The 70,231-nt window shown below is 41.5% G+C and overlaps 1 protein-coding gene and 1 pseudogene across 1 annotated transcript; one reads left to right on the top strand and one right to left on the bottom strand.

Annotated features, from left to right (window-relative positions):
- The first annotated feature begins 23,257 nt into the window (after positions 1-23,257).
- On the top strand, positions 23,258-27,920 carry LOC109579006 (antigen-presenting glycoprotein CD1d-like). The gene is made up of 5 exons (XM_019988471.2): positions 23,258-23,918; positions 24,212-24,490; positions 25,192-25,470; positions 26,225-26,324; positions 26,421-27,920. The coding sequence occupies exons 1-5, from the start codon at positions 23,351-23,353 to the stop codon at positions 26,440-26,442; spliced, it is 1,248 nt and encodes a 415-aa protein (XP_019844030.2). The 5' UTR covers positions 23,258-23,350; the 3' UTR covers positions 26,443-27,920.
- Positions 27,921-63,157: 35,237 nt separating this feature from the next.
- Positions 63,158-63,685, bottom strand: LOC109556719 (deoxycytidylate deaminase pseudogene; annotated as a pseudogene).
- Positions 63,686-70,231: the final 6,546 nt, after the last annotated feature.

Below are 70,231 nucleotides of genomic sequence, written 5' to 3'. Positions count from 1 at the left end.
AAACCACAATGAGGTACCATCTCATGCCAGTCAGAATGGGTGCTATCAAAAAGTCTACAAACAATAAATGCTGGAAAGGGTGTGGAGAAAAAGGAACACTTTTACATTGCTGGTGGGAATGCAAACTAGTGCAGCCATATGGAGAACAGTGTGGAGATTCCTTAAAAACTGGAAATAGAACTGCCATACAATCCAGCAATCCCACTGCTGGGCATACACACTGAGGAAACCAGAAGAGAAAGAGACACGTGTACCCCAGTGTTCATCGCAGCACTGTTTACAATAGCCAGGACATGGAAGCAACCTAGATGTCCATCGGCAGATGAATGGATAACAAAGCTGTGGTACATACACACAAAGAATATTACTCAGCCAATAAAAAGAATGCATTTTAATCAGTTTTAATGAGATGAATGGAATTGGAGCCTATTATTACACAGAGTGAAAGAGAAGGCAATGGCACCCCACTCCAGTACTCTTACCTGGAGAATCCCTTGGACAGAGGAGCCCGGGCGCTAAGAGTCGGGCACGATTGAGCGACTTCACTTTCACTTTTCACTGTCATGCATTGGAGAAGGAAATGGCAACCCACTCCAGTGCTCTTGTCTGGCAATGTCCAGGACGGGGGAGCCATGTGGGCTGCCGTCTATGGGGTCGCATAGAGTCGGACACGACTGAAATGACTTAGAAGCAGCAGCAGCAGAGCAGCATACAGAGTGAAGTAAGTCAGAGAGAAAAACACCTATACAGTATATTAACGCATCAGTTCAGTTAAGTTTAGTCGCTCAGTCGTGTCCGACTCTTGGCAACCCCATGAATCGCAGCACTCCAGGCCTCCCTGTCCATCACAAACTCCCAGAGTTCACTCAGACTCACGTCCATCGAGTCAGTGATGCCATCCAGCCATCTCATCCTCTGTCCTCCCCTTCTCCTCCTGCCCTCAATCCCTCCTAGCATCAGAGTCTTTACCAATGAGTCAACTCTTCGCATGAGGTGGCCAAAGTACTGGAGTTTCAGCTTTAGCATCATTCCTTCCAAAGAAATCCCAGGGCTGATCTCCTTCAGAATGGCCTGGTTGGATCTCCTTGCAGTCCAAGGGACTCTCAAGAGTCTTCCCAAAAACCACAGTTCAAAAGCATCAATTCTTCAGTGCTCAGCCTTCTTCACAGTCCAACTCTCACATCCATACATGACCACAGGAAAAATCATAGCCATGACTAGCCGGATCTTTGCTTGCAAAGTAATGTCTCTGCTTTAGAATATGCTATCTAGGTTGGTCATAACTTTCCTTTCAAGGAGTAAGCGTCTTCTAATTTGATGGCTGCAGTCACCATCTGTAGTGATTTTGGAGCCAAAAAAACTAAAGTCTGACACTTTCCACTGTTTCCCCATCTATTTCCCATGAAGTGGTGGGACTGGATGCTATGATCTTCGTTTTCTGAATGTTGAGCTTTAAGCCAACTTTTTCACTCTCCACTTTCACTTTCATCAAGAGGCTTTTTAGTTCCTCTTCACTTTCTGCCCTAAGGGTGGTATCATCTGCATATTTGAAGTTATTGATATTTCTCCTGGCAATCTTGATTCCAGTTTGTGTTTCTTCCAGTCCAGCGTTTCTCATGATATACTCTGCAAAGAAGTTAAATAAAAAGGGTGACAATATACAGCCTTGACGAACTCCTTTTCCTATTTGGAACCAGTCTGTTGTTCCATGTCCAGTTCTAACTGTTGCTTCCTGACCTGCATACAGATTTCTCAAGAGGCAGGTCAGGTGGTCTGGTATTCCTATCTCTGTCATAATTTTCCACAGTTTCTTGTGATCCACACAGTCAAAGGCTTTGGCATAGTCAATAAAGCAGAAATAGGTGTTTTTTCTGGAACTCTCTTGCTTTTTCCATGATCCAGCGGATGTTGGCAATTTGATCCCTGATTCCTCTGCCTTTTCTAAAACCAGCTTGAACATCTGGAAGTTCACAGTTCACGTATCGCTGAAGCCTGGCTTGGAGAATTTTGAGCATTACTTTACTAGCGTGTGAGATGAGTGCAATTGTGTGGTAGTTTGAGCATTCTTTGGTGTTGCGTTTCTTTGGGATTGGAATGAAAACTGACCTTTTTCCAGTCCTGTGGCCACTGCTGAGTTTTCCAAATTTGCTGGCATATTGAGCACAGCACTTTCACAGCATCATCTTTCAGGATTTGAAATAGCTCAACTCGAATTCCATCACCTCCACTAGCTTTGTTCGCAGTGATGCTTTCTAAGGCCCACTTGACTTCACATTCCAGGATCTCTGGCTCTAGGTGAGTGACCATACCATCGTGATTATCTGGGTCATGAAGATCTTTTTTGTACAGTTCTGCTGTGTATTCTTGCCACCTCTTCTTAATATCTTCTGCTTCTGTTAGGTCCATATCATTTCTGTCCTTTATCGAGCCCATCTTTGCATGAAATGTTCCCTTAGTATCTAATTTTCTTGAAGAGATCCCTAGTCTTTCCCATTCTGTTGTTTTCCTCTATTTCTTTGCATTGATCGCTGAGGAAGGCTTTCTTATCTCTTCTTGCTATTCTTTGGAAAAATATAAGCATTCCGATGCTTATATCTTTCCTTTTTTCCTTCGCTTTTTGCTTCTCTTCTTTTCACAGCTATTTTTAAGGCCTCCCCAGACAGCCATTTTGCTTTTTTGCATTTCTTTTCCATGGGGATGGTCTTGATCCCTGTCTCCTGTACAATGTTACGAACCTCCGTCCATAGTTCATCAGGCACTCTGTCTATCAGGTCTAGTCCCTTAAATCTATTTCTCACTTCCACTGTATAATCATAAGGGATTTGATTTAGGTCATACCTGAATGGTCTAGTGGTTTTCCCTACTTTATTCAATTTCAGTTTGAATTTGGCAATAAGGAGTTCATGATCTGAGCCACAGTCAGCTCCAAGTCTTGTTTTTGCTGAGAGTATAGGGCTTCTCCATCTTTGGCTGCAAAAAATATAATCAATCTGATTTCGGTTTTGACCATCTGGTTATGTCCATGTGTAGAATCGTCTCTTGTGTTGTTGGGAGAAGGTGTTTTCTATGATACTAGTATATATGGTAGTTATATAACTACCATATATTCTAGTATGTCCCATGGCCATTTTTTCCCAGGAAGTCGGGCTACCCATTTGGGTAAGATTAAGGCAATTTCTCCTTTTCTTTCTCCTCCAAAAGACAAGGACAGTGAGCCTTCTAGTTTTTTTAATTTCATGAGTTTATTCTTATTCACTACAAGGACCTATGGGAAAGTTACAAAGAATCCAGGATCTTACAAAGATCTTACAGTCATTACTTCTATGCTTTTTAATTTTATTCTTTTATAACAAAGTATAGGTATGTGGCAAACTGGTAGCAATGGGACAATTAAGGAACAGTGACAAAGCCTAATTTATAGGACTGTTGTAAGTATCCATATGAAAAGTGCATATAAGGAACTTAATATAATCCTGGCATGTAGAAAGTGCCCCCCAAATACTAACAATTGTAGTTTATATATAATAAGATCTATCCATGGGATTTCCCAGGCAAGAATACTAGTGTGGGTTGCCATTTACTTCTCTAGGGGATCTTCCCAACCCAGGGATCAAACCCACAGCACCTGCATTGGCAAGCACATTCTTTACCACTGACCCACCAGGAAAGCTCCATTATTCCATTATGCTCCCTTTTCTTGACACCTAGGCTTTTCTGCAGATGACTTTCAAACTTTTGCCTGGGATTCTCACTAAGAAAAAAGGTTTTCCATCTTGTCCTAGTACATACAATTATTTCATAAGACAAGATTTACTTTTGCTATTTTTGATTCACTCTGATAGTTTCTGCTTTATATATATATATATACACCCCAGTCCAGTCTATTTCATTAAAACATAAATACTTGTAGTGACTCAATTAATTTCACAAGTTTTAATGAACTTTTCATTCTGGCTTGCAAAACACTGTTTTAGAGGAAATCTGAGAAGAGCAAACAAATATTTGCCTTCTGAATTCTTGGAGGCTGGATAAGAAGCATGTAATAGCAACTGACTTATCCGAGCAACTCCTTTCATATTACCACTGAAAACAAAATAGTAGAATGGCCAAAATCTGGAACACTGATAATACCAGGTGCTGGCAAGTGTAGGGAACAGTAGATATCCTTGTTCATTGTCGGTGGGAATGCAAAATGGCATAGCCACTTAGGAGGACAGTTTGGCAGTTCCTTTCAAAATTAGACATACTCTTACCTTATGATCCAGCAGCTGTGCTCCTTGGAATTTACCCAAAGGAGTTAAAAACATATGCCCACACAAAACCCTGCACACAGATCATTATAGCAGCTTTATTTGTAATTGTTACAGCTTGAAAACAATAAAGATGTCCTTCAGTAGGTGAATGGATATGTAAACTGTGGTACATTCAGATGGCGGAATATTATATAGCGCTAAAAAGAAATGGGTTATCAAGCCATGAGAAGACTTGGCTTAAGTGCACATTACTAAGTGAAGGAAGCCAATTTGAAAAGGTTACATGCTGTGTGATTCCAACGATGTGACATTCTAGAAAAGGTAAAATTAAGCAGACAGTAAAAAATCAGTAATTACTAGAGGTTGGAAGTGGGGGGAGGGAGGAATAGGCAGAAGCACAGAAGAGTTTTAGAAAATACTCTGTACACTAACATAATGATGTATTCATGTCTCTATGCTATGCTATGCTAAGTCACTTCAGTCGTGTCCAACTCTGTGTGACCCCATAGACGGCAGCCCACCAGCCTCCCCTGTCCCTGGGATTCTCCAGGCAAGAACACTGGAGTGGGTTTCCATTTCCTTCTCCAGTGCATGAAAGTGAAAAGTGAAAGTGAAGTCGCTAAGTCGTGTCCGACTCTTAGCGACCCCATGGACTGCAGCCTCCCAGGCTCCTCTGTCCATGGGATCTCTATACCTTTGTACAAATCCAGAGAATGTGTAACAACAGGAGTAATCCCCAAGGTAAACTATGGACTTTGAGGGATAAAGTTGTGTCAGTGTAGTTTCATCAGTTGTAAGAAATGTATCACTCTTATGGGGAATGTTGATAATGGCTATGCATATGTGGGGGGTAGTAGGTTATGGGAAATTGCTGTACCTTTCTCTCAGTTTTGCTTTAAACCTAAAACCACTCTAAAAGAATAAAGTATTATAACACAAAAAGAAAAGTGTGTTAAGTTCACACTTGGCAGTTTTGAAAGAGAAGACTTGAATTCACAAGACTAGTTTGGGAGCCTGCTAGGTAGACAGTGTTTGTGTGATGAGAGCCATAAAAAGGGCACATACACAAGGATCTACAGGAAAAGCAACTGCCAGTTAACTGGGATTGAGGGGGTGAGAGGTGGTGGGGAGAGGCATTTCTGAATTAAACATTAGAATTGGTGGATGATTGTAATTACCTGTAATGGGTCTGCCCATGTTGAAGAAGGGAGTGTGTTACTAGAAGAAATTGGATTAAGATTCAACTAAAAGATACCAAGTATCTACTATGTGCCAGAAATGTAAACACTTTATCTAATCTCCAACATAAACTCACATAAAATATTCACTTCATAAATGAGGAACCTGAGACTCAGAGATGTTAAATGACTTTCCCATAAAATGGAGAAGTTGGAAGTTGGATTTTTAACTCCTCTTTTTAGACTTTGCTAGTTCTCCATGTTTCTGTTTTTAAAAGTGATATGTGCTGTGCTTAGTGGCCCAGTGGTGTCCGACTTTTTCGACCCCGCTGGACTGTAGCCTGTCAGGCTTGTCTGTCAATGAGGATTCTCCAGGCAAGAATACTGGAGTGAGTTACCATGCCCTCCTCCAGGGAATCTTCCAAACCCAGGGATCGAACCCAGGTCTCCTGCATTGCAGGTGAATTCTTTACGAGTTGAGCTTCCAGGGAAGCCCAAAGGTGATATAGGGAAAGCTAATCAGATCTTGCTGCCTAATTTCTTTTAGTGTCATTACACAAAGTGGGCTGAAAAGCACATTATTGAATGCAGGGATATCTGGCCTTACTTTGAATATACCAAACCACTTCAAGCATAGCAGTGGATAAGACAAAGGAGTAAGACCCTTCGCCACTTCCCCCACCTCTGGTCAAGACTGAATTCTTGAGTAGTTAAGAACTTGACTCTGGGCTCAAATTCCATCTGTGCCATCTCAAACTGCATAACTTTTAGCAAGTTACTCTGCACTTCTAACTGCAAGGTGATTAAAAAGAGTAACTAATATATCAGGCTGTTGTGAGATTCAAAAGAGAAAAAAAAATAAACGTAAAATGCTTACTGTAGTGATGGTGTGTGGAAACTGCTCAAGAAATATTTGCAGTTAAAGCATTAGGAAGAGGCTACTTCACTTCCCTAAATTAGTTTCACTCATTGCTTTGAACCTTGGTTGACTTGTCACCTTCTCTAAAGCCTATACTGTGAATAAAACAGAAACTGACCAAAACGGGTATGGCCAGAGCAGTCATGGGAAAAACACAAAAGGCTTTTAAAAAAATGCTTCTGGATAGTGCTCTGCTGCTGCTGCTAAGTCGCTTCAGTCGTGTCCGACTCTGTGCGACCCCGTAGATGGCAGCCCACCAGGCTCCCCTGTCCCTGGGATTCTCCAGGCAAGAACACTGGAGTGGGTTGCCATTTCCTTCTTCAATGCATGAAAGTGAAAAGTGAAAGTGAAGTCACTCAGTCGTGTCCGACTCTTAGCGACCCCATGGACTGCAGCCTACCAGGCTCCTCCATCCATGGGATTTTCCAGCCAAGAGTACTGGAGTGGGGTGCCATTGCCTTCTCCAGAATAGTGCTCTGAATCCCTAGAATATTACAGGCACATTTACATTTGGAATGTGGGAGAATAACCGTCTCAGGAGCTGAAGTACAAGGTGGGGATGAAATGATGAATGGGAAAGAGGAAGGGAGAAGAAGTAGGAAAGGAAGGAGGAAGTAGATGATTCTGCTGTGTGTGGGTGAAGATGTGCAGCAGCCAGGAAGAGAGAAGAGGGGGAAAGATGGGAGAGGTAGAGAGATGGGGTAGGGGAGAAGGAAATGAGAATAATGAAAGATTCAAGAGATATTGGCAACATATGTTAAAAGAAATAACACATGTCAGTTGTAGCTATGTGTCTGTTACATCATGCTTACTTTTCAAAGGCATCTGCTTTGTGAATTGTGAGTCACCAAGGGATCATGGCATCTGGTCCCATCACTTCATGGGAAATAGATGGGGAAACAGTGGAAACAGTGTCAGACTTTATTTTTTGGGGCTCCAAAATCACTGCAAATGATGATTGCAGCCATGAAATTAAAAGACACTTACTCCTTGGGAGGAAAGTTATGACCAACTTAGATAGCATATTTAAAAGCAGAGATATTACTTTGCCAACAAAGGTCCATCTAGTCAAGGCTATGGTTTTTCCAGTAGTCATATGTGGATGTGAGAGTTGGACTGTGAAGAAAGCTGAGTGCCAAAGAATTGATGCTTTTGAACTGTGGTGTTGGAGAAAACTCTTGAGAGTCCCTTGGACTGCAAGGAGGTCCAACCAGTCCATCCTAAAGAAGATCAGTCCTGGGTGTTCCTTGGAAGGACTGATGCTAAAGCTGAAACTCCAATACTTTGGCCACCCCATGAGAAGAGTTGACTCATTGGAAAAGACCCTGATGCTGGGAGGGACTGGGGCAGGAGGAGAAGGGGGAGGATGAGATGGTTGGATGGGATCACCGACTTGATGGACATGAGTTTGCGTAGACTCTGGGAGTTGGTGATGGACAGGGAGGCCTGGCGTGCTGCAGTCCATGGGGTCTCAAAGAGTCGACACGACTGAGTGACTGAACTGAACTGAACTGAGGGACCATTATAAAAGAGTAGGTGCTTCTTTGAAGTCGAAGTCGAGAACTGTGAGAAAGTAGCCGTTAACTCATTATTGACCAGTGGATTGTTGCAGAAACTAGTGTCTGCAATTTATGGATATTTACATTTTCCAGCCAAAAATTAATTCTGTTATTTTACTTCCCTGAATTCGTTTCACTCATTGCTTTGAAACTTGGTTGACATGTCACTTTCCCTAAAGCACTTTGCAGGTTATTACATTCAATAGTTTCACCTGACATACCTGTAAAATCATCTAATTTTTGTGAGGTGTTTTCTTCTATAGAAGCAAGGAGCATTTTCCAGCACCATTTCATTTTCACATTCTATATCAGAATTTATCACTAAGGTTTTTCTTTTATTGTCTTTTTGTTGGTCTAATATTCATATTGGCTGAATCAGAACTATATTTTGAAGAACTATCACCTTCTGAGACACTAGTATATATGTCTCTCAAATGATCAAAAGAAGTATCTGCATAATATTCACTGAAAAATTCTTCTTCACTCAAAATTTCATGATGCATCATTTTAAAAAAGTTTGTGTTTATAATATGCACAAGATTGAAACAAAAGCTTAATGGAACAAAATGTGAATGATAATGACAACCATAAATTTCTTAATAAACCCTCAATTTTAAGCTCTAACAACTTCTTATGGTGATGTTAATTGCATCACTGTCTAAAAACGTATTTGTATGTCTCCAGTCAATAATGTTTGGGTAACAAAAGACATATTAATAGCTCTCTGGTCAATAGCATGTTTTAAGATATCTTCTGGTACTCTATGAGCTTTGTTCAATTTTACTGGTGGTTAATGACTTCTTAATATGTCTAAGCTATAAGCTTAGATATCCAGGCTAATTGAATCACAGATAATGAAAATTGAGGTCACAGGATTAGAATTTTGTCACAAAACCAAAGGACCTTATAATTACAAGACTCCATGCTCACAAAAGTGTTCCCCAGTGGCTCAGACAGTAAAGAATCTGTCAACAATGCCAGAGATCCAGGTTCAATCCCTAGGTCAGGAAGATCTCCTGGAGAAGGAAATGATTACCCACTTCAGTATTCTTGCCTGGAGAATCCCATGGACACTTCTTCTTCATTGACTATGCTAAGTCCTTTGACTGTGTGGATCAAAACAAACTGTGTAAAATTCTTAAAGAGATGGGAATACCAGACCACCTTACCTGCCTCCTGAGAAACCTGTATGCAGGTCAAGAAGCAACAGATAGAACAGGGCATGGAACAATGGACTGATTCAAAATTGGGAAAGAAATACTTTAAGGCTGTCTGTATATTGTCACCCTACTTATTTAACTTCCATTCAGAGTACATCATGTTAAATGCTAGGCTGGATGAAGCACAAGCTGGAATCAAGATTGCCAGGAGAAATATCAATAACCTCAGATATGCAGATTACACTATCCTTATGGCAGAAATAGAAGAGGAACTAAAGAGCCTCTTGATGAAGGTGAAAGAGGAGAGTGAAAAAGCTGGCTTAAAACTCAACATTCAAAAAACAAAGATCATAGCATCCAGTCCCATCACTTCATGGCAAATAGACGGGGAAACAATGGAAACAGCAACAGACTTTATTTTGAGGGGCTCCAAAACCACTGCAGGTGGTGACTGCAGCCATGAAATTGAAAGCTCCTTGGAAGAAAAGCTATGACCAACCTAGACAGCATATTAAAAAGAAGAGACATTACTTTGCTGACTAAGGTCCGCCTAGTCAAAGCTATGGTTTTTCCAATAGTCACGTATGGATGTGAGTGAAAGTTGCTCAGTCATGTCTGACTCTTTGTGACCCCATGAACTATACAGTCCATGGAATTCTCCAGGTCAGAATACTGGAGTGGGTGGTCTATCTCTTCTCCAGGGGATCTTCCCAACCCAGGGATTGAACCCAGGTCTCCCTCATTGCAGGCAGATTCTTTACCAGCTGAGCCACAAGGGAAGCCCAATGGATGTGAGAGTTGGACCATGAAGAAGGCTGAGTGCCAAAGGATGCTTTTGAACTGTGGTGTTGGAGAAGACTCTTGAGAGTCCCTTGGATTGCAAGATCAAACCAGTCAATTCTAAAGGAACCCTGAATAGTCACGGGAAGGATGAATGCTGAAGTTGAAGTTCCAACACTTTGGCCACCTGATGTGAAGAACTGACTTATTGGAAAAGACCCTGATGCTGGGAAAAATTGAAAGCAGGAGAAGGAGGTAACAGAGGGCAAGATGGTTGGATTGTATCACTTACTCAATGGACGTGAGTTTGAGCAAGCTCTGGGAGATGGTGAAGGACAGGGAAGCCTGATGTGCTGCAGCCCATGGGGTCACAAAGAGTTGGACACACCTGAGAGACTGAAAAACAAAATGCTCAAAATATCTTCAACATATTCCATGTATTTGGCAGATGGCCAGCAAAGTCCAGTATGAACATCTTTATTGGCAGAGTTCATTAAAACAAAACAGAACAAAAAACCCAGACTATTCTTAATATATTAATATACAGTTTTCAGTCCTCCAGCAAAAATAAAATCTAGACTGTAAATTTATGGCAAAAGCAAATTCAAAATCAGACTATCCTTACTGGATAATTTTAACAGCTATGAACTTTGCTCATTCTTGCATTGATCTAAGTTTTGTCTTCTTGTAACTTTCACACACTGGACCTAATGCCACCTCCAAAGCCACTGAGAACTGAGTGAATTTCCATTTTCTTATGACAGATCTTTAAACATTGGCTGGAGACCCACAGTCCCCTAGATTGTTTTTCATTTTGATAATTTCAGACCCTTCCCATTTTGAATGACCTCTTCTGGACAAGATTCAATTGTAAAAACTCCTCTTCTGTTAGGGTGCTCAGAGTAATATCAAGCATCATAGTGGGTAACAAGGTAACAAGGCAGAGTAATGTAACAGAGACTGCTCACTCATCTCAACACATACTTCAAAGACTTTAAATGCTGAGTTAAATGTAACCTAAAGATTATAGACTATGCAGTCAAGCTCAAGCCTGTCTGTAACAAAGAGAAATGCTAAGTCCATAATAGTAAGAGTGAAGTGACAGAGTTAAGGAAAGTTATGGTCAACCTAGATAACATATTAAAAAGCACAGACATTACTTTGCCAACAAAGGTCCGTCTAGTCAAGGCTTTTGTTTTTCCAGTGGTCATGTATGGATGTGAGAGTTGGACTATAAAGAAAGCTGAGCACCGAACAATTGATACTTTTGAACTGTGGTGTTGGAGAAGACGCTTGAGAGACCCTTGGAATGCAAGGAGATCCAACCAGTCCATCCTAAAGGAGATCAGTTCTGGGTGTTCCTTGGAAGGACTGATGCTAAAGTTGAAACTCCAATACTTTGGCCACCTGATGCGGAGAGCTGACTCATTTGAAAAGACCCTGATGCTGGGAAAGATTGAGGGCAGGAGGAGAAGGGGACGACAGAGGGTGAGATGGTTGGATGGCATTACCGACTCAGTGGACATGAGTTTGGGTGGGCTTCCAGAGTTGGTGTTGGACAGGGAGGGAGGCCTTGCGTGCTGCAGCTCATGGGGTCGCAAAGAGTCGGACACGACTGAGCCACTGAACTGAACTGGTTATTCCTAGGTGCTGGGGGCTGTGTTTCTCTTGTTCATATGGGGATCAAACACTTTGCCTTTGGACCAGTGGGGGGTGGGGCTCTGCAAAAGAGGCCCCCTGAGTAAAGCTGTATCCTTTAACAGATGAAAAGCTTATGACTAGTGGGCAAGAAAACCCTGCCCACTGGTCCTGAGAAGTGATGAAAAAACTTACTAGGTCTGTGGGTATAATAAAAAAAAATATCCTGGAGTAATTAAAACCCCAAGCTTGTGATATGCACTGGTTTGAGGCCTTGATATTTTGTTGTCTGCATGGAGTGTGAACTATGTGCTAAGAATTAACACAAGAACTGTTCTGGGACCATTAACATTCCTGGGACCTTGACAGAGCAAATACAAAATAGCTCTATATGGATTTTTCCCCTAATCTAGGTCAGATGGGACTTCTTTGGAGAAAAATATATAAAATATTAATTAAAAAAACCCCTCTGTGGCAATGAGGACACAATAAATACAAATTACATTAGTAAAAGAATCAGTAGACATAAAAGAAAACTCACATCCCAATAATTAAAGATAGTAAAATAATGTGAAAGGTAATAAAATAAATCTGCTCAAAATGTTTAATAAGCTAAAAGAAGGAACAGAAAGCATAATAAAAATAGGACAGCGCAATAAAAAGAACAGGATTAAAATAAATCAAGTATGGGATAACCCAGAGGGATGGTATGGAGAGGGAGGGGGGAGGAGGGTTCAGGATGGGGAACACATGTATACCTGTGGTGGATTCATTTTGATATTTGGCAAAACTAATACAATTATGTAAAGTTTAAAAATAAAATAAAAAAAAATAAATCAAGTAAATCTCTGAGAAATGAGAAATGAGTCTCCAATATCGACAAGTCAATGTACAAATTAAATAGCAGAACAGAGATGATTGAAGGTAAACTTAGTGAAATAGAAGGTAGCTCTAAAAAATTACCCAAAATGCACGAAGAGAAATTAAATGGAGGAAAGCATAAAAATGAGCCATAGAGATAAAGAAGTGAGAATAAGAAACTCCAACACATAGCCAATTGAAAGTCTAGAAGAAAACAGCAAAGATAATGGAGAAGGATCCATCAAAAAGATTATTCCAAAATAAAGAAAAATGTAAAGGTTCCATCTAAAGAAGTACAACCACTCTGCATTAATAAATTAACACATTTTCAGTTTGGGGTCATTACAAGGGGCTTCCCAGATGGTGCAGTGGTAAAGAATCCGCCTACCAAGCAGGAGACCCAGGTTCGATCTCATGACTGGGAAGATCCCTTGGAGAAGGAAATGGCAACCGGCTCCAGTATTCTTGCCTGGAGAATCTCATGGACAGAGGAGCCTGGTGGGCTATGGTCTATGTAAAGAAGTATAAATGCACTTGATTGTTAAACAACCACATTTTCAGTTTGGGATCATTACAAACAATACTGCTATGATCATGTCTCATGGTATACCCAGGTGAGGCAGGAGGTAGATGAGCTCCAGTCTTGGCATTCGCATGTAGCCTCCTATTTACATTTCTTGGGTAAGGAGGCAGATGGTCTCTAGACTAGATATTTACAATCAACTTCCTGTTCCCACTTTGGGATGAAAATAACAACAGGAACTGGGCATTGTCTTCTGTGGACACTTAAAGATAACAAACAGCATGGCAGTGACAGAGAGGGGCTAAACCCTGCTGAGTAAAAGATCAATAAGTCACTTATTTCCTGTCCTTGAGGCAAGGGAGACACTGCATATCCTTTCTCCCCAGCTGTGTATCTCTGCCTTGGCTTTGTCTTAAACTGCTTCTCTGTGTGCTCTTCCACTTGTTGTACTGTACCTCTAATAATAAACTACGAACTTGTTTTTACAGTTTTTGTCTCCTTGAGAAATTCATTTTTCAATGAATTGAATGGGCAAGAGCCAGGGGAACTCTGCTTCTAGCCTCCAGTCCCTGGTATATTAGCAGTTAGGATTTCTGGTTTTCACCCAGGCTGCTCAGGTCTAATTCCTGGGCAGAGGACTAAGATCTTGTTTCAAGTCAGTGCTCACTGCTGCCTTTCTGAACTCACAGGCATGCATTTATATAGACACTCAGGAGAGGAACTGCTAGGTCAGACCTAGATCTGGATTGCTGTCTGATATACATAATGCTTATTTCAATTTACTGTGCAAGTAGGGTACTGTGCATGGTATCCATGCACTGTCGATTTACAGACCTGGTACGGAAATCTTGGAATCTAATTTTTAGATTCTTTGACTCTGCTACATGACCATAACATATAATGCACAATTCTTTTCTGCCGAACACAGAGTATATCCACAGTGTCTGCAACTCCCAAGGCTTCTACCTTCTCTAATGATGCTTGCTGGATACACTGCTGCTATGTTAGCCCGAATATTCATTCTTATATTCCATTCCACTCTCCCTCACAATATTCTCTATCCCTGTGTCTCTGTCTTTCTTTCTGTCTTTCACCTACATATAGTGCACAGTCACCCTCAACTGCAACAAAAAAATGTCTGCTTTTCCAATAAACAACAATATTGCTGCCATTAAGCCATGGATTATTGCAGACCCTCCCCCCCCCCCCCCATTCCCCACTGGTGCACCCTCAGGGGAATTCAGGGTGAAAGAAAACAGAATACTGGCCCTACATAGTTAAGGTGCATATCTAATGAATAATTTCAGTGTGTCTAGATTCTTGCATTTTCGTACAAATGAGAAAGCACTAAAATCACTAACTAGATGTCTTTTTTTTGTGATTAGCAGTTATCTTTGATGTTTGATTAATTATTTTTGAGCAAAACTCGTACATATCCTGACTTCTTACCTCTTCCGAGCAGTTCCTCAAAGCTATTTGAGAGACTGTCTCATGGGCTATAGTTCTCAGTAAAGTCCATAAAACATGCAACTGTTAGGTTGTGTGTTTTTCTTCAGTCAGCGATACTCTATCTACATACACTTTAGGTTGATTCTTTCTTGAAAGCAGGTTTTCCAAGTATCTTTAGTCTCGAAGCTGCTGGCTCTCCCTCACTCTAAATTACTTTTTCCACCTTAACAACTCTCCCACCCCCAGCACACTCAGATGATCCCTGGGGGTAATATGAGAGACATGACATTACCCTGGAGGTAATATGAGTGCAAGGAACATGACATTTGGGAAGACACTTAAGTTAGACTCCTACAGTCAATATTTACAAGCTGATGAGAAGTTATTTAAAATCTAAATTTTCCCCTAGAAATAAAGTGTGGATTAATACCACTTACCTTCACTTTTTTTTGGAAAAATACTTGAGTGCTTAAAAACTGTCCCAGGGACTATTCTAGGTGAATGAAACCAGTAAGGTATCTTGCGGATATCAGGATTAAGTAAGACAATGACTGTAAAGTACTTAGAACAGCTGCGGACCTAGAAAATGTGCTTGGTAAATTTCTTTTTTAACTTAACAGATATTTATTGAGTATCTACAGTGTTCCAGTCTGTGGTGTACCCAGTGGGGATACAGTACTGAGAAAGACAGAGGAAACAGATCCTGAAAATAAATAAGCAAAATAAATGAGTCAGTTTCAGATCGTGATAAGTGCATGTGATTCACATAAATCAGTAAGAGTAAATGAAAGTACTATTGAGATCAGAGGGGAAATTTTATTCAGAAACTTGAACCAAGCCACTCTACTGAACAGTAATGCTAAGAGTAAAAAGAGAATCAAAAAGTACTTCCAGGAGTAAAAGGAGAACTAAGGAAATCAACATGTGGTGATCAGAACCAATCAGGATACATCAGAGAGAGAGAGAGAGAGCTGACCTAGAAGCAAACAGTGTGTGGTAAAATCAACAGCAAGCAGGAAGTTCCCATTATATATCTCACTTCCCATATATCTCATATATATGGGAAGAGGGTTGAGGTGAGGAGGTGAAAGAGGGATCTCACAAAGCCTTCATGATATTTGTGGAGAAGGCAATGGCACCCCACTCCAGTGCTCTTGCTTGGAAAATCCCATGGATGGAGGAGCCTGGTGGGCTGCAGTCCGTGGGGTTGCGAAGAGTCAGACACGACTGAGTGACTTCACTTTCACTTTTCACTTTCATGCATTGGAGAAGGAAATGGCAACCCACTACAGTGTTCTTGCCTGGAGAATCCCAGGGACGGTGGATCCTGGTGGGCTGCCGTCTATGGGATCGCACAGAGTCAAACACTACTAAAGCAACTTAGCAGCAGCAGCAGCATGATACTTGGGCTTCTGATTACTTAATCCATAACCAATTATATTTGTGAGTATTTTCAGTCAAATCATCTTTGATTCTTGAATTCTAGGCCAACCTCACTTCCATCCAAGAAATCCCTGTTCCATTCTCTAGCTGTGATGACCTTGGATCACAGACTCTCAAGGTTAGCAGAAACTACATCCATCATATCACTTAACCACATCCTTAGAGTAGGACTCCTTATTGCCAAATTCAGACTTAAATTGAAGAAAGTAGGGAAAACCACTAGACCATTCAGGTATGACCTAAATCAAAATCCTTATAATTATACAATGGAAGTGAGAAATAGATTTAAGGGACTAGATCTGACAGAGTGCCTGATGAACTATGGATGGAGGTTCATGACATTGTACAGGAGACAGGGATCAAGACCATCCCCATGGAAAAGAAATGCAGAAAAGCAAAATGGCTGTCTGGGGAGGCCTTACAAATAGCTGTGAGTGAAAAGCAAAAGAGAAAAGGAAAGATATAAGCATCTGAATGCAGAGTTTCAAAGAATATCAAGGAGAGATAAGAAAGCCTTCTTCAGCGATCAATGCAAAGAAATAGAGGAAAACAACAGATTGGGAAAGACTAGAGATCTCTTCAAGAAAATTAGAGATGCCAAGGGAACATTTCATGCAAAGATGGGCTTGATAAAGGACAGAATGGTATGGACTTAACAGAAGCAGAAGATATTAAGAAGTGGCAAGAATACACAGAAGAACTATACAAAAAAGATCTTCATGACCCAAATAATCATGATGGTGTGATCACTCACCTAGAGCCAGACATCCTGGAATGTGAAGTCAAGTGGGTCTTAGGAAGCATCACTATGAACAAAGCTAGTGGAGGCGATAGAATTCCAGTTGAGCTATTTCAAATCCTGGAGGATGATGCTGTGAAAGTGCTGCACTCAATATGCCAGCAAATTTGGAAAACTCAGCAGTGGCCACAGGACTGGAAAAGGTCAGTTTTCATTCCAATCCCAAAGAAAAGCAATGCTAAAGAATGCTCAAACTACTTCACAATTGCTCTCATCTCACACATTAGTAAAGTAATGCTCAAAATTCTCCAAGCCAGGCTTCAGCAATATGTGAACCATGAACTTCCACATGTTCAAGCTGGTTTGAGAAAAGGCAGAGAAACCAGAGATCAAATTGCCAACATCTGCTGGATCATCAAAAAAGCAAGAGAATTCCAGAAAAACATCTATTTCTGCTTTATTGACTATGCCAAAGCCTTTGACTGCATAGATCACAATAAACTGTGGAAAATTCTGAAAGAGATGGGAATACCAAGCCACCTGACCTGCCTCTTGAGAAACCTATATGCAGGAAGGTTTCAGGAAGCAACAGTTAGAACTGGACATGGAACAACAGACTGGTTCCAAATAGGAAAAGGAGTACGTCAAGGCTGTATATTGTCACCCTGCTTATTTAACTTCTATGTGGAGTACATCATGAGAAATGCTGGGCTGGAAGAAGCACAAGCTGGAATCAAGATTGCCAGGAGAAATCCTAATAACCTCAGATATGTAGATGGCAGAAAGTGAGGAAGAATTAAAGAGACTCTTGATGAAAGTGAAAGAAGAGAGTGAAAAAGTTGGCTTAAAGCTCAACATTCAGAAAACGAAGATCATGGCATCTGGTCCCATCACTTCATGGGAAATAGATGGGGAAACGGTGGAAACAGTGTCAGACTTTATTTTGTGGGCTCCAAAATCACTGCAGATGGTGACTGCAGCCATGAAATTAAAAGACACTTACTCCTTGGAAGGAAAGTTATGACCAACCTACACAGCATATTGAAAAGCAGAGACATTACTTTGCCAACAAAGGTCTGTCTAGTTAAGGTTATGGTTTTTCCAGTGGTCATGTATGGATGTGAAAGTTGGACTGGAAGAAAGCTGAACACTGAAGAATTGATGCTTTTGAACTGTGGTGTTGGAGAAGACGCTTGAGAGACCCTTGGACTGCAAGGAGATCCAACCAGTCCATTCTAAAGGAGGTCAGTCCTGGGTGTTCTTTGGAAGGACTGATACTAAAGCTGAAACTCCAATGCTTTGGCTACCTTATGTGAAGAGTTGACTCATTGGAAAAAATTGATGCTGGAAGGGATAGGGGGCAGGAGGAGAAGAGGACGACAGAGGATGCTGGATGGCATCACCGACTCAATGGACATGAGTTTGAGTGAACTTCTGGAGTTGGTGATGGACAGGGAGGCCTGGTGTGCTGCAGTTCATGGGGTCTCAACGAGTCGGACAAGACTGAGCGACTGAACTGAACTGAGCATAGGACATGCAACCTCAGAAAGCAACCATGAGGGACAAAGAACCAGGAATTAGAAGACTGAGTTCTAGGGCAGAATCTGAATCATTATTGTGCATCACATCATTCTCTCTTTGATCTGGTTTCTTCATTTACAAAGTAAGAGTAATGATCCCTATTTCTCACAGTTGTTACTGGGATTAAACAAAATGGTATACATGAAAGCTCTTTGGGAGCCAGAAACACTCTAGAAATCAGAGACATGACTAATCTAGGTACATGGATTGCAGCCAGTTTCTGGGCAACATGAAACGTACTATGGGTGATTTCTCCCTACCATGGGCTGATTTTGAGAACCTGAGTAAATCACCACCTTGCTATGCTCTGGTTTTCTGACCTCTAGTATGTGAGCATAAGTCTTGCCCCCAAAAGGTTCTTCCATGTTTCCATGAGTCTCTTCCCAGAGGAAAGTAGTGAAACCTGGAATAGATAAAAACTATCTGACTCAACTGACTTTTGGAAAAATATATTTATTTCCAATCCTAACTACTGAATGCCATGCTGTCTGCTTTTTTTTTTTTATTGTTGTTGTTGATAAAAAACAGCTCTTATATTTGTTTCTGAAAGGATGACATCACTTGCAAATTTTAAGATACAGATAAACTAAATAGAACTGTGCAAATTCTAAAAGGGAGGTTGGAAATTTCAAGAATGCAAAGTTATATGATTCACATATAACCATTTTTCCTTTTACTTCCAGCTTCATAGCTTCCCTCCGCTCCAGGCTTCTATCCACTATTTGGACAAGTTTGTATCCCAATTTAATCACTTGGCCTCTTACTTCAAATAACAGAAATAATTTTTCCACTTTATTGTAAACAGTTTTGGGGCAACATTAAGCATCGTAAGATAGGCTGGGAAAGGCTAGCTCCAAGACGCCAGCAGAAGGGGGAGCAGAAGTCTATTTTCTCTAGGGCTTTTACTATGGCAGAGTGAGGGAAGATGGAAATGTTACTGTTGGCAGAATGGGGAGAAAACATGATCTTTGAATTCTGGCCACTCTCTAGTGGATTAAGGAAAAGACAGAGAGACAGATGTGTGAACACTTCTATAATTACAAGCTCTGGTATGTACTGGGAGGAAAGGTTTACAAGGCTAGCTGGTGTACAAGGAGTGGAGGTGGGGCTGACCTAGTTCTTCTGCCTTTGTTCACACAGCCTGGGAGGCCTGGAGAACTCCTCTGAGAAGAGAACTTTCCAGTTGAGATCTGAGCAGGAAGGAAAAAACTAGGCATTGTGAGGGGGTGTGGGGAGGAGGGGGCCAAGAGATTTCCAAGCAGAGAGAACTATTTGTGCAAAGACCTTGGGCAGGAAGAGGCTTTGCATATTAGAGGAAGTGAAAGCATGTCTGCTGGGTTAAGGTCAAAATTAGTGAGACTAGAGTGAGAGATGATGCTGAAAGGCAGACCAAGGTCAGACTGCACACAATCTTGTATCCTGAGAAAGCTATTTCAGAAGATGAGGCAAAAGAATGGATGGTGGTGGAGGTGGAAATGTAGACAAGTGGGCACATGCAAGAGATATTTCAAAAGAGGTATAGTAGAGGAGAGTTGTGATGGACTGGATAAAAGAAGGGGGCAGGAGGTGCCAGGTGCTGTCCTGGTTCTGACTCACCAAAGACAGGACTTTCTTTCTCACGGTGATCTGAAGTTCTGAACCGCTAGGCTTCATTGCTCTTTTTTTCAGCGTGATAACTGGAGAGCTGGCTGCTCAGGAACACATCATAATCTTGTCTCTGTTCTTTAAAACAGAAGCTCATATTTGGAGAATGAAGAGGCAGAGGAGAAAATGAGCAGGCAGAGACCAGGTGGGAGGTGGAATGGGAGGAAGAGAGTCTCCCAGAAGGAGGCAGGGAAGACAGGGAGATTGGAGGAGTGGATTCAGGGACCATGACAGGAGGAAAGAGAGGTTGCGGATGGGGACAGTGAGATGAAAGGATCTTGGGATATTAAAGCTTGAAAATTTTTAGCCAACCCAGTCCAGTCCTGTCAATGTAGAACTGAGACAATTAGGGCTTATGTGAATATTTTATTTGTTTATTTGGCCATGTGCATTGGATCCTACTTGCAGCACATTGGGTCTTGTGATGTGGGATCTTTCATTGCAGTGCAAGGATTCTCTAGTTGTGTCTTGTGGGCTCCCGAGCTCGTGTGATTCATTCAGCAGTTGTGGCATGAGGGCTTGTCCCCCTGAGGTAGGGGATAGATGACCTCCCCCTACCTGCCAGGGTAAAGTGATTGGAGATTCATTCCTTGTGAATTGAAATTCCAAGAAAGAATAGCAGGTGTTTTGCCGAAAGTTTTCACTTTCGTCTAAGGTTTAAAGAATTTGTTAACAAAATCAGCCACTCTTTATATACAAATAAGTAATACAAATATTTATCAGAGAATTATCTAGCTCACTTTCAATATACTAAATTAAGAGAAAACAGAAACAGTAGAGGATACATCACCAAATTGGGTTTTGACCAACATCCAGACTCAAACAGTGCTAGGAAGTCCCATGACACAGCACATCTGGAGTCCCAGTTGGGAAAAGGTCCCAGGCAAAGAGTCCCCTCCATGGGTGAGACTTCAAAGACTGCAGCTCAGGACTCCTGTTTATAATCCCAGGACGCAAACTGATATCATCATCAATCTGTAAGCAAATTGCAGCTCTGATTTGATGTTAATGCTGTTTGTTTCATCATGTAAAACTTGGAATTGTTGTTAAGCCTGGGGCTTGATTGGCCAGGTCCCCTCCAGGGGCTCATAATCTCAAGATTACTCCCCCATTTTATCTATGGTGCTGCAAGACTTGCACTCACAGCAGGCAGTCACTTCCAGTCACTTCCAGACACACCTAGTGAGGGCAGTGTCCAGGCAGGTTAGAAGCAAGGTCACAAGCCTGTTCTGCTTTGTCTCTGAAGCCTAACAGTTCAGTTCAGTTCCGTTTAGTCACTCAGATGTGTCTGACTCTTTGCAACCCCAAGGACTGCAGCATGCCAGGCCTCCCTGTCCATCACCAGCTCCTGGAATTTACTCAAACTTATGTCCATTGAGTCGGTGATGCCATCCAGCTATCTGATCCTCTGTTGTCCCCTTCTCCTCCTGCCCCCAATCCCTCCCAGCATCAGAGTCTTTTGCAATGAGTCAGTTCTTTGCATCAGATGGCCAAAGTATTGGAGTTTCAGCTTCAGCATCAGTCCTTCTAATGAATATTCAGGACTGATTTCCCTTAGGATGGACGGGTTGGATCTCCCTGCAGTCCAAAGGACTCTCAAGAGTCTTCTCCAACACCACAGTTCTAAAGCATCAATTCTTCTGTGCTCAGTTTTCTTTATAGTCCAACTCTCACGTCCATACATGACCACTGGAAAAACGATAGCTTTGATTAGATGGACATTTGTTGGCAAAGTAATGTCTCTGCTTTTTAATATGCTGTCTAGGTTGGTCATAGATTTTCTTCCTAGCAGCAAGCATCTTTTAATTTCATGGCTGCAGTCACCATCTGCAATGATTTTGGAGCCTCCCAAAATAAAATCTGTCACTGTTTCCCTTGTTTCCCTATCTATTTGCCATGAAGTGATGGGACCAGATATTGTGATCTTAATTTTCTGAATGTTGAAGCCAACTTTTCACTCTTCTCTTTCACTTTCATCAAAAGGCTCTTCAGTTCTTCTTCACTTTCTGTCATAAGTGTGGTGTCATCTGCATATCTGACGTTATTGATATTTCTCTCAGCAATCTTGATTCCAGCTTGTGCTTCATCCAGTCCAGCATTTCTCATGATGTACTCTGCATTTAAGTTAAATAAACTTATATTTAACTTATACAGCCTAACTAAGACAATTTATTTAAGTTCCCTAGGTATTTGGCAAGCCTAGAGGGACCACGAAGAAGGCAATGGCACCCCACTCCAGTACTCTTGCCTGGGAAACCCCACGGACGGAGGAGCCTGGTGGGCTGCAGTCCATGGGGTCACTAAGAGTTGGACACAACTGAAACGATTTAGCAGCAGCAGCAGCAGCAGCAACAGTAGGACAATTAAGAAAGGATGCTGGGCCCTGTCCAGAACATATAGTTCTCAAAGTTAGGGGACCTCCCAGACCATACATGTGTAGAAAAGGCTCCTTGGAGGCCAAAGGAGAGTTATGTCAAGGGTTGTTCTACCCAGATGCCTTTTCAGTAAAATCCATCTTGGCTAAGAGATGCATGCTCACACATGGGAGGATCTTGAAATATACCAAATATGGACTGTGAAACAGGCTAATTAAAATGATTGGCCAAAGGAAAAGTGGAAGAAATGCCCTTTATTATAAAAGTTATTCAAACTGCCAGGAGGGTGAGACTTAGTGACTCTCTCCTTGAGTCCTATTCTCCCTGTTGTACTGTCCTTTTTTCCTCTCAATAAATACCGTACTTGCTTCACTACATTTTTTCTTTGTGGAAATTCTTTTCTGCAAAGCTGAAGGCCAGGGCCCTTGTCACTGATCACTGGTCTACTAGCTAGGATCTGGTGTTCTCACCGCTGCAACCCAACCTCAGTCTCTGGTTGGGAATCCAAGCCCTTTGGGAGCTGTTGCAGGCTGAGATCACCCTGACCGGGGATCCAACCAACATCCCCTGCATTGCAAGGTGGATTCTTGACCACTGGACCCCCAGAGACGTCCCTTATTATTTTATCATTAACATGATGTTTGCACTCCTAGACATTTTGGAAAACAAAAAATGTAAAACAAATTAAATCTTCCATAATCCCTTTCTAGAGACATCCATTGCTTGCCTCCCACTCAAAAACTTTGTTTTAAAAAACATGGTAGATGTTATATCATAGATACAACTTTATGTCCTGTTTTAAAAACAGGAAAGTTTTTCCTGTAAAGTTTTTTCCACATACTGTCTGTAACTCTACGTTGGAAAAAGAGATTTAGACAAGCCGGTTGTTAGAAACGTGATTCTTAATGAGTGGCTGTGACCGCGGCTCTTTGCAGCTCAGATGCCTAACAAGAGGGACCATCTAGCAGATGAAATAGGGATCCCTGGACTGAGGGGGTTGGAATAAGTCCCGGGAGAGTCAGAATGGGCGTCCTGCCTGCCTCCAGGCTTAAGAATTGGCTAGCAACAGGGTCAAGTTCAGGCTTTGGGGAGCCCGGGAAACCCGGGGTGTGTGGGCGGTCGTTGGGGAAGGACTGAGGAGGTGGGGGGTGGGGCGGAGATTCGAGGTCCGAGAGCAGAGCTAGGAAGTGGGGTGCTGGCTGTTTCTGTTCTTCTGGGGGCTTCCGCAGACTTGGCGGAGTTTTGAGAATGAGTGGAACTGGGCTGAGGGCAGAGAGAGGGAGCCGAGCAGGGAAAGGGGACGACGCTCGCGGTGGGCGGGCGGAGACTGATGCACCTCGAAAAGCCCGGAAGTTGATCCACCAGCCCGAGAACCGGCTACTCCCTGCCTTCAGCTGCTTGGCCCCTGGAGACCGAGCTCGATTCAGAGCGAGCAGACATCACCCTTTCTTCCCAAACCTAACTGTTTGTTTCTTTCTTTTTTCCTTCCTTCTCCCTTCTGTACTCTCCCTCCCGTGCCCCCGGCTCCTCCGATCTGTATTCTCTCCAGCCCCGCAAACGCCTTTCTCCTTCCAGGTCCTCCAGATCTCCTCGTTCTCCAACCGCAGCTGGACACGCACAGACGGCCTCGCGTGGCTGGGGGAGCTGCAGCCCTATACTTGGCGCAATGAATCGGACACCATCCGCTTCCTGAAGCCTTGGTCTCGGGGCACATTCAGCGACCAGCAGTGGGAGCAGCTGCAGCATACACTTCTGGTTTATCGCAGCAGCTTCACCAGGGACATCTGGGAATTCGTGGAAAAGCTGCACGTCGAATGTGAGCTGAGGGATGGGATCGTGGACAGCTTCCCAGGGGGAGACAGTGGATGCTGAAGCCCAACCGGGAGGTTCTGGCCCCACGTGATTGTCTCCTCTCTCCGTGTTGAGTCCCACTTCTGCCTGAGAGGTCCCAGCTTGAGTCCTCAAAATACCGCTTGTTCATCCCGCTGCAGGTCACCCATTCTCATTTACATGAACTTTGGGGTCCCCAGTATAACCCTCACACCAATTTCTTCAACTCCTTTCAGTCTTCTAAGCTCTTCATAGATGTCTTTCCATTCCTCTCCTCAGATCCACTTGAGATCCAGATAGCTACAGGATGTGAGCTGCTCCCGAGGAACATCTCAGAAAGCTTCTTCCGCGCAGCATTTCAAGGAAAGGATGTCCTGAGTTTCCAAGGAATGTCTTGGGTGTCAGCCCCAGATGCCCCGCCTTTTATCCAGGAGGTCTGCAAGAGGCTCAATCAGGACCAAGGGACCAAGGAAACGGTGCACTGGCTCCTCCATGACATCTGGCCCGAGTTGGTCAGAGGCCTCTTGCAGACCGGGAAGTCTGAGTTGGAGAAGCAAGGTCAGCCTGCCTTTGTCACCACCTGCCCTCCACTCCACTCTGGGGCTCCATCTAGGGTTTTCATTCCAGGGTTCACATCCCTTTAAGCATCACGGGAAGAAGAGGGGATGGATAAGGTGTGAGGGTATTGAAACACTCCACAGACATTAACTAGGTACCTTTTGGGTTCCATGAATTGAATTAAATAAACCCTGGGGGTCAGTCAGGATCTGTGCTTGAGAAGGGAGAGAAGGCAGATGAACAGTTAAAGCAGTGTCCTGCTGGCTCAGATGATAAAGGGTCTGCCCACAATGCAGGAGACCCGGGTTTGACCCCTGAGTTGTGAAGATGCCCTGGAGAAGGAAATGGCAACCCCCTCCAGTATTCTTGCCTGAAAAATTCCGTGGACAGAGGAGCCTGGTGGGCTACAGTCCATGGGGTTGCAAAGAGTCAGGCATGACTGAGTGACTAACACTTAGAAACTTGCTACGTACGTTACAGCTGAACACATGGTGCTCTGGGAGTACAGAGTAGGGGCATTTACTGGAGACTGGACCAGGGAAGGGAATGGGGATCGGGGAAGGCTTTCCCGGAGAAGCTAATACAAATGGATTGAAACGGTGGGAGTTCATCTCCAGAGGACTGATGAGCCTGCTGTGAAGTCCAGAGCCTCTGATGTGGAGTCTTCACTCTAAGATGTCTCATTCTCCTATTGAATACAGTGAAGCCGGAGGCTTGGCTGTCCAGTGGCCCCAGTCCTGGGCCTGGCCGTCTGCTGCTGGTGTGCCACGTCTCAGGATTCTATCCAAAACCTGTGCGGGTGATGTGGATGAAGGGCGAGCAGGAGGAGCCTGGCACTCGGCAAGGAGACGTCATGCCCAATGTCGACTCGACTTGGTATCTGCGAGTAACCCTGGATGTGGCGGCTGGGGAGGCGGCTGGCCTGAGTTGCCAAGTGAAGCACAGCAGTCTAGGAGACCAGGACATCATCCTGTACTGGGGTGAGAAGGAACTGAGGCCCGGCTGGGGATGGGAGGTGATGGTCCTCAAGCGCAGAGGGAGGGCCTAGGGAAGGGGAGGGAAATGACACACCTTGGATGGAGGAAATGAAGCCCCAGCCAGGACTGATAGTAGGAGGGGATTCTCAAAGGGGAGGAACAAAGATCTGAACTGAAACAGGATGGAGACAAGGTGTTCCCTATTTAAGAAAGAACAGACTAAAATCCCCACTGATCCAGAAATAGGTGGCAAGTACAGAACACCAGGAAGATTTGTTCCCCAGAGGACAGAACTGGGCACTTTGAAAGGCAGGGTAACAAAGATCGCTGTGGTTTGTTGAGTGCTTTCTCGGTGTGAGCTGAACACTCTGCGTACAGCAGAGGATGTATGAACAATCATCCCAGCTCTCCTTTGAGCAGGTACTATTGTTTTCATGTTACAGATGAGAAATTGAGGCGAAGCCAGGTCAGCCTGTCTGAGTCTCATCATTAGAAAGTAGAAGAGCTGGATTTAGACTCAGGTTTGGACTAGCTGTGAAACTAGTGCCTTCCTCCATGAGTACTAGCATATGCTGAAGTGAACGAATTACAGATGTCCAGACCCCAAGAAAAGATGGGGCGTCTAAAAACTTCAGAGGAATACAAGTGGGCACATTAAACAGGACAAGAAATAAGCATCTGGCATGCTCACATGTGCTTATAGTAGGGGATATATGCAGATTCCTGGACTGAGACACATCCTGTGTCCCCCACACAGATGGGAACCATGTCTCCAGGGGCTTGATTGTTGCCCTGGTACTACTGGTGTTCGTCCTTCTGTTTGTTGGAGGCTTAGTCTTCTGGTTTAGGAAGCACCGGTAAGTCTCTCCTTTCCATCTCCTCCCTACCTCAACCCCTCTGCCCAGGTTTTCTCCTCTTCCCTTTTCCTTAATGGTCTCTGTTTTCTCTCACAGCCGCTATCAAGATATCCCATGACTCTCCTCACCACACCTATCTGTCTGGACTTCAGGATCTCAGGGCTTTAGCCCTCAGAATTTGAGGATTACCTTGAAGAAGCGGAGAACAGGCAGCTCTTGTCACACATTTTGAACATTTTATCTAAGAAGTTTTAAGTATGTTTTTTTTTCTTTTAGTATACTGCAAGTGTATATGTCCAAATAGTTCCTTAAAAAACAGAAGTGCAAACTCAGATACCTCTCAGGGACAAGCAGATAAAAGCTGCAGTGTAACTGTGTGTGGTCCTTATTTGAATGATGGAATATGCAGTCAACTGGAAGATCCTTTTCCTTTCCAAGGAAGCAAGTGCAACTGTTCCTTGTGAAGTATAAAGTAAGACTTTTGCTTGGCTCTAACTCACCTTTTTTTCAAGAAAAACAGGTCTAGCATTATATGTGAACAAGCCTATGTTAGCGTGTTGATAGAAACCTTTACAATATGTGAGGTGTTGTTCAGTGGCTCAGTCGTGTCTGACTTTTTGCAACCCTATCAGTTCACTTCAGTTGCTCAGCATACCAGGCTTCCCTGTGCTTCGCCATCTTCTGGAGCTTACTCAAACTCATGTCCATTGAGTCAGTGAAGCCATCCAACTATCTCATCCTCTGTCGTCCCCTTCTCCTCCCGCCTTCAATCTTTCCTCGCATCAGGGTTTTTTCTAACAAGTCAGCCAAAATATTGGAGCTGCACCTTCAGCATCAGTCCTTCCAATGAATGTTTCTGGTTGATTTCCTTTAGGATTGACTGGGTTTGATCTCTTTGCAGTTCAAGGGACTCTCAAGAGTCTCCTCCAACACCACAGTTCAAAAACATCAATTCTTTGGCACTTACCCTTCTTTATGGTCCAACTCTCACATCCATACATGACTACTGGAAAAACCATAGCTTTGACTAGGTGGACCTCTGTTGGCGAAGTAATGTCTTTACTTTTTAATATGCTGTCTAGGTTTGTCAGATATTTCTTCCAAAGAGCAAGCATCTTTTGATTTCATGGCTGCAGTAACCATCTGCAGTGATTCTGTGTGGGAACCATGTTTTACTGATTTCTCAGAAATGTCTCCTGGAATTGAACACTCATTCCCTCTTCCTTGCTTGCTCTCCGCCACCCTTAATTTAGACGTTCTGACTGACACCTCAGTGTCAGCTAGATGCTGTTCTGTACACAGAACAAACCCCCTTATCTTCAAAGACCTTTCCTTAGGACTCTTATATCATTACCTCCAGACCTCCAGGAGGAAGCCTCCTTGATCCCTGAATTCTAGTCTCTGTCTTGCTTTCCTGTGCTTAGTTAAAGATTACAAGATAAGTTACCAGTAAAATATGTGCTCTGTAGGTTCTTGGGAAGTTGCTTCTCTGAACGCTCTCCCTGTGCTGTCTGTCATAATACTGTGTGTTTGTATTATTCAGTGCGAAACCACCACAATTTTGGAACCCAAGAAAATAAAGTCTGCTGCCTTTTCCACTGTTTCCTCATCTATTTGCCATGGAATAATGGGACCGGATGCCATGCTCTTTGTTTTTTGAATGCTGAGTTTTAAATCAGCTTTTCTGGGGTTGTGGGATACTCCAAATACACCTCTGCTGGATGACCCTAGGCCTCCCAGTTTGTGTCTGTGGTATAAAAAGTTTGTCCTGAATGATACATTGAGAATTTCAGAACCTTCTCTGGTAGTTCAGACTATCAGACTGGTAAGGAGTCTTCCTACAATGCAGGAGATCTGGGTTTGATCCCTGGGTGAGGAAGATCCCCAGGAGAAAGGGATGGCAACCCACTCCAGGATTTTTGCTTGGAGAATCCCATGGATGAGACTATCCATGGAATTACACAGAGTTGGTCATGACTGAGCCACTAATGCTTTCACTTTCAGAACCTAACTTCTATTTTGAACCTGAATTTACAAAGAGAGACATTTTAAAAGAAAGGTTGTAGGAAACAGAGGTGTCTCAAGTTTTTACTTCATGTAAGTTGGTTAAAAGAGGAGAAATCATAGTGTGGGTATATAATGTAGAAAAAGCTACTTTTGGTAGTGATATTTCTCTCACGTGGCCAGTTGTTTTTTTGGAGTGGATGGAGACAGATTCTCCCACTTATAGCTATTAAATGAGACTATACACGAGCTGGGCTGAACCCATTTGGACAGGCATGAGTGCTAGTGGAGGCCCAGCTGTCTGCTCTATTCTTAGCCTCGATAAGAAAAGCAGGAAACGTAGAGGAACAGCAGCCCTTTCTGATGCAAAGAAATTTGAATCTCAAGATAAAATCCTCTGTAGCTACCAAGGAAGTAGTCACTTAGCACTCAAAGCCCTTGAACATCCAGAAAAAAAAGACCAAGCTTGTGAAGTCTTTGCTTGAGAAAATTAAGATTTGGCATCTTCTGTGTTGGACTTGCAGATAAAACCTAGGATATGTGTGGAAATGCAGCTAGTTTCTAAATCCATGGTTTCCAAACTGGTTTCCTAACCTGTAGCCTCATCACCTGGAAAGTTGCAAATTATGTTAAGCTACCCCCTGCCAATGAGCCCTACTAAATGAGAAATCTTATGAGTGGGGCCCAGTCATCTGTTTCATCAAGCCCTCAGGTGATTCTGGGGGCTTCATAGGTGGTCAGTGGTAAAGAATCGGCCTGCCAATGCAGGCAGTGCAGTAGACGTGGGTTCAATCCCTGAGTGGGGAAGATCCCATGGAGTAGAAATGGCAACCCGCTCCAGTATGCTTGCCTAGAAAATTCACTGGACAGAAGCTCCTGGTGGGCTACAGTCCCTGGGTCACAAACAGTCATACATGACTGAAAGACTTGGCACACACACACACACACACACACACACACATGCACACACACACACACAGTTAATTCTGATGTTCAGTTAAAGTTAGAGAATCACTGTTCGTAAGTACTGTCCATTGCTATGCAACAGATTCCTCAGAATGCTAAATGAAATGTTGGCTTGAGGTTATTTAGGGAAGGCCTCCTAGAGGGAGGGGAAATTGAAACAGGAAATAGAGATCCACTGAGGTGAACCAACAAGTGTACTGGATCAGGAGACAAGGATCTCTTTATTCACTCACTTTATTCCTGTGCCAAAAGGAGATACAATTGTCTGTTTTGATCATGCTACAGATTGAATGTCTATGTCCTGTGTCCTCTGTTGAAAACCGAATACCCAAGGTGATGGTTTTAGATGGTGAGTACTTTGGGAGGAGATTAAACCATGAGGTCTGAGCTCTCATGAATGGAATTAGTGAGTGACCTTATAAAAAAGCGTCCTTATCTATATACATATGGAGAAGGCAATGGCACCCCACTCCAGTACTCTTGCCTGGAAAATCCCATGGATGGAGGAGCCTGGTAGGCTGCAGTCCATGGGGTCGCTAAGAGTCGGATGCTACTGAACGACTTCACTTTCACTTTTCACTTTCGTGCACTGGAGAAGGAAATGGCAACCCACTCCAGTATCTATATATAGCACATATATATAGTTCCCTATATATATTGGGAACTCTACTCAATACACTGTTGTAATATATATGGGAAAAGATCTCAAAAAGAATAATATGTATATGTATAACTAAATCACTTTTCTGTACATCAGAAACTAATGCAACATTGTAAATCAGCTATAAAAGTGAAGTTGCTCAGTCGTGTCCTACTCTTTGAGACCCCATGGACTGCAGCCTCCCAGACTCCTCTGTCCATGGGATTTTCCAGGCAAGAGTACTGGAGTGGGGTGCCATTTCCTTCTCCAGGCGATCTTCCTGACTCGGGGATTGAACCTGGGTCTCCTGCATTGCAGGCGGACGCTTTACCCTCTAAGCCACCAGGAAATCCCAAATCATCTATACTCAAGTATAAATAATTAAAAAGGTCTTTTTCTCCTCTGCCACTTGTGAAGCAAGACACAGCTAGAATATGTGGTCTACGAACCAGGAAGTGGACTCAGTTGATCTGGTAGTTCTCAGCCTCCAGAATTGTGAGAAAAACATTTCCATTGTTTTTAAACCACCCAGTTTATGGTATCTTGTTATGTAGCCAAGTGGACAAAGATAGATAAGCTTATAAATGCCATGGGAAGCAATGTGTACAAATGTGTGGCAGTCCACAATGCTTTTAAAAATATAGCACCTGTTTACAGTTTTTGGTACCATGCTGACCTCAGGGGATGCTCTTCAGCTTAGCTTCCTTGAGCAGTGTCTAGCTTTTGAACAATCCCATTGGTCTTCTACAGTTTTCAGGCATGTGTGTTAATGTCCTTTCTGAAATCTTTTTTGGAATGCGTCAGCATGAATTTACCATAGCTCTGATTCATTTTTAAGCAACTTTGGTTTGTTTTGGAAGTAAATGTTTATTCTCCAGGAAACGTTGTCTCCTTCCTTTAAATACTCAGCTTAAAATATCTCAGAAAATCCTTCGAATTCATTTCAGAATGTTTATTCTCTTTATGGATATTGTGTTCCTTATTGAGTATTGTGCTGAAAGTCAATTTATTGACCTTTAAGTCATGCTTCATTTCATACTCTGATAATCGGTGAAATTCTTCTAATTATTTCTTCTTGAGAGTTAGCACAATGTTAAACACTTTTTCAGTAGAGCACCCTGGAGAGGTAGTGTTGGAGGGAGGTGCTCTCCTGTAGGTTCCAACTTTTGCAGGTCAGGTCAGCGGAGTGGGTGAGAAGGCACCCTGTGGGGTGCTGCCCCAGCCATGTGCCCAGAGCTCATGGACACTCAGTAACCTTGCAGCTTCAGCCTGGCAATTACCTTCCCATGGAAACCAGCACTCTGAAGGCTTCCTGCCCCTCCAATGCCCCATCCTCTCTTCAGATGCTCACATGGCCTATGCTATTAGGTTCATCTGCCCAGAGCTTTCTGCTGAGTTTCGCTCTCTCTTCCTGCCCTCACCTGTGGTCTGGAGAAAGGCTTTCAGCTTGTCTGGTTACTGCAGACCAGCTATGCCCTGAACAAACCTATGAATTCTTTTGTTACCCAAGAGGCTAAACTGCACCTTCTTTGTCAGCATTATATTAAGGTAATAAAATCAACAAACAGTTGAATAGAGGAGTAGAATAGAAAGGTAAGAAATAGATCTCAGTTTATATTGGAATATATGAGTTTTATTTTATATCACTGGAAAAAATAATGAGCGGGCTGGCTTCTCATCTACAAAAAATAATATTGGAACTCTCCTTCATAAAATAAATATAAGTAAATTCCAGATGTAGTAAAGACTGAGGTTTTGAAGATTTTTTAAAACCAAAATATGGATTCGAAATTATAAAATATACACATGTTACAAAATAAAAGTTTGTATGGCAGTAGATGACATAAATCAATTTTAGGTTGGGGGAATGTCTAAACTGCAAAATACAAGTAATGTTAGCTAACATAAATACTGAGAAAAGTATAAATTTATGAGAAAACGTGTAACACTCAAGCAATAAATTGGCAAAGACTGAATAGATAAATCATAAAGAGCAAATCTAAAATGGCTAGTAAACATAAGAAAAGATAATCATCCTTATTAATAGTCACAGAAAAGGAAATTAAAGCAAAAATGAAATATCCATTCTATCATAGCAGACTGACAACAATGAAGGAGAGTACCACATATACGATTTTTAAAAGCAGCCTTTTGGGAAGCTATTTGATAAAATCTTTTCACATAAAAAATTTGCAGACTTCTAAATTCAGAAATGCTACTCTTGAGACTGTATTTTATTAAAATAAGAGCATCAGAATGTGAGGCTGTATGTTCAAGAATGATTGTTGCAGCTCTTCCATAGGCATGTAGGCGTATACGCATTTTGTTTTGGCAAAAAACAGAAGCAAACGTTAACTAGGATTAGGTGTACTTGGTTAAAGCATAAACAACTCAAATAAAGGGAGCCGAAAAAAAATAAAAGTTTATTTCTATTTATATGTATTTTGTTGCAGTAAAAACCTGAAGCTAGCATGAATTAGGATTTGGTACAATTGCTTAAAGCATAAACAGCTCGAATAATGAGGACTGAAACAAAGGAAAAGTTTATTTCTCTTTCACATAATACAAGTCCAGAAGTAGGCACTCAAAGGTTAACATGAAGTTAACAAACTCAGGCTTCTTCCACCTCATTGCTCTACTTACTGTCAGGCTTCAACATGAAATGCTACTGTTTTATCAGGATACATTTCTGGGTAGCCTCCTGGAGGAAGGGAAAGACCTCTTCCCTTCTCCTCACTTTAAGGTGAATTCTCAGAAGTAAGACACATCCACGACCCTCTTGCTGCTTCTTGGTAAGTAGTCACAGAAGCACACCAACCAAAGGTACAAGTGAAGCTGGGGCATGTATTTAGTTTGGTGATAATGTGCCTAGCTAAATATCCGGTTTTGTTATCAATGAATTTGGGGAGGCACCTAGAAGCCTTTGTTGAGGGCAAACCATAGAACAACTTACGACTTCCCTGATAGCTCATTTGGTAAAGAATCTGCCTGTAATGCAAGAGACCTCATTTCAATTCCCTGGTCAGGAAGATCTGCTGTAGAAGGGATAGGCTACCCACTCCAGTATAGCATTTCGTGTTGAAGCCTGACAGTAAGTAACAGAGCAAAGAGGTGGAAGAAACCTGAGTCTCTGTTAAGTTCATGTAGCTATATAGGCTACTGTATACTCCATAGGGTCGAAAAGAGTTGGACAGGACTGAGCGACTTTTACATTCACAGAACAAGGAGTCAATGAATAAAATAAATCAGATATATTAAAGGTGACTAGGAAGAGCTAAAACAACTTTATGAAGCTTTCAGAATCCTTTATCTTAAAATTTTTTGTTTATTGACAAGAATAAATAATATCTATGTGTTCAGTTCAGTTCAGTTCAGTTACTCAGTCGTATCTGACCCTGCGACCATGAATCACAGCACGCCAGACCTCCCTGTCCATCATCAACTCCTGGAGTTCACTCAAACTCACGTCCATCGAGTCAGTGATGCCATCCAGCCATCTCATCCTCTGTCGTCCCCTTCTCCTCCTTGCCACAATCTCTCCCAGCATCAGAGTCTTTCCAATGAGTCAATTCTTTGCATAAGGTGGCCAAAGTACTGCAGTTTCAGCTTTAGCATCATCCCTTCCAAAGAACACCCAGGACCAATCTCTTTTAGAATGGACAGGTTGGATCTCCTTGCAGTCCAATGGACTCTCAAGAGTCTTCTCCAACACCACAGTTCAAAAGCATCAATTCTTCAGCACTCAGCCTTCTTCACAGTCCAACTCTCACATCCATACATGACTACTGGAAAAACCATAAGCTTGACTAGACAGACCTTTGTTGGCAAAGTAATGTCTCTGCTTTTTTAAAATTTAATTTTATTTTATAAAATTTTATTTATTTTTAAACTTTACAATATTGTATTAGTTTTGCCAAATATTGAAATCAATCCACCACAGGTATACATGTGTTCCCCATCCTGAACCCTCCTTCTTCCCCATACCATCCCTCTGGGTCATCTCAGTGCACCAACCCCAAGCATCCAGTATCGTGCATCGAACCTGGACTGGCAACTCGTTTCATACATGATATTATACATGTTTCAATGCCATTCTCCCAAATCTTCCCACCCTCTCCCTCTCCAACAGAGTCCATAAGACTGTTCTATACATCAGTGTCTCTTTTGCTGTCTCGTACATAGGGTTATTGTTACCATCTTTCTAAATTCCATATATATGAGTTAGTATACTGTATTGGTGTTTTTCTTTCTGGCTTACTTCGCTGTATAATAGGCTCCAGTTTCATCCACCTCATTAGAACTGATTCAAATGTATTCTTTTTAATGGCTGAGTAATACTCCATTGTGTATATGTACCACAGCTTTCTTATCCATTCATCTGCTGATGGACATCTAGGTTGCTTCCATGTCCTGGTTATTATAAACAGTGCTGCAATGAATATTGGGGTACACGTGTCTTTTTTACTTCTGGTTTCCTCAGTTATGCCCAGCAGTGGGATTGCTGGATCATAAGGCAGTTCTATTTCCAGTTTTTTAAGGAATCTCCACACTGTTCTCCATAGTGGCTGTACTAGTTTGCATTCCCACCAACAGTGTAAGAGGGTTCCCTTTTCTCCACACCCTCTTCAGCATTTATTGCTTGTAGACTTTTGGATCGCAGCCATTCTGACTGGCGTGAAATGGTACCTCATAGTGGTTTTGATTTGCATTTCTCTGATAATGAGTGATGTTGAGCATCTTTTCATGTGTTTGTTAGCCATCTGTATGTCTTGTTTGGAGAAATGTCTATTTAGTTCTTTGGCCCATTTTTTGATTGGGTCATTTATTTTTCTGGAGTTGAGCTGTAGGAGTTGCTTGTATATTTTTGAGATTAGTTGTTTGTCAGTTGCTTCATTTGCTATTATTTTCTCCCATTCTGAAGGCTGTCTTTTCACCTTGCTAATAGTTTCCTTTGTTGTGTAGAAGCTTTTAAGTTTAATTAGGTCCCATTTGTTTATTTTTGCTTTTATTTCCAATACTCTGGGAGGTGGGTCATAGAGGATCCTGCTGTGATGTATGTCAGAGAGTGTTTTGCCTATGTTCTCCTCTAGGAGTTTTATAGTGTCTGGTCTTACATTTAGATCTTTAATCCATTTTGAGTTTATTTTTGTGTATGGTGTTAGAAACTGTTCTAGTTTCATTCTTTTACAAGTGGTTGACCAGATTTCCAGCACCACTTGTTAAAGAGATTGTCTTTAATCCATTGTATATTCTTGCCTCCTTTGTCAAAGATAACGTGTCCATAGGTGCATGGATTTATCTCTGGGATTTCTATTTTGTTCCATTGATCTATATTTCTGTCTTTGTGCCAGTACCGTACTGTCTTGATGACTGTGGCTTTGTAGTAGAGCCTGAAGTCAGGTAGGTTGATTCCTCCAGTTCCATTCTTCTTTCTCAAGATAGCTTTGGCTATTCAAGGTTTTTTGTATTTCCATACAAATTGTAAAATTATTTGTTCTAGCTCTGTGAAGAATACCATTGGTAGCTTGATAGGGATTGCATTGAATCTATAAATTGCTTTGGGTAGTATACTCATTTTCACTATATTGATTCTTCCAATCCATGAACATGGTATATTTCTCCATCTATTAGTGTCCTCTTTGATTTCTTTCACCAGTGTTTTATAGTTTTCTATATATAGGTCTTTAGTTTCTTTAGGTAGATATATTCCTAAGTATTTTATTCTTTCCGTTGCAATGGTGAATGGAATTGTTTCCTTAATTTCTCTTTCTGTTTTCTCATTATTAGTGTATAGGAATGCAAGGGATTTCTGTGTGTTGATTTTATATCCTGCAACTTTACTATAGTCATTGATTAGCTCTAGTAATTTTCTGGTGGAGTCTTTAGGGTTTTCTATGTAGAGGATCATGTCATCTGCAAACAGTGAGAGTTTTACTTCTTCTTTTCCAATTTGGATTCCTTTTATTTCTTTTCTGCTCTGATTGCTGTGGCCAAAACTTCCAAAACTATGTTGAATAGTAATGGTGAAAGTGGGCACCCTTGTCTTGTTCCTGACTTTAGGGGAAATGCTTTCAATTTTTCACCATTGAGGATGATGTTTGCTGTGGGTTTGTCATATATAGCTTTTATTATGTTGAGGTATGTTCCTTCTATTCCTGCTTTCTGGAGAGTTTTTATCATAAATGGATGTTGAATTTTGTCAAAGGCTTTCTCTGCATCTATTGAGATAATCATATGGTTTTTATCTTTCAATTTGTTAATGTGGTGTATTACATTGATTTGTGGATATTGAAGAATTCTTGCATCCCTGGGATAAAGCCCACTTGGTCATGGTGTATGATCTTTTTAATGTGTTGTTGGATTCTGATTGCTAGAATTTTGTTAAGGATTTTTGCATCTATGTTCATCAGTGATATTGGCCTGTAGTTTTCTTTTTCTGTGGGATCTTAGTCAGGTTTTGGTATTAGGGTGATGGTGGCCTCATAAAATGAGTTTGGAAGTTTACCTTCCTCTGCAATTTTCTGGGAGAGTTTGAGCAGGATAGGTGTTAGCTCTTCTCTAAATTTTTGGTAGAATTCAGCTGTGAAGCCGTCTGGACCTGGGCTTTTGTTTGCTGGAAGATTTTTGATTACAGTTTCAATTTCCGTGCTTGTGATGGGTCTGTTAAGATTTTCTATTTCTTCCTGGTCCAGTTTTGGAAAATTGTACTTTTCTAAGAATTTGTCTATTTCTTCCACGTTGTCCATTTTATTGGCATATAATTGCTGATAGTAGTCTCTTATGATCCTTTGTATTTCTGTGTTGTCTGTTGTGATCTCTCCATTTTCATTTCTAATTTTATTGATTTGATTTTTCTCCCTTTGTTTCTTGATGAGTCTGGCTAATGGTTTGTCAATTTTATTTATCCTTTCAAAAAACCAGCTTTTGGCTTTTTTGATTTTTTCTATGGTCTCTCTCTCTCTCTCTCTTTTTTTTTTTGCATTTATTTCTGCCCTAATTTTTAAGATTTCTTTCCTTCTACTAACCCTGGAGTTCTTCATTTCTTCCTTTTCTAGTTGCTTTAGGTGTAGAGTTAGGTTATTTATTTGACTTTTTTCTTGTTTCTTGAGGTATACCTGTATTGCTATGGACTTTCCTCTTAGGACTGCTTTTACCGTGTCCCACAGGTTTTGGATTGTTGTGTTTTCATTTTCATTCGTTTCTATGCAAATTTTGATTTCTTTTTTGATTTCTTCTGTGATTTGTTGGTTATTCAGCAGCGTGTGGTTCAGCCTCCATATGTTGGAATTTTTAATAGTTTTTCTCCTGTAATTGAGATCTAATCTTACTGTATTGTGGTCAGAAAAGATGCTTGGAATGATTTGTAATTTTTTGAATTTACCAAGGCTAGATTTATGGCCCAGGATGTGATCTATCCTGGAGAAGGTTCCATGTGCACTTGAGAAAATGATGAAATTCATTGTTTTGTGATGAAATGTCCTATAGATATCAATTAGGTCCAACTGGTCTATTGTATCATTTAAAGTTTGTGTTTCCTTGTTAATTTTCTGTTTAGTTGATCTATCCATAGGTGTGAGTGGGGTATTAAAGTCTCCCACTATTATTGTGTTATTGTTAATTTCTCCTTTCATACTTGTTAGCATTTGTCTTAGATATTGCAGTGCTCCTATGTTGGGTGCATATATATTTATAATTGCTATATCTTCTTCTTGGATTGATCCTTTGATCATTAGGTAGTGACCATCTTTGTCTCTTTTCACAGCCTTTGTTTTAAAGTCTATTTTATCTGATATGAGTATTGCTACTCCTGCTTTCTTTTGGTCTCTATTTGCATGGAAAATCTTTTTCTAGCCCTTCACTTTCAGTCAGTATGTGTCCCCTGTTTTGAGGTGGGTCTCTTGTAGACAACATATGTAGGGGTCTTGTTTTTGTATCCATTCAGCCAGTCTTTGTCTTTTGGCTGGGGCATTTAACCCATTTACGTTTAAGGTAATTACTGATAAGTATGATCCCTATGCCATTTACTTTATTGTTTTGGGTTCGAATTTATACACTGTTTTTGTGTTTCCTGTCTAGAGAATATCTTTTAGTATTTGTTGGAGAGCTGGTTTGGTGGTGCAGAATTCTCTCAGCTTTTGCTTGTCTGAAAAGCTTTTGATTTCTCCTTCATATTTGAATGAAATCCTTGCTGGGTCCAATAATCTGGGCTGTAGGTTATTTTCTTTCATCATTTTAAGTATGTCCTGCCATTCCCTCCTGGCTTGAAGAGTTTCTATTGAAAGATCAGCTGTTATCCTTATGGGAATTCCCTTGTGTGTTATTTGTTGTTTTCCCCTTGCTGCTTTTAATATTTGTTCTTTGTGTTTGATCTTTGTTAATTTGACTAATATGTGTCTTGGGGTGTTTCGCCTTGGGTTTATCCTGTTTGCGACTCTCTGAGTTTCTTGGACTTGGGTGATTATTTCCTTCCCCATTTTAGGGAAGTTTTCAACTATTACCTCCTCAAGTATTTTCTTATGGTCTTTCTTTTTGTCTTCTTCTTCTGGGACTCCTATGATTCGAATGTTGTAGTGTTTAATATTGTCCTGGAGGTCTCTGAGATTGTCCTCGTTTCTTTTAATTCGTTTTTCTTTTATCCTCTCTGATTCATTTATTTCTACAATTCTATCTTCTAATTCACTAATCCTGTCCTCTGCCTCTGTTATTCTACTATTTGTTGCCTCCAGAGTGTTTTTAATTTCATTTATTGCATTATTCATTATATATTGACTCTTTTTTATTTCTTCTAGGTCTTTGTTAAATCTTTCTTGCATCTTCTCAATCCTTGTTTCCAGCCTATTTATCTGTGATTCCACTTTGATTTCAAGATTTTGAATCAATTCCACTATCATTATTCGGAATTCTTTATTAGGTAGATTCCCTATCTCTTCCTCTTTTGTTTGGTTTGGTGGGCTTTTATCCTGTTCCTTTATCTGCTGGGTATTCCTCTGTCTCTTCATCTTGTTTAAATTGCTGAGTTTGGGGTGTCCTTTCTGTATTCTGGCAATTTGTGGCGTTCTCTTTATTGTGGCATTTCCTCGCTGTGTGTGGGTTTGTACAGGTGGCTTGTCAAGGTTTCTTGGTTAGGGAAGCTTGTGTCGGTGTTCTGGTGGGTAGAGCTGTATTTCTTCTTTCTGGAGTGCAATGAAGTGTCCAGTAATGAGTTATGAGATGTCTATGGTTTTGGGGTGACTTTGGGCAGCCTGTATCTTGGAGCTCATGGCTGTGTTCCTGTGTTGCTGGAGAATTTGCTTGGGATGTCTTGCCCTGGAACTTTTTGGCCCTTGTGTGGTGCTTGGTTTCAGTGTAGGTATGGAGGCGTTTGATGAGCTCCTGTCAACTAATGTTCTTTGGAGTCAGGAGTTCCCTGGAGTCAGGGTTTGGACTTAAGCCTCCTGCTTCCAGTTATTGGTCTTATTTTTACAGTAGTTTCAAAACCTCTCCTTCTATACAGCACCATTGATAAAACATCTATGTTAAAGATGTAAAGTTTCTCTACCGTGAGGGTCACCCAGAGAGGTTTACAGCATTACATGGAGAAGAGAAGAGGGAGGAGGGAGTTAGAAGTGACCCGAATGAGATGAGGTGGAATCAATAGAGGAGAGAGTGGGCTAGCCAATAATCACTTCCTTATGTGCACTCCACAACTGGACCGCTCAGAGATGTTCACGGAGTTATACAGAGAAGAGAAGCAGGAGGAAGGAGACAGAGGTGGCCAGGAGGATAAAAGGGGGGGAATGAAAACGAGGGAGACAGATCCAGCCAGTAATCAGTTCCCTAAGTGTTCTCCACCGTCTGGAACACACAGAAATTCACAGAGTTGGGTAGAGTAGAGAGGGGTTAGGGAGGAGACACAGGCGACCCAGTGGAGAAAAAGGAGAGTCCAAAGGGAGAGAGAGCAGTCAAGCCAGTAATCTCGCTCCCTAGTGAAAAATGGGTACTGAAGATTGGGTTCTTAAAGGTACAAAATTGGTAGCAAATACATAAAAGCAAAAATTAAAAAACTAGAGTAGAGTTTGGAATTTCAATAATACGATGTTAAAGAAAAGAAGAAGGAAAAGAAAGAGGGAAAAAATGAACAAACAAAAACAGACAAGGTCGCAAAAATTATAAAGAAAATATAGGTACAAAATTGATAACTAATACCAAAAAGCAAAAGTTAAAAATCTAGAGTAGAGTTTGGAATTTCAAAAATAAAATGTTAAAAAAAGAAGAAGAAAAATAAACAGAGAAAATAAAAAACAAACAAAAACAAGCAAAGTGGCAAAATTACAAAGAAAATACGGGTATAAAATTGATATCAAATACCAAAAAGCATAAATTAAAAATCTAGAGTAGAGTTTGGAATTTCAGATATACAATGTTATATAAAAGAAGAAGAGAAAGAAACAGAGAAAAAAAAAGTCAAAGAAATTATAAAAAAAACTATAGGTACAAAATTGATAACAAATACCAAAAAGCTAAAATTAAAAATCTAGAGTAGAGTTTGGAATTTCAAAAATGCAATGTTAAAGAAAAGAAGAAGAAGAAGAAAAAAAAAACCAAGGTCAAAAAAATTATAAAATATATATATATGAAGTTTGCTTTAAAAAAAAATAGGGTCTTTTTTTTTCTGCAAAGTAATAGGTTATAAAAGTGAAAATGAAAGGAATAATAGAGGACTTAAAATTTTTTTAAAAAATTAAATAGAAAGAAAGAATGATCATAAAAATAGTAAAAATATATCTAGGACTTTCTCTGGTTTTGTTGTGAGTATTGTGGGTTCAGTTCATTTTTGTCTAGTTCCTTGGTCCGACTTACATTTCTCAAGATCTATAGGCCCCTTCCTATGTAGTCGGTAGTAACCACAGGGTTTTAAACTATTTCCTGTAGCTTCCAAGGCGGTTCCTTCTGTTATAGCTTCTGTTTGCTGGTCTCTTCAGTGTCTGGTTTCCGCCCTGACACAAAGGGGATGGTAGAGGACACTTTTTTTTTTTTTTTTTTTTAGGCTCATTTGTTCAGTCTCGCTGTGGGGAGGGAGGGAGGGATGCTGCAAACAAATAACACTGGCGTGTGCTCACAGTGTCTCAGCCACACTGGGTCTGCCCCTGCTCACAGCCATGTATCCTCCCTGCCCACACTGCTCAGGCTCTAGGTTGCTCAGCCGGGAATCTTCCGTGGCTGGCCCTGGGCTGCCTGAACCTCACATGTCCAAGCCACTCAGGTTCAGGCATTCAGGTAGTCCTCAGAGGCACAGCCTCGGTTGGGCCTGCGTTTTGTGCCCTTCCCAGGTCCGAGCAGCTCAGGTGATGAGGTTTTGGTGAGCGGGATTGATGCGACTTATCGCCTCCTCGCTGCTCGGTTATCTAGGTCTCCAACTGGCGCACCTTCTCAGGCAGATGTTGACCGTCCAGACCCCCAAGAAATTTTAGTTAGCAAAGAAGCCTGCTTACAGTTTTGTAGATAATGTCTCTTTGGGGCTGCAATTGCCCCCTTCCGGTTCTGGCTGCCTGTCACCGGAGGGGGATGGTCTGCAGCCGGCTATCTCTGTTCAGTCCTTTGTTCCGTGTGCGGGCCTGGTGGTGTCTTAGTTTAGGGCCGGCTTTTCACGTGGTAGATATCCCACAATCTGGTTTACTGGCCCAAATTATTTCACTCAGACAGCGCTCAGGTGATTCAGGCCAGATCCTTACTCTAAGCAATGCAGCCCGAGCGGCGCCTCCCTGCCCAGCCCCCGCTTGTTAGTGGCGTGTGCAGGCGTCTGCGCTGCTTCTCAGCTGGGGGAGTTACCATAGGGCTCGCAATCTGCGGGTTTTAATTGTTTATTTATTTTTCCTCCCTGTTATGTTGCCCTCTGTGCTTCCAAAGCTCGGCACAGATTTGGCAGTGAGAAGGTTTCCTGGTGTTTGGAAACTTCTCTCTTTCTAAGTTTCCCTTCCCAGGATGGAACTCCGTCCCTCCGTCTTTTGTCTCTTTTTTTGTCTTTTATATTTTTTCCTACCTCCTTTCGAAGACTTGGGTTGTTTTTCTGGGTGCCTGATGTCCTCTGCTGGCATTCAGAAGTTGTTTTGTGGAATTTACTCGGGGTTTAAATGTTCTTTTGATGAATTTGTGGGGGAGAAAGTGTTCTCCCCGTCCTACACCTCTGCCATCTTAGCTCCTCTTCCTGTCTCTGCTTTTTAATACGCTATCTAGGTTGGTCATAACTTTCCTTCCAAGGACTAAGCGTCTTTTGTAGAGAGATTTAAAAGAAATAAAAAATACAAGTTAGAATATGAAATGATAAAAATATTGTGTTCATTTGGCAGTGTTTTTCCTTTCCTAGTGGTACCTAAAATAATGGTGTACTTAAATGGATGACGGAGAAGGCAATGGCACCCCACTCCAGTACTCTTGCCTGGAGAATCCCAGGGATGGAAGAGTCTGGTGGGCTGCAGTCCCTGGGGTCGCTAGGAGTCGGATACGACTGAGTGACTCTACTTTCACTTTTCACTTTCATGCATTGGAGAAGGAAATGGCAACCCACTGCAGTGTTCTTGCCTGGAGAATCCCAGGGACGATAGAGGCTGGTGGGCAGCTGTCTATGGGGTCCCACAGAGTCGGACAAGACTGAAGTGACTTAGCAGTAGCAGTAGCAAATTGATGACATCTTTTGTAACATAGTATGATGAATGTTATCATCAGATCAGATAAGATTAGATCAGTCACTCAGTCGTGTCCGACTCTTTGCGACCCCATGAATCCCAGCACGCCAGGCCTCCCTGTCCATCACCAACTCCCAGAGTTCACTCAAACTCATGTCCATCCAGTCAGTGATGCCATCCAGCCATCTCATCCCCTGTCATCCCCTTCTCCTCTTGCCCCAATCCCTCCCAGCATCAGAGTTTTTTCCAATGAGTCAACTCTTCGCATGAGGTGGCCAAAGTACTGCAGTTTCAGCTTTAGCATCATTCTTTCCAAAGAAATCCCAGGGCTGATCTCCTTCAGAATGGACTGATAGGACCTCCTTGCAATCTAAGGGATTCTCAAGAGTCTTCCCCAACACCACAGTTCAAAAGCATCAATTCTTCGGTGCTCAGCCTTCTTCACAGTCCAACTCTCCCATCGATACATGACCACAGGAAAAACCATAGCCTTGACTAGACGAACCTTTGTTGGCAAAATAATGTCTCTGCTTTTGAATATGCCATCTAGGTTGGTCATAACTTTCCTTCCAAGGAGTAAGCGTCTTTTAATTTGATGGCTGCAGTCACCATCCGCAGTGATTTTGGAGCCCTGAAAAATAAAGTCTGACACTGTTTCCACTGTTTCCCCATCTATTTCCCATGAAGTGATGGGACGAGATGCCATGATCTTCGTTTTCTGAATGTTGAGCTTTAAGCCAACTTTTTCACTCTCCACTTTCACCTTCATCAAGAGGCTTTTTAGTTTGTCTTCACTTTCTGCCATAAGGGTGGTGTCATCTGCATATGTGAGGTTATTGAAATTTCTCCCAGCAATCTTGATTCCAGCTTGTGTTTCTTCCAGTCCTTTCTCATGATGTACTCTGCATAGAAGTTAAATAAGCAGGGTGACCATATACAGCCTTGACGTACTCCTTTTCCTATTTGGAACCAGTCTTTTTTTCCATGTCCAGTTCTAACCGTTGCTTCCTAACGTGCATACAGATTTCTCAAGAGGCAGATCAGATGGTCTGGTATTCCCATGTCTTTCAGAATCTTCCACAGTTTATTGTAATCCACACAGGCAAAGGCTTTGGCATGGTTAATAAAGCAGAAATAGATGTTTTTCTGGAACTCTCTTGCTTTTTTGATGATCCAGCAGATATTGGCAATTTGATCTCTGGTTCCTCTGCCTTTTCTCAAACCGGCTTGAACATCAGGAAGTTCATGGTTCACATATTGCTGAAGCCTGGCTTGGAGAATTTTGAGCATTACTTTACTAGCATGTGAGATGAGTGCAATTGTGCGGTAGTTTGAGCATTCTTTGGCATTGCCTTTCTTTGGGATTGGAATGAAAACTGACCTTTTCCAGTCGTGTGGCCACTGCTGAGTTTTCCAAATTTGCTGGCATATTGAGTGCAGCACTTTCACAGAATCATCTTTCAGAACTTGAAATAGCTCAACTGGAATTCCATCACCTGCACTAGCTTTGTTCATAGTGATGCTTTCTAAGGCCCACTTGACTTCACATTCCAGGATGTCTGGCTCTAGGTGAGTGATCACACCATCATGATTATCTGGGTCGTGAAGATCTCTTTTGTACAGTTCTTCTGTGTATTCTTAATATCTTCTTAATATCTTCTGCTTCTGTTAGGTCCATGTCATTTCTGTCCTTTATTAAGCCCATCTTTGCATGAAATATTCCTTTGGTATCCCTGATTTTCTTGAAGATACCTCTAGCCTTTCCCATTCTGTTGTTTTCCTCTATTTCTTTGCATTGATCGCTGAAGAAGGCTTTCTTATCTCTCCTTGCTATTCTTTGGAACTCTGCATTCAAATGGGTATATCTTTCCTTTTCTCCTTTGCTTTTTGCTTCTCTTCTTTTCACAACTATGTGTAAGGCCTCACCAGACAGCCATTTTGCTTTTTTGCATTTCTTTTCCATGGGGATGGTCTTGATCCCTGTCTCCTGTAGAATGTCATGAACCTCATTCCATAACTCATCAGGCACTCTATCTATCAGATCTAGGCCCTTAAATCTATTTCTCGCTTCCACTGTATAATCATAAGGGATTTGATTTAGGTCATACCTGAATGGTCTAGTGGTTTTCCCTACTTTCTTCAATTTAAGTCTGAATTTGGCAATAGGGGTTCATGGTCTGAGCCACAGTCAGCTCCTGGTCTTATTTTTGCTGACGGTATAGAGCTTTTCCATCTTTGGCTGCAAAGAATATAATCAATCTGATTTCGGTGTTGACCATCTGGTGATGTCCATGTGTAGAGTCTTCTCTTGTGTTGTTGGAAGAGGGTTTTTGTTATGACCAGTGCTTTTTCTTGGCAAAACTCTATTAGTCTTTGCCCTGCTTCATTCCATATTCCAAGGCCAAATTTGCCTGTTACTCCAGGTGTTTCTTGACTTCCTACTTTTGCATTCCAGTCCCCTATAATGAAAACGACATCTTTTTTGAGTGTTAGTTCTAAAAGGTCTTGTAGGTCTTCACAGAATCATTCAACTTCAGCTTCTTTAGCGTTACTGGTTGGGGCATAGACTTGGATTACTGCGATATTGAATGGTTTGCCTTGGAAACGAACAGAGATCATTCTGTCATTTTTGAGATTGCATTCAAGTACTGCATTTCGGACTCTTGTTGACCATAATGGCTACTCCATTTCTTCTGAGGGATTCCTGCCTGCAGTAGTAGATATAATGGTCATCTGAGTTAAATTCACCCATTCCAGTCCATTTCAGTTCGCTGATTCCTAGAATGTTGACATTTACTCTTGCCATCTCTTGTTTGACCACTTCCAGTTTGCCTTGATTCATGGACCTGACATTCCAGGTTCCTATGCAATATTGCTCTTTACAGCATCGGACCTTGCTTCTATCACCAGTCACATCCACAGCTGGGTATTCTTTTTGCATTGGCTCCATCCCTTCATTGTTTCTGGAGTTATTTCTCCACTGATCTACAGTAGCATATTGGGCACCTACTCACCTGGGGGAGTTTCTCTTTCAGTATCCTATCATTTTGCCTTTTCATACTGTTCATAGGGTTCTCAAGGCAAGAATACGGAAGTGGTTTGCCATTGTCTTCTCCAGTGGACCACATTCTGTCAGATCTCTCCACCATGACCCGCCCTTCTTGGGTTGCCCCATGGGCATGGCTTAGTTTCATTGAGTTAGACAAGGCTGTGGTCCTAGTGTGATTAGATTGACTAATTTTCTGTGAGTATGGTTTCAGTGTGTCTGCCGTCTGATGCCCTCTTGCAAAACCTACCGTCTTACTTGGGTTTCTCTTACCTTGGGCGTAGGGTATCTCTTCAAGGCTGGTCCAGCAAAGCACAGCCAATGCTCCTTACCTTGGACGAGGGGTATCTCCTCACCACCACCATTCCTGACCTTCAACATGGGATAGCTCTTCTAGGCCCTCCTGTGCCTGCCTCTGTGTGGGGTTGGTCCTCCCGGCCACTGTCCCTGGCCTCAGGTGTGGGGTAGCTCCTCCTGCCGCCGCCTCTGGCCTCGGGCTTAAGGGCGTGAGGTATCTCCTCCCAGCCGCTGCCCCTGACTTTGGATGCGGGGTAACTCCTCTTGTCGCCGCCCCTGACCTCGGACGCTGGGTATCTCCTCTCGGCCGCCCCCTCTGACCTCGGACGTGGGGTAGCTCCTCTCGGCTGTTCCTGAGCCCTCGAAGTCTGGCACTTTCGGCCGCTGCCCCTGACCTCGGACGTGGGGTAACTCTTCTTGGCTGCCGCCCTTCGGGCATGCACGCTAAAGTGCAGGCAGCTGCGATGTGCATAGTTATAACAAAAACTGGTTAATATGAAATAGTATTATATAAAATAAGGCAACAGAATATAAATCTGATAATGCTGCTGCTGCTGCTAAGTCGCTTCAGTCGTGTCCGCCTCTGTGCGATCGCATAGACGGCAGCCCACAGAGCTCCCCTGTTCCTGGTGTTCTCCAGGCAAGAACACTGGAGTGGGTCGCCATTTCCTTCTCCAGTGCATGAAAGTGAAAAGTGAAAGTGAAGTTGCTCAGTCATGTCCAACTCTTAGCGACCCCATGGACTGCAGCCTACCAGGCTCCACCGTCCATGGGATTTTTCAGGCAAGAGTACTGGAGTGGGGTGCCATTGCCTTTTCTGAAATCTGATAATAACTGTACCCAAAATTTTGCATCATTTTCCTCTTGGTCATTATCCTAAACAACTCAAATCTTAATACATGGCTGTCCTTTGCTATCACAGCACATCTTTCCTTCTCCTGGTATCTAACTCTTTGGACTATTTGGGCAGCTCCATTCCTCAGCCTCCTGGAACCCATTGACCCATTGTTAGCTTTCCAGGTGTGTGTGTGTGTGTGTGTGTGTGTTGGCTCCCTTGCTCCAAAATCTAATGATCAGTTTCAGTTCACTCTAGAGTTTTTCAAAGTGTGAAAGTGAAAGTTGCTCATTCATGTCTGACTGATTCTTTGTGACTCCTTGGACTGTAGCCTGTTCATGGAGTTCTCCAGGCAGGAATACTGGAGTGAGTAGCCATTCCCTTCTCGAGGATACCTTCCAGACCCAGGGATTGAACCCCGGTCCCCTGCATTGCAGTCAGATGCTTTTCCACTTGAGCCAGCAGGGAAGTGTTAGAAAAATACATATATATTTGGGGGAGGGGTACAAATGTTATTTTTTCTTTTGTTTTCCCTATCATTGGAATCTAGCGGAAAAAAACCCATTTTATTCAAAATGCAGAGTGCTTTGCTAAATTTTTATTTGATACCTTTTTTTATGGCAAAGTCTAGAAAGGCAAAAACTACATTTCTTAAACTTTTTTGCAGCTAGACTTGTAAATTCAGTTCAGTCGGTCAGTCGTGTCTGACTCTTTGTGACCCCATGAACCACAGCACACCAGGCCTCCCTGTCCATCACCAACTTCCGGAGTTCACTCAAACTGATGTCCATTGAGTCGGTGATGCCATCCAGCCATCTCATCCTCTGTCGTCCCTTTTCCTCCTGCTCCTAATCCCTCCCAGAATCAGAGTCTTTTCCAATGAGTCAGCTCTTCACATCAGGTGGCCAAAGTATTGGAGTTTCAGCTTTAGCATCATTCCTTCCAATGAACACCCAGGACTGGCCTCCTGCAGGATGGACTGGTTGGATATCCTTGGAGTCCAAGGGGCTCTCAAGAGTCTTCTCCAACACCACAGTTCAAAAGCATCAATTCTTTGGCTCAGCTTTCTTCACAGTTCAACTCTCACATCCATACATGACTACTGGAAAAACAATAGCCTTGACTAGACAGACCTTACTTGGTAAAGTAATGTCTCTGCTTTTGAATATGCTATCTAGGTTGGTCATAACTTTCCTTCCAAGGAGTAAGCATCTTTTAATTTGATGGCTGCAATCACCATCTGCAGTAATTTTGGAGCCCCCCCAAAATAAAGTCTGACACTGTTTCCACTGTTTCCCCGTCTATTTGCCATGAAGTGATGGGACCGGATGCCATGATCTTCGTTTTCTGAATGTTGAGGTTTAAGCCAGCTTTTTCACTCTCCACTTTCACTTTCATCAAGAGGCTTTAGAGATCAAATTGCCAACATTCGCTGGACCATGGAAGAAGCAAGAGAGTTCCAGAGAAACATTTATTTCTGCTTTATTGACTATGCCAAAGCCTTTGACTGTTTGGATCACAAGAAACTGTGGAAAATTCTGAAAGGGATGGGAAAACCAGACCACCTGATCTGCCTCTTGAGAAATTTGTATGCACGTTAGGAAGCAACGGTTAGAACTGGACATGGAACAACAGACTGGTTCCAAATAGGAAAAGGAGTATGTCAAGGCTGTATATTGTCACCCTGTTTATTTAACTTATATGTGGAGTACATCATGAGAAATGCTGTACTGGAAGAAACATAAGCTGGAATCAAGATTGCCAGGAGAAATATCAATAACCTCAGATATGCAGATGACACCACACTTATGACCGAAAGTGGAGAGGAATTAAAAAGCCTCTTGATGAAATTGAAAGTGGAGAGTGAAAAAGTTGGCTTAAAGCTCAACATTCAGAAAATGACAATCATGGCATCCGGTCCCATCACTTCATGGGAAATAGATGGGGAAAACAGTGGAAACAGTGCCAGACTTTATTTTTCAGGGCTCCAAAATCACTACAGATGGTGACTGCAGCCATCAAATTAAAAAATGCTTACTCCTTGGAAAGAAAGTTATGACCAACCTAGATAGCATATTCAAAAGCACAGACATTACTTTGCCAACAAAGGTTCGTCTAGTCAAGGCTATGGTTTTTCCTGTGGTCATGTATGGATGTGAGAGTTGGACTGTGAAGAAGGCTGAGCACTGAAGAATTGATGCTTTTGAACTGTGGTGTTGGAGAAGACTCTTGAGCATTCCTTGGACTGCAAGGAGATCCAACCAGTCCATTCTGAAGGAGATCAGCCCTGGGACTTCTTTGGAAGGAATGATGCCAAGGCTGAAACTGCAGTACTTTGGCCACCTCATGCGAAGAGTTGACTCATTGGAAAAGACTCTGATGCTGGGAGGGATTGGGCGCAAGAGGAGAAGGGGATGACAGAGGATGAAATGGCTGGATGGCATCACTGACTCGATGGATGTGAGTCTGAGTGAACTCTGGGAGTTGGTGATGGTCAGGGAGATCTGGTGTGCTGCGATTCATGGGATCACAAAGAGTCGGACACGACTGAACGACTGATCAGATCTGATCACTCTCTGCCATAAGGGTAGTGTCATCTCCATATCTGAGGTTATTGATATTTCTCCCGGAAACCTTGATTCCGACTTGTGCTTCTTCCAGCCCAGCGTTTCTCATAATGTACTCTGCATAGAAGGTAAAAAAGCAGGGTGACAATATACAGCCTTGATGTACTCCTTTTCCTATTTGGAACCAGTCTGTTGTTCCATGTCCAATTCTAACTGTTGTTTCCTGACCTGCATATAGGTTTCTCAAGAGGAAGGTCAGATGGTCTGGTATTCTCATCTCTTGAAGAATTTTCCACAGTGTCTTGTGATCCAAACAGTCAAAGGCTTTGGCATAGTCAATAAAGCAGAAATAGATGTTTTTCTGGAACTCTCTTGCTTTTTCGTTGATCCAATGGATGTTGGCAATTTGATCTGCGGTTCTTCTGCCTTTTCTAAAATCAGCTTGAACATCTGGAAGTTCATGGTTCACGTATTGCTGAAGCCTGGCTTGGAGAATTTTGAGCATTACTTTACTAGCATGTGAGATGAGTGCAATTGTGCGGTAGTTTTAGCATTCTTTGGCATTGCCTCTCTTTGGGATTAGAATGAAAACTGACATTTTCTAGTATTGTGGCCACTGCTAGGTTTTCCAAATTTGCTGGCACATTGTGTGCAGCACTTTCACAACATCATCTTTTAGGATTTTAAACAGCTTAACTGGAATTCCATCACCTCCTCTAGCTTTGTTCATAGTGATGCTTTCTAAGGTCCATTTGACTTCATATTCCAAGATGTCTGGCTCTAGGTGAGTTTGTAAATTAGGTTTCACCAATTAGATGTACTCCTGTGACACTTGTGGGAAGGTTTTTTTAATCTACATTTGTAACTAAACTTTCTTTGATAGAAATAAGCTTATTCAGCCGATCTCTTTCATTTTAAGTGAACTTTGGTGGTCTATGTTTTTCAAGGAGTCTATTCATTTCTTCAAAGTTGTTAAATTTTATGACATAAAGTAATTTGTAGTATTCCATTATTGATCTTTTAGCATCTATAAGGTCTGTAGTTATGTCATCTTTTTCCTTTCTTTTCTGTTATTATTAATTTGTTTCTTTCCTCTTTTTTTTTTTTTCTTTACTGAATAGTCAGGCTAGAGTTTTATCAAGTTTATTGATCTGTTCCTTAATGTCCTTTTTCTATTTACTTCATTTGAACTCTGTTTTGGGTTAAAACTAAGTTACTTGGAAATTTTTCTGATCCTTTAGAGGTTTGATTTTAAGTGTTGTTAGGTAGGATCAGTGCAAACTTTGGGGTTAATTTTGACTCACTGCTTTAAATACCATCTTAACACTTTACTGAAGTACTGTTGTTCATTTGCTAAGTTGTGTCCGACTCTTTGCAACCCCATGGATGATAATCCGCCAAGGTTCCTCTGTCCTTGGAATTTTCCAGGCAAGAATACTGGAGTGGGTTGCCATTTCCTTCTGCAGAAGTACTGAAGTACTAGAGGGGTTCCAAATCTGTGGACTTCTCTGTGCAGCTTTTTCCTGTCTGCAGCTCTGTCCTGTGAAATATGACCACCTTGTTGCAACCACATGGACTATAGAGTCCATGGAGTTCTTTAGGCTAGAATACTGGAGTGGGTACCTTTTCCTTCTCCAGGGGATCTTTCCAACCCAGGGGTCAAACCCAGGTCTCCTGCATTGTGGGCAGATTTGTCACCAGCTGAAACACAAGGGAAGCCCTTGGCCTTTCTGAATTCCTAACTCTGCATCCTCAACTCAGGGAGATTGCCAGGCTCTACATATAACCCTTTCCCTGGATGCAGCTTAAAAGCTCTCTTCAAGAAGTGAACTGGGGGTAATTGACTCACCTTGCTTATTCCTCTCTCTTAGAGTTCGCTGCCCTGTGATGCCTGATGGTCAATGTCCAAACATTGTTGTTTCATATAGATTTCCCACTTTTTTATATTTTATTTTTAATTGTAAGATTATCACTTTACAATATTATGATGTTTTTTGCCATATATCAACATGAAACAACCATAGGTATACATATGTCCTCTTCCTCTTATACCCTCTTCCCACCTCCCTCCCCTGTCCCCTATTTTAGTTGTGTCAGGCCAGAATAAATATGGTTCTTGTTTTTCCATCTTGTCTGGAAGGGGAGTTCCACTTAAGTGACCTTTGGAGGTCAGGAATAAATAAAGAGCTTTTCCTACTTCATTTCTGTTCACTGGCAAATAGAGTTGTGGAGATAGCTACGGTTTTTCCAGTGGTCATGTATGGATGTGAGAATTGGACTGTGAAGAAAGCTGAGTGCCGAAAAATTGATGTTTTTGAACTGTGGTGTTGGAGAAGACTCTTGAGAGTCCCTTGGACTGCAAGGAGATCCAACCAGGCCATTCTGAAGGAGATCAGCCCTGGGATTTCTTTGGAAGGAATGATGCTAAAGCTGAAACTCCAGTACTTTGGCCACCTCATGCGAAGAATTGACTCATTGGAAAAGACTCTGATTCTGGGAGGGATGGGGGGCAGGAGGAGAAGGGGACGACAGAGGATGAGATGGCTGGATGGCATCACTGACTCGATGGATGTGAGTCTGAATGAACTCTGGGAGTTGGTGACGGAACAGGGAGGCCTGGCGTGCTGCGATTCATGGGGTTGCAAAGAGTTGGACACGACTGAGCAACTGAACTGCACTGAGGTTTTTCTGTATTCCAGTTTCCATTCTCCAAACCTTTGTCTTCATAGACAGTAGCTGTGGTTAGCAGTGATAGAAGAATCTCTCTAACTCAAGCTTCCCTGGATTACAACCACTGTGTTGAACTTGGATTTGAATTCAGTAGATTAAAGATCCCTCCTTCCCTTAATCACCAGCATGACTCAGTTGTAAAGTGTCCTGTGTGCTAATCATGTTTTTAAATTTTTCTATATTTTATAAGGCTTTGGCATCTTGAAGTCCTTACCTGCCAAGGAAAGACTGCCCCTCACAGGGATAACTAATTCCTTGGGAGAGTAAACTCTCCTTTAAACAAACCTTTCATGTGCAGGTTAACAAATCCAAATTGCATATTCCAACCACCTCCATTACTGACTCGCACATACCAGATCAGTATTTCCCCTACCCTTAATCACCCCAAAACCAGGTACCAAACAACTGGTTGTTGTTTGCTCAGTCACTAAGTCGTATCCAGCTCTTTGGAACCCCATGGACTGCAGCATGCCAGGCTTCCCTGTCCTTCACTATCTCCCAGACTTTGCTCAAATTCATGTCCATTGAGTCAGTGATGCTATCTGACCATCTCATCCTCTGCTACCCACTTCTCCTTTTGCCTTCCATCTTTCTCAGTATCAGGGTCTTTTCCAACCAGTCAGCTCTTTGCAACAGGTGACCAAAATATTGGAGCTTCAGCTTCAGTCCTTCCAATGAATATTCAGGGTTGATTTCCTTTAGGATTGACTGGTTTGATGTTCTTGCTCTCCAAGGGGCTCTCAAGAGTCTTCTCTGCACCATAATTTGAAAGCATCAATTCTTTGGCTCTCAGCCTTCTTTATGGTCCAACTATCACCAGACAACTGGAGACCACCCTTATAATTCATTTTGTTTTTATTGTTGTTAGTAGCTAAATCATATCTGATTTTTTTGTGACCCCCACAGACTATAGCCTGCTAAGATCCTCTGTCCATGGGACTTCCCAGGCAAGAATACTGGAGGAGGTTGCCTCTTCCTTCTGCAGGGGATCTTCACAACCCAGTGATCGAACCTGTGTCTCTTGCATTGGCAAGAGAGTTTGTTACCACTGAGCCACCAGGGAAGCCCATTTATAACTCATAACTCGCTGAAATTATTCAAATAACCCAATTCTAAACTATTTACTTCGCCCTGCCTTGCCTTTCCTGTGGAAATCACAATAGAGTCTTATGCCCATGCTGTCCCCTTATTCCTTCTCTCTCCTGACTGCTCTTGATTTTATCCAATGTGGACTTGCATGATGTGGTATGCCCCCTTCTCTTGAGAACTGTAAGTAATAATTTCTTCCAGCAGAGCCAATTATCTCTGTGTCTGTCACATTATCATACTTGATTAAATGAAATCCTGGCCCAAGTTAAAACATCCTGGGAGTCATTTCTGCGCTCTCAGCCTAGACTGTTCTCTCCACCTTCCAACAGTTTTGTAACACTCCATTGCTTGTAATGAAATCTCTTATTGCCTAAAACATTTATTCATCTCATTCATCACTGACTTCGTCATGCAGCCACATGAAGGAGATGCTATAAGAAAAAATATTCTTGCTATTAAAAGCTATATCCCATGGTAATATTAAAAGTCACATGCTTAAGACTAAATGAGTGGTGACCTCCCTGGTGGTCCAGTGGTTAATAATCTGCCTTGCAATGATGCAGAGAATGAGGGTTCAGTTCTTGGTTGGGGAACTGAGATCTCACATGCTGATGGGCAACTAGGCTGCAATTACTGAGCCTTTCTTCCGGAGCCTGTACGCCACAACTAGAGAAGCCCGCTCACCTCCAGGAAGCCAAATACATAAATATTTTTAAAAAAGACTAAATGAGTATGGGGAGGGAGGAGGGAGGAAGGTTCAGGATGGGGAACACATGTATACCTGTGGTGGTTTCATTTTGATATTTGGCAAAACTAATACAATTATGTAAAGTTTAAAAATAAAGTAATATTAAAAAAAAACATATGAAAAGCTTACTTGAAAAAAAAAAAAAAAGACTAAATGAGTAAAGGGAATGGTAGAATGGAGAGCATAAAAGGGCATAAAAGAGTTCATTGGTAGAAAGCATCAACTACAAATTGGCCCTTTCCCTCTGCCTCTACAAGTATATCCCAAGCTGCTGACCTTCAACACACTCTGAAAGGAGTTCAGGGATCAGGAAAGAAGCACTCTGTGTCCTGGGAAAAACTGGCATAGTAGGCCTTCAGATAGTTAGATATTTTCAGGAGAAGATTTTATGAGCCCAATTCTTACATCTCCTCATATCTAGAAAAGTACTAAAATCTTTCATGGTGATACTGCTACTTGTGACTAGCAGCAACTTTCTGCAAAAACATGTGCTTGATTGCATGCATTCACCCTTCACCAAAATCACATGTATAATAATTCTTCCTTACTCCTTTCCTCTTTGGAGCAGTCAAAGCTATCTGAAATGCTGCCTCTTGGGCCATAGGCCTCGTTTTGCCACAAATAAGATTTAACTCACAATGCACCCTCACACTCTGCATTTTTTTTCAGTCAACAAAGCTTACGTAGTCACAGAATATTAAGAACAATGCTGACATGACGTGAGCTCACGTCCAAGGGCTTCAGCTAAGATCATGCTTCATTTTCCAGGATTAGCCAAGAGACCACTAATTCTCTCTGAAGTCTTTTAAAGTGCTTTCTGGAGTAACAGAGCTTCCTAGTGGGGATTTGGCCAGTTAAGTGTGTAAAATTGTTGAATCTCAAAAGTTTTTGATATTATAGAATCTATCATATGGATATTCAGACAGATTCATCACTTGTATATGGTATTCAAAAATTCTGGAAATATAGATACTGCTGTAATATTATGTGAAGGTTGAAGAGATTGTTAACATAATACCATTAGTAGCCAAAGTGGCCCTGGCCCATCTTTGGACTCAGGACATGTGTGAGAAGGGTGGACTAGAGTCTTGACTATCTTGAGTCAAAAAAAAAAAAAAAAAAACCATTTCCAATCATGAGTACAGTGTGTCCTAGACAGCTGTTCCCTCTGGTGGGTGCACAGCCTCTTAGCTGACATCACTATGAAGGTCCTTATTAGCAAGGGCTTCCATCTTGGAGGTGGCTTGTGACCACAGATATTAGTTTGCTCCTAGTCTAAATAAGGTCATATAATTCTAGGCAGGGCTGCAGCATAAGCAGAGTTCCTAGCAAGGCTAGGAGTGATTCAGATTATAGAATAGGCCAGAGACTGTCAATTTTTTTTGTTTTGCTGTAGGGGGCCAGATAGTAAATATTTCAGGCTTTGTGGGCTGTATTGTCTCTGTTGCAATAGCTCAGTCGTGCTTCTGTGGCACAAAAGCAGCCATAGGAAAGAAATGAACGAGTTCACCTGTGTCCTAATAAAACTTTATTTATAATATTAAAATATGCATTTTGTATACTTTTATGAATTATGATATATTATTCTTTTCCCCCCAATCATCTAAAAGTGTAAAAATTATTTTCTTTAACACACCAGATGTGTAATGGAAGCAGATTATTGTTTTAGGTGTGGTTGTGGTATTGTGATATGCTTCAAAATGCCTATAGATAAAAGAATAAGATGGCTGGATTTGGTTCAGAACATGAGTGAAGGTGTAGAGAGGCAGGCCAAGCCCCAGGGAGGAGGGGGGTGGGTCCAATTAGGTTCATCATGCCATTCTGTCTTTTTTGTATATGTTCAACTCTCCATAAGAATGCTTAAAAAATGGTGGAGCAGCAATATTCTGCCAAGTAACTTCAACTTTTTCAAGCTGTCATCTGCCAGGAGTATCATTTAACCCAAGAAAGGCTGGAAAGCTGTGGACTCAAGACCCTGGAGTGCCATGCAGGCAAGTCATGGTCCTCCTACCCTGGCCTGGATACCATTGTCTTGCATCTTGGGCTGGCCAAGGAGCATCAAATAGAATATCTGGCTGACACTGCTGGCCAAGAGGCCATAAAACCATTCTTAGTCTATGGGCCATTCAAAAAGAGGTGACAGGCTGGAATAAGACTACGGGCTATAATTTGCTGACCCCTGGAACAGGGTAACTATCTATTTGTTAATTGTAGCTCTCCAGTGCACAGATGATCCAAAGTATGAAGAGAATAAAGAACATTCCTCATTATACCTGTTTTAGGTAAAAATTCTTCATGGTTTACAATTAATTTGGGCTATAAGCGATTGAATGGTAGTCTTAGGTGGTGATATAGATGGACTTGTGAACTTTTCTTACCTATTCTGATGGTAAATTTATGATATGATCAGAATTCATATTTGTCTTATTTTTACCAAGAAAGAAAACTCAACCAAATTAGCAGATTTAGAAAATTTTCAATGGAACAAAATAGAAAGCCCAGAGATAAATCCATGCACATATGGACACCTTATCTTTGATAAAGGAGGCAAAAATATACAATGGATTAAAGACAATCTCTTTAACAAGTGGTGCTGGAAATCTGGTCAACCACTTGTAAAAGAATGAAACTAGAACACTTCCTAACACCAAACACAAAAATTAACTCAAAATGGATTAAAGATCTAAACGTAAGACCAGAAACTATAACATCACAGCAGGATCCTCTATGACCCACCTCCCAGAATATTGGAAATAAAAGCAAAAATTAACAAATGGGACGTAATTAAACTTAAAAGCTTCTGCACATCAAAGGAAACTATTAGCAAGGTGAAAAGGCAGCCTTCAGAATGGGAGAAAATAATAGCAAATGAAGCAACTGACAAACAACTAATCTCAAAAATATACAAGCAACTCCTACAGCTCAACTCCAGAAAAATAAATGACCCTGGGAAATGGGCCAAAAAACTAAATAGACATTTCTCCAAACAAGACATACAGATGGCTAACAAACACATGAAAAGATGCTCAACATCACTCATTATCAGAGAAATGCAAATCAAAACCACTATGAGGTACCATTTCACACCAGTCAGAATGGCTGTGATCCAAAAGTCTACAAGCAATAAATGCTGGAGAGGGTGTGGAGAAAAGGGAACCCTCTTACACTGTTGGTGGGAATGCAAACTAGTACAGCCACTATGGAGAACAGTGTGGAGATTCCTTAAAAAACTGGAAATAGAACTGCCTTATGACCCAGCAATCCCACTGCTGGGCATACACACTGAGGAAACCAGAATTGAAAGAGACATGTTCAATGACCCCAATGTTCATTGCAGCACTGTTTATAATAGCCAGGACATGGAAGCAACCTAAATGTCCATCAGCAGATGAATGGATAAGAAAGCTGTGGTACATATACACAATGGAGTATTACTCAGCCATTAAAAAGAATACATTTGAATCAGTTCTAATGAGGTGGATGAAACTGGAGCCTCTTATACAGAGTGAAGTAAGCCAGAAAGAAAAACACCAATACAGTATACTAACTCATATATATGGAATTTAGAAAGATGGTAACAATAACCCTATGTACGAGACAGCAAAAGAGACACTGATGTATAGAACAGTCTTATGGACTCTGTTGGAGAGGGAGAGGGTGGGAAGATTTGGGAGAATGGCATTGAAACGTATAATATCATGTATGAAACGAGTTGCCAGTCCAGGTTCGATGCACGATACTGGATGCTTGGGGCTGGTGCACTGGGACAACTCAGAGGGATGGTATGGGGAGGGAGGAGGGAGGAGGAGGAGGAGGAGGGTTCAGGATGGGGAACACATGTATACCTGTGGCAGATTCATTTCGATATTTGGCAAAACTAATACAATTATGTAAAGTTTAAAAATAAAATAAAATTAAAAAAAAGTAAAAAAAACCCACAAAATTTTCAGAATAGTATTGAAAAGATAAATCACACTTTATAGAAGAATATAATTGAAAAAATAAAACCATTTATTTAGGACACAGCTGCTAGTGTTATTACAATGAAGTCTATTTTTAAAAATTTAATTAAGCTAGTTGAATTGAAAGTCCTTAAATCTAATTTTAATGTTTCTCTGTTCATACTTCTTTGAAGTATGAAACTATGAATCTGCACTCAGCTTGCACTTCTTTCACGGTTCCATATATTTATTGCATACCACAGATAGCATAGAAATTCTAGATCATGTATACATGGAAATTCTCATTCATGGTTTCTGTGACACCTTGCAAATATTTCATTATGGATTTGTATTTGTCTGTTGGACTTCAGTTACAGATGGTCGAGTTAGTTATATTCCTTAGTCGATGGCATATTAGCATGCTTGGTATGGGAAAGAATTTTTTTTTTTTTGTTTAACTGATTTATTGCCTTTAATCTCATTAGCCAACTCCATTTCCAATTTCATTCATAGGTAACTATTTCATATGCTTCATGGGTAACTTTTTGTTTATTTATGTCCTTAAGAATTGTTCTGTGTTCATGTGTTTTAGAGAAGGCAAGGGTGGGATGATTTGAGAGAATAGCATTGAAACACGTATATTACCATATGTGAAATAGATCACTAGTCCAAGTTCAATGTATGAAACAGGGCACTCAAAGCCAGGGCACTGGGACAACCCTGAGGGATGTGATAGGGAGGGAGCTGGTAGCGGGGCTCAGGATGGGGGACACATGTACACCTATGGCTGATTCATGTCAATGTATGGCATAAAAACCACTACAGTACTGTAAAGTAATTAGCCTCCAATTAAAATAAATAAATAAAAATAAAAAATATCACAAATGGTGTTTGATATATCTGTCATCTCTATTTTATCTATCTCTTACCTTTCTTACCTTTTTCCTCCTAAACATCGTTTTAAGATTTGTCTCTACTGCTACATGCACATCTAATTTGTTGTTTCTAATTGCTGCATAGTAAGATGTACATCCACGACATAGTACTTATCAGGACTATGTCCTGAAAAACAGATGTGCTAAAAAACAGATATGTTTTTTATCTAGGTTTTTGGGTGGGCAGGTGTTTTTTCCTAAACCCTCAAAAGCAAATTCTTCAATGCTGCTGTCATTTGGGCCCTATTTTTTCCCCCAAGGACAATACATATGATCTTCATTTTGGCCATATGTTCACAAAGGTATGTCTGCTCATCCCACTAAGAACACAACAATCATTTAATTGTCCTTCCAGCACACATAGCAGAAAAGAGCAATTGCTGATGTGCAGCAAATGCGAGATAGCTGATGCCCTTCTGCAGAGCCACCAGCGTCCCAGGAAACCAGGATACAAAAGAGGGGGATTACCCTCATTCAATCCGTAGATGACAGACCTTTATTTTAAACCTTAAATCAATAGTTTAAATAGAAGTAGATTTCATGTGACAGGACAGAGGAAGATTTGAGGCTTTACATTTTTCAGATGTGCACTTTTGCTGTTCAGTTCAGTTCAGTCGCTCAGTCGTGTCCGACTCTCTGCGACCCCATGAATTGTAGTATGCCAGGCCTCCCTGTCCATCATCAACTCCCAGAGTTCACCCAGACTCATGTCCATCGAGTCAGTGATGCAATCCAGCCATCTCATCCTCTGTCGTCCCCTTCTCCTCCTACCCTCAATCCCTTACAGCATCAGAGTCTTTTCCAATGAGTCAACTCTTCGCATGAGATGGCCAAAGTACTGGAGTTTCAGCTTTAGCATCATTCCTTCCAAAGAAACCCCAGGGTTGATCTCCTTCAGAATGGCCTGGTTGGATCTCCTTGCAGTCCAAGGGAGTCTCAAGAGTCTTCTCCAACACCACAGTTCAAAAGCATCAATTCTTCGGAGCTCAGCCTTCTTCACAGTCCAACTCTCACATCCATACATGACCACTGGAAAAACCACAGCCTTGACTAGACGAACCTTTGTTGGCAAAGTAATGTCTCTGCTTTTGAATATGCTGTCTAGGGTGCTCATAACTTTCCTTCCAAGGAGTAAGCGTCTTTTAATTTGATGGCTGCAGTCACCAACTGCAGTGATATTGGAGCCCAAAAAGTAAAGTCTGACACTGTTTCCACTGTTTCCCCATGTATTTCCCATGAAGTGATGGGACCTGATGCCATGATCTTCGTTTTCTGAATGTTGAGCTTTGAGCCAACTTTTTCACTCTCCACTTTCACTTTCATCAAGAGGCTTTTTAGTGCCTTTTCACTTTCTTCCATAAGGGTGGTGTTATCTGCATATCTGAGGTTATTGATATTTCTCCCGGCAATCTTGATTCCAGCTTGTGCTTCTTCCAGCCCAGCGTTTCTCATGATGTACACTGCATAGAAGTTAAATAAGCAGGGTGACCATATACAGCCTTGACGAACTCCTTTTCCTATTTGGAACCAGTCTGTTGTTCCATGTCCAGTTCTAACTGTTGCTTCCTGACCTGCATACAAATTTCTCAAGAGGCAGATCAGGTGGTCTGGCATTCCCATTTCTTTCAGAATTTTCCACAGTTTCTTGTGATCCACACAGTCAAAGGCTTCGGCATAGTCAATAAAGCAGAAATAGATGTTTTTCTGGAACTCTCTTGCTTTTTGCATGATCCAGCGGATATTGGCAATTTGATCTCTGGTTCCTCTGCCTTTTCTCAAACCAGCTTGAACATCAGAAAGTTCACGGTTCACATATTGCTGGAGCCTGGCTTGGACAATTTTGGGCATTACTTTACTAGCGTGTGAGATGAGTGCAATTGTGCGGTAGTTTGAGCACTCTCTTGGCATTGCCTTTCTTTGGGACTGAATGAAAACTGACCTTTTCCAATCCTGTGGCCACTGCTGAGTTTTCCAAATTTTCTGGCGTATTGAGTGCAGCACTTTCACAGCATCATCTTTCAGGATTTGAAAGAGCTCAACTGGAATTCCATCACCTCCACTAGCTTTGTTCATAGTGATGCTTTCTAAGGCCCACTTGACTTCACATTCCAGGATGTCTGGTCATGTATGGATGTGAGAGTTGGACTGTGAAGAAGGCTGAGCATTGAAGAATTGATGCTTTTGAACTGTGGTGTTGGAGAAGACTCTTGAGAGCCCCTTGGACTGCAAGGAGATCCAACCAGGCCATTCTGAAGGAGATCAGCCCTGGGATTTCTCTGGAAGGAATGATGCTCAAGCTAAAACTCCAGTACTTTGGCCCCCTGATGTGAAGAGTTGACTCATTGGTAAAGACTCTGATGATAGGAGGGATTAGGGGCAAGAGGAGAAGGGGATGACAGAGGATGAGATGGCTGTATGGCATCACTGACTCGATGGACATGAGTTTGAGTGAACTTCTGGAGTTGGTTTTGGACAGGGAGGCCTGGCGTGCCACGATTCATTGGGTCACAAAGAGTAGGACATGAGTGAGCGAGTGATCTGATCTGATCTGTGTATTCTTGCCATCTGTTTTTAATATCTTCTGTTTATATTAGGTCCATACCATTTCTGTCCTTTATCGAGCCCATCTTTGCATGAAATGTTCCCTTGGTATCTCTAATTTTCTTGCAGAGATCTCTAGTGTTTCCTATTCTGTTGTTTTCCTCTATTTCTTTGCATTGGTCGCTGAAGAAGGCTTTCTTATTTCTTCTTGCTATTCTTTGGAACTCTGCATTCAGATGCTTATATCTTTCCTTTTCTCCTTTGCTTTTCACTTCTCTTCCTTTCACAGCTATTTGTAAGGCCTCCCCAGACAGCCATTTTGCTTTTTTGCATTTCTTTTCCATGGACATGGTCTTCATCCCTGTCTCCTGTACAGTGTCACGAACCTCAGTCCATAGTTCGTCAGGCACTCTACCTATGAGATCTAGGCCCTTAAATCTATTTCTCACTTCCACTGTATAATCTTAAGGGATTTGATTTAGGTCATACCTGAATGGTCTAGTGCTTTTCCCTACTTTCTTCAATTTAAGTCTGAATTTGACAATAAGGAGTTCATGGTCTGAGCCACAGTCATTTCCTGGTCTTTTTTTTGCTGACTGTATAGAGCTTCTCCATCTTTGGCTGCAAAGAATATAATCCATCTGATTTCGGTGTTGACCATCTGATGATGTCCATGTATAGCGTCTTCTCTTGTGTTGTTGTAAGAGGGTATTTTTTATGACCAGTGCATTTTTTTTTTTTTTTTTGGCAAAACTCTATTAGTCTTTGCCCTGCTTCATTCCGTATTCCAAGGCCAAATTTGCCTGTTACTCCACGTGTTTCTTGACTTCCTACTTTTTCATTCCAGTCCCCTATAATGAAAAGGGCATCTTTTTTGGGTGTTAGTTCTAAAAGGTCTTGTAGGTCTTCATAGAACCCTTCAACTTCAGCTTCTTCATGCTTACTGGTTGGGGTATAGACTTGGATTACTGTGATACTTAATGGTTTGCCTTGGAAACGAACAGAGATCATTCTGTCATTTTTGAGATTGCATCCAAGTTCTGCATTTCGGACTCTTTTGTTGACCATGATGGCTACTCCATTTCTTCTGAGGGATTCCTGCCCGCAGTAGTAGATATAATGGTCATCTGAGTTAAATTCACCCATTCCAGTCCATTTCAGTTCGCTGATTCCTAGAATGTCGACATTCACTCTTGCCATCTCTTGTTTGATCACTTCCAGTTTGCCTTGATTCACGGACCTGACATTCCAGGTTCCTATGCAATATTGCTCTTTACAGCATTGGACCTTGCTTCTATCACCAGTCACATCCACAGCTGGGTATTCTTTTTGCTTTGAGTCCATCCCTTCATTGTTTCTGGAGTTATTTCTCCACTGATCTCCAGTCGCATATTGGGCACCTACTGATGTAGGGAGTTACTCTTTCAGTATCCTATCATTTCGCCTTTTCATACTGTTCATGGGGTTCTCAAGGCAAGAATACTGAAGTGGTTTGTTATTCCCTTCTCCAATGAACCACATTCTGTCAGGTATCTCCACCATGACCCGCCCGTATTGGGTTGCCCCACAGGCATGGCTTAGTTTCATTGAGTTAGACAAGGCTGTGGTCCTAGTGTGATTAGATTGACTAGTTTTCTGTGAGTATGGTTTCAGTGTGTCTGCCCTCTGATGCCGTCTTGCAATACCAACCGTCTTACTTGGGTTCTCTTACCTTGGGCATGGGGTATCCGTCCTGACTGTTAAAAAGTTATGTGTAAATTCAAGAAGAAAGGCATTAGGAATTTCTTAGCAGAGAGTAATCCCAGTTTCCTGGAGATTTAATGAGATGGGGCTCACAGAAATTTCTGGCTCCATCTGCTGTTAATTGAAAAGTCAGTAACACTCTTGTTGTACTTCAGTGTGAATTTCCTGAATTTGAACCTAGCCATATTAAATATGAGCCTGACGGCTGTTGTCTTATCACTATCATGGTATTTATCAGACATGGAAATAGCTTCTTTTATATTGGCCTGGATGACAAGCCTATGCATTCATTACATGGGAACAAGGCAACACACACACTTTCATATCAGCCAAATTTTTGTTTGTGATGACATTCAGCTCATAATGGCACATGTAAAGATATTTGGTATCCAGATTACTGTCCAAGGTAGCAGGTCATTGCTATTGCATCTAATCCCTACTGTCTTGTTTTCTGCCTTTGGGATCCAGGCTCTGACTTGGGAATTCGGATCTTTGCTTTTCCGTGCTGACAATAAGAAGGCCATTGCCATGCAAAATTCAGACCGTTACACATAGTCCCTCTTTTTTTTACAGGAAACTCCACTCAAGCTGGTTTCTCATGGCTGACCCCCACTCATCCTCCTGTCCAGGACCTGCAAACCTGCAGGCTCCTGTTACCACAACCAAAGCATGCCCAGGCAATTGGCAATGTCTTAAACAGGTCATCTAGCTCACAAAATTTCAGTATTTCCTTGTTCCAATACAAACATTGTAAAGTCTACAGATTTCTCTTGAAATTCCACTTTACTCAAAAATTGATGGACTTTCAAGGGAGGTTTCAATACAACTCTCACAATTATTAGTAAGTACAGTAGCTGAAAAAGTCAGCATAGGGATAAAAGATTTGAGCAACAAAAGAAAAATATTAATCTAATTTACATAGAATCTACCTTCAGAACCCAGACAGTAAAACTGTACATCTCACAGGTTTTGATGTGTAATATTTTTATTGTTCTTTGGTCTTAAGCTTTTTTTTCAGCATATTTTCTCTTTTGACTAATAAATTCCCCAGAAGTAGGTTTGTAAACCAAGTATATGGAAATTTAAGCACTTATTTTTTTGTTATTAACTTTAGGTTAGTGATGCTATGGTCAGAGAATGTGAACAGAGTTTATAAGCTACCTGTTCATTGAAAAGTATTGGGACTTTATGTCTTAGAACATAGCCATTTATATATTTGATTCTTATATGCTTGAGGAGCTCATGTACTTCCTAATTTTTAGATGTAGAATTTTATACAGACCCAAATAACTTATCTCAGGTTCATTGAGCTTTGCTTGACAAAATTATAATATATTTAAAGTGTAAAACATGATGATTTGATGTACATACATATTGTGAAAGTCTTCCCACAACTGAGTTGATTAACACGTACATCACCTCACATTTTGATCTTTTTATGTAAGAGAGCTAAGTTCTACTATCTTAGCGAATTTCAATTATGCAATACAGTATTCTCAACTCAAGTCACCATACACTGCCTTAGATCCTTAGACTTTATTTATCTTATAATTCAAAGGTTGTATCCTTTTACCAACTTCTCATTCCTCCATCCCGTAGTTACTGGTAACCACCGTTTTATACTCTGTTGCTAATAACTTTTGCTATGAACTTGACTTTAAAAGAAAAATATTCCACATATGAGTAATACCATTCAGTATTTGTCTGGTTCTTGTCTGGCTGATTTAGCATAATGCTCTCTGTGCTTACCTATGCTGTCACAAATGGAAGGATTTTCTTCTTTTTAAAGGCTGAATATGTTCCATTATATGTATTTTGTTAAGATTTTTTTTTTTTTTTAAGTTTGCCCTTGTTAAGTGGAGCATGAGGTGAGCTGATGTTCAACAACAGACCAGGAGAGAAATTGAAATAGAAGTTTACTACTCACAGGTCCTGGAGGTATTTGGCAAGCCTAGAGGGACCACGAAGAAGGCAATGGCAACCCACTCCAGTACTCTTGCCTGGAAAATCCCATGGGTGGAGGAGCCTGGTAGGCTGCAGTCCATGGGGTGGCGAAGAGTTGGACACGACTGAGTGACTTCCCTTTCACTTTTCACTTTCATGCATTGGAGAAGGAAATGGCAGCCCACTCGAGTGTTCTTGCCTGAAGAATCCTAGGGACAGGGGAGCCTGGTGGGTTGCCGTCTATGGGGTCGCATAGAGTCAGACACGACTGAAGTGACTCAGCAGCAGAAGCCAGTATTCTTGCCTGGAGAATCCCAGGGACAGAGGAGCCTAGTGGACTGCCGTTTATGGGTTCGCACAGAGTTGGACAGGACTGAAGTGACTTAGCAGCAGCATCAGCAGCAGAGGGACCACATCAGGAGGTCAAGGTAGAGTGCAGACAGAGAGACAGATGTGGGGTACATGCCTTTATTAGGGTCTTTGGGTGGCATGCTTTGGGGTTCCCAGGTTAAGGCTAACTGGGCAATTAGAACCAAAAGAGTGGGAGTCTGGAAACCCCCTCTAGGGTCATATTAAGGGGAAAACTAGAGGAAGGTTTTTCCAGTAGTCATGTACAGATGTGAAAGCTGGATGATAAAAAAGGCTGAATGCTGAAGAATTGATACTTTCTAACTGTGATGTTGGAGAAGACTCTTGAGAGTCCCTTGGATTGCAAGGAGATCAAACCAGTCAATCTTAAAGGAAATCATCTTGAATATTCATTGGAAGGACTGATGCTGAAGTTGAATCTCAAATATTTTGGTCACCTGATGCAAAGAGCTGACTCACTGGAAAAGACCCTAGTGCTGGGAAAGATTGAAGGCACTAGGAGAAGCGGGTGACAGAGGATGAGATGGTTGAATGGCATCACCGACTCAATGGACATGAGTTTGAGCAAACTCCAGGAGATAGTGAAGGACAGGGAAGCCTGGAGTGCTGTAGTCCACCGGGTGGCAAAGAGTCGGACATGACTGAGTGACTGAACAACAACAAAAGGGAAGGCACTGGGAAGCAAGCAAACAGAACTGTTGATCCCAGGCATTGCTGGAGAAGTCATATTAGGAATTTATATATGACTCCATGGGCTGCAAATCAGGACATGTGCTTTCATGGGTTTAAGGTTACTGCAGGCCCTGTGGTCAAACAAAATTTAGATTTTCATTTTCTTGATGATGTCAGGTTGAGGAACTTTTAAAATACCTGTTTTCTTTGGAAAAATGTATATTCAGGTTCTTTGCCTATTTTTTATTGGTTGTTATTTTTGCTTATGAGTTGTATGAGTTCTTTGTATATTTTGGATAATAACTTCTTATTAAATATATCCTTTGCAAACGTTTTCTCCAATTCCATAGGCTGTATGTTCATTTAGTTGATGGTTTCATTTGCTACTTAGCAGCTTTTTAGTTGATGTAGTCCCAGTTGTTTATTTTTGCTTTTGTTGCCTTTGCTTTTGGTACCATTGGTGTTATTCAGTGACTAAGTTGTGTCCAACTCTTTGCAACCCCGTGAGCTGCAGCATACCAGGTTTCCCTGTCCTTCACTATCTCTCAGAGTTTGCTCAGATCATGTCCATTGAGTTGGTGATGCTATCTCATCCTCTGCTGCCCTCTTCTCCTTTTGTTTTCAATCTTTCCCAGCATCAGAATCTTTTTCAGTGAGTTAGCTCTTCACATTAGGTGGCCAAAGTATTGGAGCTTTAGCCTCAGCATCAGTCCTTCCAGTGAATATACCAGATGAATTTCCTTTAGAATTGACTGGTTTGATCTCCCTGCTGTCCAAGGGACTCTCAAGAGTCTTCTCAAGCACCACAATTCAAAGACATCAATTCTTCAGTGCTCAGGCTTCTTTAATGGTCCAACTCTCACATGTATACATGACTACTGGAAAAACCATAGCTTTGACAATATGGGCCTTTGTTGGCAAAGTGATGTCTCTGCTTTTTAATACACTGTCTAGATTTGCCATAGCATTCCTTTCAAGGAGTAAGAGTCTTTTAAATTCATGGCTATAGTCACTGTCCTCATTGATTGGCAGCCCAAGAAAATAAAATCTGTCACTGCTTCCACTTTTTCCCTAATCTCTCCGACATGAAGTGATGGCACCAGATTCTGTGATCTTAGTTTTTTGAATGTTGAGTTTTTAGCCTGTTTTTTCACTCTCTTCTTTCACCCTCATCAAGAAGCTCTTTATTTCCTCCTCGCTTTCTGCCATTAGAGTGATATCATCCACATATCTGAAGTTAGTGATATTTTTACCAGCAATATATTAAAAGAAATTATTGCCAATACCAATGTTAAGGTGCTTATCCCTGTTTTATTCTGTGGTTTTAATAGTTTTAGGTCTTACATCCAAATTTTTAATCAAGTTTGAGTTGATTTTTATGTGCAGTGTAATATAGAAGCCTAGTTTCATTCTTTTGCATGTAGATATCCCAGCACCATTTATTGAAGAGACTATCCTTTCCCCATCGTATATTCTTGGTGCCTACATCAAAAATTAATTAACCATATATGCATGAGATTACTACTGGGATTTCTATTCTATTCCACTGATCTATGTGTCTATTTTTAGGCCAATGCCACACTGTTTTGATTACTAAAACTTTGTAATGTAGTTTGAAGTCAGGAAGTGTGATGACTCCAGCTTTGTTCTTTCTCAAGTTTGCTTTGACTACTCAAAGTGTTTTGTGGCTTTACATAAATTTCAGGATTGTTTGTTGTATTCCTATGAAAATTCCAATGAAATTTTGATAGGGATTTCACAGGATCTATTGACTATTTTGGGTAGCATGGATATTTTAACATTAATAATTCTTCCAATCTATGAATATGGATTATCATCCTATTTATTTCTGTCTTAAATTCCTTTCATCAATGTCTTATAATTTTTTTCACAATTCCACAATTGAGATTTTTTAATGTAAATATTATAAAAGTGATTCATACAATAAAAATACAAAAAAAAAATAGGTAATATAAGATGGAAAGTAAAAATCCTCCTTTCCACTCCTTTAATCTTCTAGCATCACAACTATAAACACAACAGTTTCTTTAAAATATTCTTTAAAATATATTGGAATATATATATTCTAACAAGTCACAAGGCTTGGTTTCTTCTGTATTGGTTTGTTTTACATAGTGTTGAGATAGATTTTAAAATATTAAGTATCATTACTTTTAGAGTAGTAATGAAAGAATTTTATAATAAATTATAGTTAACGTTGGGTTGCCAAAAAGTCCTATTTTCTTCACATTTTATGTTTTCTCTTCCTCATTAAAATTATATTGCTCAAAATATATCTGACTCCTATTCATCACCAAGATTCTATAGTCTTGTGTTGCAAGTGCAATACATATATAATTCAGTTCAGTTCAGTTCAATCGCTCAGTCATATCTGACTCTTTGCTACCCCATGAATCACAGCACGCCAGGCCTCCCTGTCCATCACCAACTCCCAGAGTTCACTCAAACTCATGTCCATCGAGTCGGTGACGCCATCCAGCCATCTCATCCTCTGTCATTCCCTTCTCCTTATGCCCCCAATCCCTCCCAGCATCAGAGTCTTTTCCAATGAGTCAGCTCTTTGCATGAGGTGGCCAAAGTACTGGACCTTCAGCTTTAGCATCATTCCCTCCAAAGAACACCCAGGGCTGATCTCCTTTAGGATGGACTGGTTGGATCTCCTTGCAGTCCAAGGGACTCTCAAGAGTCTTCTCCAACACCACAGTTCAAAACCATCAATTCTTCAGTGCTAAGCTTTCTTCACAGTCTGATTCTCCCATCGATACATGACCACTGGAAAAACCATAGCCTTAACTAGATGGAACTTTGGTGGCAAAGTAATGTCTCTGCTTTTCAATATGCTATCTAGGTTGGTCATAACTTTCCTTCCAAGGAGTAAGCGTCTTTTAATTTCATGGCTGCAGTCACCATCTGCAGTGATTTTGGAGCCCCAAAAAATAAAGTCTGACACTGTTTCCACTGTTTCCCCATCTATTTGCCATGAAGTGATGGGACCAAATGCCATGATCTTCGTTTTCTGAATGTTGAGCTTTAAGCCAACTTTTTCACTCTCCACTTTCACTTTCATCAAGAGGCTTCTTAGTTCCTCTTCACTTTCTGCCATAAGGGTGGTGTCATCTGCACATCTGAGGTTATTGAGATTTCTCCTGGCAATCTTGATTCCAGCTTGTGCTTCTTCCAGTCCAGCGTTTCTCATGATGTACTCTGCATAGAAGTTAAATAAGCAGGGTGACAATATACAGCCATGATGTACTCCTTTTCCTATTTGGAGCCAGTCTGTTGTTCCATGTCCAGTTTGAACTGTTGCTTCTTGACCTACATATAGGTTTCTCAAGAGGCAGGTCAGGTGGTCTGGTATTCCCATTTCTTTCAGAATTTTCCACAGTTTATTGTGATCCACACAGTCAAAGGCTTTGGCATAGTCAATAAAGCAGAAATAGATGTTTTTCTGGAACTCACATGCTTTTTCCATGATCCAGCGGATGTTGGCAATTTGATCTCCGGTTCCTCTGCCTTTTCTAAAACCAGCTTGAACATCTGGAAGTTCACGGTTCACATATTGCTGAAGCCTGGCTTGGAGAATTTTGAGCATTACTTTAGTAGCATGTGAGATGAGTGCAATTGTGCGGTAGTTTGAGCATTCTTTGGCATTGCGTTTCTTTGGGAATGGAATGAAAACTGACCTTTTCCAGTCCTGTGGCCACTGCTGGGTTTTCCAAATTTCCTGGCATATTGAGTGCAGCACTATCACAGCATCATCTTCCAGGATTTGAAGTAGCTCAACTGGAATTCCATCACCTCCACTAACTTTGTTCATAGTGATGCTTTCTAAGGCCCACTTGACTTCACATTCCAGAATGTCTGGCTCTAGGTGAGTGATCATACCATCGTGATTATCTGGGTCATGAAGATCTTTTTTTGTACAGTTCTTCTGTGTATTCCTGCCACCTCTTCTTAATATCTTCTGCTTCTGTTAGGTCCATACCACTTCTGTCCTTTATCGAGCCCATCTTTGCATGAAATTCTCCCTTGGTATCTCTAATTTTCTTGAAGAGATCTCTAGTCTTTCATATATATATGTATATATATTATGTATGTTATCATATATATATTATGTATGTTATCAACTGCTTAATTATATATATATAATTAAGCAG

This window comes from Bos indicus, chromosome 3, assembly GCF_029378745.1.
Source record: "Bos indicus isolate NIAB-ARS_2022 breed Sahiwal x Tharparkar chromosome 3, NIAB-ARS_B.indTharparkar_mat_pri_1.0, whole genome shotgun sequence".
In the NCBI taxonomy this organism is placed as follows: Eukaryota; Metazoa; Chordata; class Mammalia; order Artiodactyla; family Bovidae; genus Bos; species Bos indicus.
Note: the sequence above shows the minus strand (reverse complement) of the source record. Positions and strands in the feature narration are given on the sequence as shown.

Excerpts from the sequence above, each read along its gene's own strand:
- LOC109579006 (XM_019988471.2), top strand. The coding sequence starts at position 23,351 with ATGAGTGGAACTGGGCTGAGGGCAGAGAGAGGGAGCCGAGCAGGGAAA. Across the intron at positions 23,919-24,211 it reads GGAAAAGCTGCACGTCGAAT|ATCCACTTGAGATCCAGATA; the intron begins GTGAGCTGAGGG and ends TCCTCTCCTCAG. Across the intron at positions 24,491-25,191 it reads GTCTGAGTTGGAGAAGCAAG|TGAAGCCGGAGGCTTGGCTG; the intron begins GTCAGCCTGCCT and ends TATTGAATACAG.